The sequence below is a fragment of the Cuculus canorus genome, chromosome 3, assembly GCF_017976375.1.
Source record: "Cuculus canorus isolate bCucCan1 chromosome 3, bCucCan1.pri, whole genome shotgun sequence".
Taxonomy (NCBI): domain Eukaryota; kingdom Metazoa; phylum Chordata; class Aves; order Cuculiformes; family Cuculidae; genus Cuculus; species Cuculus canorus.
In genome coordinates this window covers 45,854,000-45,926,088 of record NC_071403.1, presented here as the reverse complement: position 1 = coordinate 45,926,088, position 72,089 = coordinate 45,854,000, and positions in this window count along the sequence as shown.

The window sequence follows — 72,089 nt, the reverse complement described above, 5'->3', positions numbered from 1 at the left end:
TGGCACCCCTGTGAGGAGTCATAGCAGTAAGACAAAGACTGAATCAGTTGGAAGAAAAAGTTATCTCCTCACCCCCTCCAGACAGTTCAGCTAAAGCAGGCCTGAAACAAATGGGCAAAGCACTGTGGGAGAAGATTGTATTATGATTGTCCTGCCATCATTTTTCTGTGTGAATAAAACAGAAGACTTGTTTTTCCAAGGCTGTCAATCTCATACCTTTCACAATCAGAGAAATAAAGAGAGAAATGTTGCTCTGTCCCCTCTTACCAGGTCTCCCTGCTGTGACAGTGAGTGTTGCCAGTCATACGCTTGAGCTCTAGATCAAAGCCAGGTGGCACAGCAAACTGCATTTAAACTTTGACCCTCAGTTCCACTCGGTTGCACAGCTTTTTGCTTGAAAAAAGGAAAAATAAAAAAAGAGAGAGAGAGAGAAAAAGGAGTTGCTAGCAACAAATATTTTTCTTGCTAAAGAACTCATTAAATAGATATAATAGATATTCTACCCCAACCTCAAATATTTCTGAAGTGCGACCCTCCTCCCAGAGAACCAATTGAAAAAGAAATTTGGAAATGAATTTGTCTTCCAGATTCCAATATTACATTTTCCTTCGTCTTTCCTTTCAGAACAAAAACAGAAAAAAAAAAACCATGAAGAACAGGGAAAAAGAAATTGATAAATCTGTCTATCTACTATGAGGAAACAAAATGACTGCTGTGCAATGTCACAGCTAGTAATGCCTCAGATTCAACTGAAACAGCATTGAAAAATAGCCAAACAGGAACCTTTCATGTCTGACTTCATAGGTCACCCACCCCATGCTATGTGTTCTTTCTGTGAATCTCTCAGCTAAGTACTTCCAGCTAAAGTAGTTCAAACACACAGAATGAGAAAAACCAACAAAGAACAAGACACAATGAGCAGTCTAGAAATACCACTTTGCTAGTGCATTGTAACAGGCAGCACTGGATTAGTAGCAAGATGGCAAACAACTCCTTGCCATTTGAGTTTTTCTTGCAACTAGAGTGCATTTCAGATTATCATTCTAGTTTCAAATGTACTATCAAATATGTACATGATCAGAGCACAGCTGATATTCATTTGAGCTAAGAAAATCCCCAGACTGTGCACTTCTAGCAAAACGTTACTTTGAAGTAGCTTAATAGCAACTAGTGGCCATGAACAAGCACAAGACATTGGAAATTCAATCAAAGAACCTGTTTTGAGAATTTATTCTAAAATACAGAAAACAAAGGCTGCTAGGAAACTGGAAAGGCCACCTAACTTCTTCTTCTAGAATAACAGCAAGTGCTCAACTGTACACTATTTTCATTAAAAAAAATGTGTATATATATGTACATACATATACATATAAACTGAGAATATCTACACCACCTAGAATTACTGCTAGTGAAATGGAGTAAGGAAGAATTATTTTTCCGTGTTCTGCAGGTGTGTGTGTATGTTGTATAGAGTTTCACCTCCAGAACTGCAAAAGCTACATGGCAGGAATAACCAACCCTAAAAACTCTGCTATAGTTGAGTTTTCTGCTTTAACTGAGGATTACTTTCTTTAAAACACGTGACAACAGAAAACTATTTCAAGGTGACAAAGAGATCCAGAAAAAGCAAAGGGTCTTACTTCAAGTTACTTTTGCACTACTCAATCAGTGACATTGTTGGTAGACTTCTAATGTTTTTCAGTTATCTGATTTCAATCACCTTTCTCATTTAAGAAGAAAGCACATTAAGATACCAGCCTACTTTTTTACAACCAGGATCAAGCAGAGATACTGGTGTTAAGAAGTTCCCAAGCTGGATCCTTGTTTACACTGCAAATCCAGACAACTCCATGACTTAAGGGAACTTACTTATTTATGACAATATTGTAAAAAATATCAAAATCTAGACCACCAATTCTATTGGTTAGACTTGAAAGCATAACCAGAGCACGTGGGATTTAGAAAACAGTTTCACTTCAAGTAAAGCATTAAAGCTCTCAGAACAATTCCTTCAGATCAGTGGCTTTATTAGTTTTTTTACACTTACTTGCATTGTCTCTGGTCATGTATTTCTTGTATCACCTTTGCTAACTAAGGTTGGTCAGTGCTGGCTTACCTTGGCCTGGTTTACTCTACTTGTTTTTCTATGTTCAGTTATATGTCATTCAGTCTCACTCATTTGTACGTGACTAGTACTATATTCTTAGCTAAAAAAATGTCTTAAAATCTTTTTGCTCAGAAGCGTATATAAAAATCAATCGTTCTCTGTTTTACTTCTCACTAGTTAGATTACCACTTTTTAGTCTGGTTTTGTAAGGAAATAAGGTTTGTTTGATCATACTTGTCTGTCTGTTGGCCCTCTTCTATTACCCTTGTAATCAATCAGATCTGAACGAGAGATTGAAATCTGAACAATAAATTATTATGACAATTGTGTGGAAAAGTCAGAAATCAGGTTGAGGAAAGGCCAGAATTATTGTCCCTGCCACAGGACAGGCAGACAGACCCACACAGCAGCAGAGAGTGAGCTGGCCTGGGAGCACACCTGCAGCACCAGATTATCCATCACAAATACTGTTGCTTGCTTAGAGGAGGGTACCATGGGGAAAAGAAGAGTAATTGTGGAGTTAGAAGTGTGTATTTAAAAGAATTGGTGCAGAAATCCATAAGAAAACAGGTTTCATTACCTCCTTTCTTCAGGAACTACAGGTTTTACAGTTTTAATTCTCTATAAACATATATTGCCCAGAAGCATACCACTCTGTCGCACTTGAGAAATCAAAACACTGCTCCCTCTGCTTTTATAACCAATCTTCTCTTTACAACACAAGCACTCCAAATGCACTCTTGTACAGTTTCTGCAAAGAACCTAATCATAAAAGAATTTTCTTTATTAAAAAGTGAATATTTTAGATATTTCTTTTTCATGTTCTTGGCCTATTTTATAAATGCTGCTCAAGTAATCCTACTTTTCAATTTCCACATCAATGCTGATTTGCAACCAAGAATATTATTTTTGAAAAGGGAGGATCAGATATTCTGAGACATTCCAGGTTGTATTTTTAAGTCCCTATCTCCAAAGATCTGAGAGAAGTTCAGCTGCATTGCAAAGTATTTGTATTACAAAAAGAAAGATATCAGGCCTTTCTTTTTATTGAGACATCTCTAGAGTTCATTTTTTCCTCTTTTAAGTATCTGGTAATACACAGGAAGACACAGCACTGATTGTGTAATACAGCTCCAGGCATGAGGCTTTTTGCTTCCTCACACAGCTGTTGCTTGCTTTTAAAAGTTTTCAAGCAATTTTCTAGTCCTTTTCAGCCCTGAGCCTTGAATAGTCAAATAATCCCCAGACAGCAATTGATTATCTTGGGCGAGGCTACTCCTGTGGTTACATAGTCCCCTAAAAACCTCTTTCTTCTCTTCTTGTTGACTTTATTCCTGTTCACATTGTCCCTGTATTCATCCTACATAAAGTTCACATATTTTGGCCACTTTAAATCAGTCGGTGTAAATACAGATTATAAAACTTTTAAGCAGTAATTATGAATTGTTACCAAACATCACAGTTTTATTAAAGCAAATCAGAAGTTATACTTGTGAATGATGAAAAACTTTACTGTAACTCAAATGTAGTTGTCAACTACACAATTCTGGTATATGAAGCGACCTCACATTGTCAAAATAAATACATTTCACTCACCCTTCTCTTTGAAATGGCACATAGAAGTGAAACAACTTTTATGGCCCAATTTAGTTACTTGAAAATCTAGTCTATACTACTAAAAAGGCGGACATGGGTTTAGAAGGAGAGATACTAGTTTTCTTATGCAGAAATGTGATAAATTTGCCATTTATTTAGGGTTGTAAGTTTACATTTCAGAATACAGAAGATGTAGGAATTAGTATTATCCTTATGGTTGACCATATGTAAGTTTTCTGTTTTATCTAGCTCTATCTAAATATATCTTATCGGCAATATACTGTTTTTGTTTTGAGTTACAACTACACACAAGAACGTCTGTCACATTGATGGTGTTACAAAGCCTTAAAAGACTGTAAGGATCCAGACCCAAACAGGATTATTTTGAGGATAGTTAGAGAGACGTAATATAAAGAAATATAGCATTAATTGTAAAGATTAGTATGCTCAACGATTTTTCTGTTTCCTTTTGGGAAAAGGATCAGGGAGCTGACATTCCTAATAGCACAATGCAAGTGTGGCATGCGAGCAATGCCATTTTTGAGACTTTCTGAAATTTTTAATAAAACACTAGTGAAAGATCTGCCCATTCACCAGAGCTAACAACTCACTAATTAAGAAACCAGGCTGGGACTGGAAAGATTCTGTCCTCCTTTTCCACAAGTGTTTCTACATCATCTGTATCAAGATTACCCTGACCTGTAAGGGTACCTCATCAAGAGGATTCCTAATAAGCTCCTTTTAAAATAGTGCATGTGATCTAGCAACTCCCAAACTCTGAAATTCTGGCTTAGATTTAATCTGTGGGGATAGATTTGTATTACTCACTGAATGAATCACCAGCCCAGAGGAAAGTAGTCTGCATGATCACTTTAAAGTAGCATTTAGAACACTGTTTATTACCATAAGCATTTATTTCTTCTATTATTTATGTAAACTAGTGCTTTTGACCAATGAGTAAATTCAACGCATGCTTGCGGGAAAGAAATACCAAATCGAACTTTAAATTTAGATTAGGAAACCATTTAGAAAAGCATTTTTATTCTGGGAAATTCTCCTTATTTTTCCTTAGTAAAGACTAAGGAAAGTATCTTTTAGCAATTTTGTCATTAATATGCTCTCTAATACATTAATGGAAGCCTATTGTTCACTGTTTCGTCTTTTCATATTAATTCCATATTGTATCATTTGTATTCGCTTTGGTGAGCAGTCCTTTTGATCTGCATCTTATCTCCTTAATGATTTTGCTACAAACAACATTGTGTATGAGACTTCAATATTCTGTTAGTATATTTAAATGCTAATAATTCAAATTTGATCAAACCACATGGCAAAAAGTAGGTCAGTAAATGAACAGTCATAATACAGTGTTGGCAAAGCTATTAGAAAAACATAGAACTGATTAATGTCCATTGAATCAGATACTTTTAAAAATGAATAATGGCATGAGGATCTAGAAGTAGATAGTTAATTAACTATTAGTGCATAATTTGTGACTAAACATATTTCCAACAACAAATTATTAAATAGATAAGGAAATTGACATTGCTTTTTTTCCCTCACATTATTTATTTTCATCTATATCTCTTTCACCATCTCTGTTCTTTTTATTCACAGTGTACCTGTATTAGTTCTGCTCTCTGAGGATATGTTGTTCATACATTTCAGGCTGCTCCTTACATTCAGACATTTCCCCTCTTCCACATCATTTCATTTCAACACAGTCTCAATTCCATACTTGTCTGAGGTAAATGTGCAAATCATAGAAAGCTGAGGTGAACTGAAGATAGGCAAAAAGAGCTTTCTTGCATCTCTAGTATATGCAGAATAGGGACAATAATTTTTAGAAATGAGATTTTTCTGGTAACCTTATAATATCTCCACAATAATCTACCTTATTTTTCTATGTAGTGTCAGATAAATGCAAGCCAATGAGATCATGCTTCAGTTGGGACTGTTTAAATGTGTGCAGCTAAGGATTCTGAAAGTCTGCTTTATCCTCAGGCTGAGCTTTTAAATACTACTTTATTTTATTTCTTTAAATGCGGTTTCTATGCAGATTTTGAGATAAAGGTTTTGTAGGGAATTGAACAGTACAACAAGCATTGTTCAAATTACACAGCACGCAAACATGCTCTGGAGTTTTGATAGGCAAATAATTGGAGAAACAGAAATAATGTTATTTCTTAAGAGAGTTAAAAGAGAACTACAGCACTTCCAAGATCCAAACACAAATGGTTCTGTTGGGAAAACAAACTGGGGGTTTTGGTTTTTAGATTCACATCTGCTCAGTTCAGATTCCCTTCTCAAAGATATGGGGCAGTGTTTAGAGATAAAGCAAACACAGAGTGATCATTTAAACTTTAAATCTGTTCTTGCTAATATCGTAGGCAAGATTTTTAAGAAGTTAAAGCTACTGTGACTAATGACTGCTCAAGCCTCAAGTTAATGGATGTTAGACTGCCTAATACTAAACCTTTACCAGTTTTTACTGGGTCTCATTTTAAATGCCTCTTGCAATCACATGACAATTTGAGTTTTTTCTAAGGTAAGAGTGTTTGCAGCCAGGCCTCTGAACCTGCAAGTTACTTTGTGCAGCTTGACCTTTCCACATGCATGCAGCCCTTCTGACTCCAGGAACAACTGTCTCTAATGTCAGAGGCTGCCTACACACAGCAGCTTGCGAGATCAAAGCCATCATCATGCAGGAGATCCAAAATATGTAAAAAGCACCAAAAATCCACAATTGTGAAATCACCACTTGTTAGGTGGATCCTTAGTAACAGAGGCACTGCCTACTCTTGTGCATAGTTTCCTACAACTCCAGCTAAGGATTCAACCTTGGAACTTGGAACTGACTATAAACGGTCACAGGAGTATGTCTTCTGCAAGGGAAGAAATCACCTTTGCTCAAAAGAAAAAACATCTTTTCTCGAAGTGTTTCTGAACATGTTCAAAGTGCCACAGATATTTCTATAATTTGTTTCATACATTCTGTGATATGAGTGAAAACTCGACTGTTCTTCAGACTATCCTTTGGTCCGACACAGTATTAAGAACCATTACAGATAACTCACAAGTAGAAACTAATATTTCACTTCGCAGCCTCTATCTTTACTCAAGTCTGCCTTCAGACATACTATTGACTTCCTCTATACATATTTCTGCTCACCCCAGTTTTGTCTGTTCTCATCCTTTCTATAAGTGCTTGAGGAACATGAACTACATTTTCAGTTTTGCAGTTGTGCAGCAGGTCCTACACACTGGGGGACACAATGGGGTTCTCATTACTGACAGTTTCTAGGTAGTGTTATCATTTACATCACAGAAGAGAAGAGGGGAAGGGGAGGAGGATGGACACCAAAACTTAATAAACCAACTCTAAATTTTCCCTGAGGTGTCAGGAATCCAAATCAATCCAGTCCATTGAGAGCGATGAGTTGCTGCATACAAGCAGAACCTGCCAGGCCAGTCCACTGCTCTTACTCCAACAAAAAGTCCTGCAGATGTATTGGCCTTCTAGTAAAATGAATGTGTAATCTAACCTCAGTGCAGTGCTGTAACCCACTACTATCAAACACAGCTTTTTTTTTTCTTTCTATGGAAGAATGATGCCCAAACTATTCCAGTAATAATTCTGAGTTGTTCCAGCTTTCCTCAGCAGTGTTGGGAAATAAATTACTTCTAATAACATGACAAACCACTGTAGGACATGCAAACACAACTTTGCATCCTGCTTTTCAGTAAATTTTATGAAGAGCCTGGAGGGTAAATCGTCAGCACTTTTTCTTTTCTTTCCTTGCCTTTCCTTTTTGTCGAATGTCATAATGCTTTTACTGCTTGGAACAAATGTAACAGCATGCAAGAGTATGAAATCAAGGAGTAAAATTTCACTTAAGCCATTCCCAAACATATTTTATTCAGACAACTCAATTCCTTTATTCCTGTTGTTTATTCAGTCACTTCAGTTCTCATTTTAGTTTGAATGCACTTTCAGCTTAGCAGGATACTGAAATGTGTCTGGTCACGTGTTTTTGCGCCTTTCCAAAGATTTAATTGAACTCCTATTTTTGGTGCCCCACACTTGCCAGGTTTCTTGCACAGCACAAGCATTTTACAACTGTCCAATCACGCTTACTTTTGACTTGAATCTAACTACTATTGTTGTGCTTGACCTTGTTTTGGTCTTTATTCACTCTTTGAAGTTACTCATTTCAGAGCATTTAAAATTCATACAATTAACTTGCTCAAGGATGCCTGGTTATTATTAGGCTTTTTGGTTTTTTCTAACAAACCTATGCAAGTAGTCCAGCTCCAGCTATTTGTACAAACTATTGAGCTGGGCAATCTATTTGTGATGTAATGGAAATGCAGACAAGAGTGATGGGGAGCTGTGTAGTTGGCAGTAGCTGTTGCAATCAATATTCCAGTCACAAACAAACTGTCAAAAATTAAGGATGCACAGAACTGTATTATTTTATCATCAGCTGGGTTGTTTTCAAAGGAAGCTGGGGGACTTACAGGCTCAGCTCTCATTAAATTCTAATGGGAACTGGGAGTCAAACTCTATTGAGCTGTCTTCAAAAAAATCACAGCAGTGCTGAATAATTTTATGAGGTCACCCAATCAAGATAAATTCCATCATGATTTCTACACACAGTTAAACAACTTCTTGAGGTTAATCCTTCTCTTTTAAAAGGATTAGTAAAACCAAAATAAGTTGTATTTACATATGTACAGGATTTCAAATTATATCTCCCTAGCAATAGCCTGGCCTCTTTTTCCCTCTTAGAGGCAAATAATTTTTCTAATCATACTTTGTCTTTACTGTGCAGTTATCTCATGAGAAAGTGATGAAAAATGCAACTGCTGATATAGGCCCCAACATCTGCAGTGGGGGAAGAAGTAATGCAGTGTATATTCTGAGATTTTCACATTCCAGGGGCAATCCTGGTAAAATGAAGAAGTATGATCAAATTTAGTGTTAAATTAAACAGCTGGGATCAATAGTTTTCTACTATTAATAAAGTTTCATCTCTTCATATCACCCATCAATTTTTTTTCTGTGATGTACTCATATATTTAATTTTGTGCAAATTTTTACCAGAGCCCTGACTACATGCTAGGATTTGGTATAATCTGAATGGTGAAATAAAGAAATTAGGACCAGCAAATTGTGATGTGGAGCATTTCCCCTGCCCTTGGAGCTGTGCCATGAGTGACTGTCGTAAGACAGGCCTGTCATTCTCCCTCTGATTTGGTATGAATGTATTTCCTTACATAGGCAGGACCATGTCTTCCCAGCTTCTTCCTCACACTTCAGGACTCTATAAGAAATTATTACTCGAATTCAGATCTTCAGTCTTGCCAAAAGGTCAGTTTTACAGTGATGATGGGCAAATTTATAAATTATGTACATGAGGCTGGGAAAGAATATCTGTCTTTATGGGTCAGACTTTTTTGTAAGGTAGGCAGACTGCTCATTCAGCCTAACCTGAAGGACCTTGCTCCCTCAACCTTGCAAATACAGAATTCAACAAGTTCACAGAGGGGGACAGTAAATCCAGGTTCACTTATGAGTTCAGTGATGTTGTTCTTGCTGAAACCATGTGTCATTCGAGTCGATCCACTTTGTATTTCCACGTAACCCTTTTGGGAAAAACGAGGTATGTTTGCAGGTCCACAGTCCAGCATGATCCTTTCCTGCAGTATCATAAATTGTTCATGTTTTTTAAATAAGTAAGATGTTTGTGGACCAGACTACACAGTTGACATTTTTTTTCTCCTATCATTTGCTTTATCTGATGCCAAGGTATGTAAAACTGGAAAAAAAAAAAATCAATGAGAAGCTGAGGACCTTAATTACCAGCAAGGGCTGATTAATAACAGTCTCTCTTTCCTCTCTCTTTTCCTCTTCTCCCAACAGTCAGTGGTGGTTCCAGATACAGTAATTAGAAGATTCGATGCAAGTGAGGCAATTTTCTTTTACAATGAAACCTTTGCTTTTACTGCTCTATGAAAGCAAGACAAGGTCTATTAAAATGACATTAAAAGATGAGGTGTTGGACTGAATTAGAAAATAGGTTTCAGACAGGCCAAAGAAGAAAATAGGGAATAAGATATGATTAAAATCCTGATACGATGAATAAGGGGACAGAAAAACTGAGTGGGCAGCATTTTAGCAAAACTGTGTTTTCCTCCATTCCTCTCAATTTTCCACCAGCTCAAAAATTTTCAGTAAATGCATGAATATATATATGTATGTATAGCTATGCATATATGCAAACAAGCACAAAATGCACATACATATGTCCTCAGCTGATATGAAATAGACTTTTTTCTAACATCTTTTTCCTGTGATGCCATAATAGCTACTGTTTAGTTAAAAACTCGCATGCAGTCCTTCACTCAGAGCACAGATTTCTCAGAAAATAGTTTTGCACTATGTTAATATAGCCAGCAGTTCCAAGAAAATATATCTGGTATCCTCGATGTGACTACTCTATGGTATTGTTCGATTTAACTTTTATTATCAGTAATCATTCCACAATTTTCTTAATTTTATCACAGTGTATTTATTTTCTTATGAGTGAATGCTTGTGTACTTCTCATTACAATCAACACCAATAACTTGCAGCAGTAAAGGCAGGTTCCAGGAAAAAATATATATTTTTAACCACTTAAAAATTGACTTTCTGTCTTTTTTTCCCTCCACTTATAACATTTTTAAAGGTTACAGGAGCTACTGTTTTTCACAGGGTCTTTGAAACTCCAAAGTACGTTCCATCAGCACCTACGAGGAACGCCATACATTTTCAATCTGTTGAAAATAATTGTATGGAAAAACCCATTCTGTTGCTTCCAGACATAATCCAATCAGTGTAATGGTTTTTGAGAAAGAAGGAACTATATTCACATTTCATTCATGTAAAGAATGAGATAATAGAAGACTTTCATGGTAGATGAGCACCCTGCAGGTACTGCAGTTTGCTGCAGCATACATAAGCCCTTGTTAGGTTCATTGCATAAGGAAAAATCTCTCTTAAATTGTATTCTTCTCCCAGGCTTCAAATACATATATTTTTTAAATAGACTGAAGCAGGAACTAGAGGGATTTTGCACCCCAGTAAGACTTTCACTTTTGAATGGCAGCTCTGATATGCTGGGAGAACTTGCCATAAATCTTATCTTTCTTTAATAAGGCAAAATTGACCCAAACAGCAGATACTGGAGCCCTCAACATCAAACTTAGATCATTATTTCCCAATCAGATGAAGAAAAGCCTCAAAACCAAAAACAACCAAGAAAATTAACATCTTGTTCGTTTTTGGTGTTCCACGTGCCTGTTGCTTTTGTGCGGTTTTCAGTTTTAATTGAAATTCTGTAACAGCAGAGTTCAAACGTGGAGTGGATGTCAGCCAGTGTACTGCAGCAGAAGCACTGCTGGAGAGGTGCGATTGTTTGACAAAGAAGAATGTTCCTTTCCTTTTATAGCACACCTTTATTATCAGTTTCCTTTTTATTGCAGTGGGAAAGACAGCTGCCACTTTTGTGTTCAAATGCTGTGCCCACGACAATCCCTCCTCAGCCACTCATACCTCTCCAAATCACATTCCTCCTCAGCTAAGGCTGCTCACCTTCACTCAGCACACAGATGCAACTGGTTAGAGAAAGAATGTGTTAAAAAAGACATATAATCATATTAAAAACCAAAGGGGGAATGTAGAGTTGTAGACATTCAAACATGTTACAGAAGTGAGTTTTGAAGAGTGGTGACTAAAATTTGCTCTTATTTGACTTCATTGACCTTACATGCAGTAACTTATTGATTTTAATTCAAAAGATGCTAATGCTTAAATAATATATAATCTATACCAAAAAATAAATGAACAATAGAAAAAGTATGCAGAAGAAAATGAGATCTTGAGGAAAAGCCTCCTGTGGTTCAAAATTACTAAGAATCATGAAAGACTTCTTAGCAAGAAGTTAACATGCAATTCTTGTACTGTCTAGTCTCATATTTTGGATCAGATCTAAACAACAATCCAGATAGATTGTAGACATGTTGAGCTGGACTCAGGAACTGGATTTGGGAACTCATGAATCTGGGATCCGGGGCAAAAAGACAGGCGAGGTCTGTATTGGACATCATCCATCAAAAAAGAGGGTTTGGCCCTCATTATCCTTCAGTCTTCTGCAAAGTGTAATGTATGTGGAATAGAATACTCTGTTGGTCAGTTTGGGGTCACCTGTCTTGTCTGCTCCTGCCTGCTGGTGCTACTCACTTTTTCTTCTTTCACTTATGGCCTTCACCAACTTGAAGGCAGATTTCATTTCTATAAGAATAAGTATGAGCAATGGCCTCTCTTCTTACCAATGTCCAGTGTTATCACTTCTAATGAGAAACACTGTCTAAAAAACATGCAGTTAAATTTCAGAAAATGAAGTTACTTAGACGAGGCTTAGCTGAAATGTCAGAAGATGAGTTGTTTTATCTCAAACTGGAATACATTGTCACTGACAGAGTTTATATTAGTCTTCATCAACCTTTCTAGGAAAATAATATCAGTAGTACAACTGTATCTGTAATATGAGAACTGTAGGTCTAGGGTTGGCAGGCAGCCATCACGCCTGTTCATGTACCTGTGTGATATGGTCCAGGTTAACACATAGTTGCAATTTCATGTGGCCCAAATTCATCAACAGGTTTCTCTTGAAGAGGAAAATTCCTGCAAAATTAAGCAAATCTCATGAGTTCACTAACCCCTACTCAAAATACTGAAACAAACCAGAGAAATATTTATATTGTAACTTTCCTACATTTATGTAATGTGCTGCTAGTTCATGAAATCTCTTTAATTTATAGAATGCTTATCAATTTTGGTAGTGCTAGTCTTAAAGAGGGATTTGAAAGGTTTATTTTATTGCATTGGATACATTTTTGTGGAGGCTAGGTGCTAAATAAGCAGTTAAATTTAGAATGGTAAACACAAAATTTCTTACTGAAGATGAATAATTCAGTTTTAAAGTTGTTAGCAAGATAAGAATAAGTGGATTGCTGTCAAATTATCTTTATTTGTCAAGATAAAGCACAGTCACAAAACCATAAACAGATTGTAAAGGAGGCATTTCCTTCTTACCCTTTCTTTCACACTTTCAAAGATCTTTGCAAACCTGTCCAACTAAATTAGAGCATTTTTTCTCTTTATAAGCTGGTACTTTTTAATCAAGAAAACCCTTAGTTTATGAATCAATATCTAGAAAATCTTTACAAGTGCTCCCTCTCAAAATTGTATAGAATTAGTGCCTGCATTTATCTGCATGCCCCAACATCAATTTTACAACATATTTAAAACAAAGTTACACAAACACAGCAGCTGCATATTTTCACATTTCTCACAATTAAAGCTCCTGGGAATATATACTACCCTTTAGATTTACCAGCTATTTGAGGCTGGGTATCCTTATCTCTGACCATAGCTAGTACTCTATTGTCCTTATTAATGACAATAAGAAAAAGTAAAATCTTCACTCTTTAGTCTCCCTTTACTTCCCAAAAGTCCATCTTCCAGAACTGACATCCTGTTGAAACGCAGGGCCATCAGCTTCTTTTTACTTTCTGCATATATTTCTGTGCAGTGCCAGAGAAGGGAAAAATTATTATTCTTACCAAAGTGGCAACACATTTCCAAGCTGAATAGTAGTTCCCATCAGCACCAATGTTGGACTCAGACCAGAACGACAGCTCACATAGATCAGTATATAATATCCTGGAAATTGCAATAATTTACATTTGCAAAAGATTTGGCCCTCAGACCAGAAGTTCAGCACAAAAGAATTTATATTTCCTTCTTAGTTATACCAGATAAATGTTATGTTGCTTTAACAAGAAGAGAAAAATAGCTTCCAGAAGTGACCTGCATTTGGTGAGATGAAGTTCTACAAACAGAGTCAGAGTCATCTGACTAATATTTTCTTTTTTTTTCTTTTGAAACTATTCATCCTTAGTCATGTCTCTTAAACTAACTGTAAAGACAATAGATTCTAGTTTTATGCTAAAACTATACCGGGATACAGTGATTCTTCAGGGAAAAAGCAGTCAACTGAAATCAAGCAAAAAAACTCTGGACAGTATTTAGACTTAAGACCCCCTCCCTCCTTTATTTTCCACTTTGCCTTAAATATATTCTTTTAATCTTCCACTGAAAATTATTACATTTTTCAGGAATACTCTTCAAGTTTTGCCTTTCAAACTTCCTTAAAAAGCTGAAATTGAGAACTTCTCCAATTACATATTGCCACCTGGAAAGTCTCATATTGACATAGGCACATCATTTTATAATAAGCAATTATTTTCTGAATGAAAAAAAAAATATTTAAAAGCCCAATACTAAATTTTCACAGGGACTTTGTCAGCTATGTATGATTTTAGACAATATTGTACAATACTGAATTGTCTGATACGGAGATGTAATGTCCTGAGAAGTAGTGCAGTCCCTTAACACTTCAGTATCTACGTATACATTTGTGCAGGTACCTAATTTTTCACTGATGTTGATATGTTTCTTCTGAGCTTTTATTGTACTTCCAGATGCTCCCTAATGTACCTCCAGCAGACTGTTGAGCTGGCTTTGTTGATGCTTCTTGGGGTCCAAGGCAGTCTGGTATACACAAAGCACATTTGCCTGGTTAGGGTGTTCTGGGATGAGACCCAGGGATGAGGCTGCCAGGTAACTGCATCAGGAAGGAGCGAGAGGGAACTCAATCCCTGTCCTCAGGAGTTGTGTCAGGGGATGAGGACCTTGAGAACTGCAATGGCACTTACCCACTGCCCACACCACAGACAACCTTTCCAGCCTCTAATTTTTCATCTGAAGCTCTGACCTTGCTCACAATACCGAGGGTCCTCTTTGCACCCCTCTTAAGAATTTCTTACCCTCCAAGGTAGCTGCTGGCCAAAATTTTTGTTCCTTGTGCATACCATCTTTAGGCATCCAAACTTTGCATGTTGAAGGGAACGTGAATCTGACTGACTTCGTATTCAAGAGTCCCTGGCATGACTCAGGAGCAGCCAGGAGAAGCATGTTTCACTGTGGTGCCTTGAGATATTCCTTCAGATATCTTGCCTTTGAGTGAGTACTGAACACCTCTCTTAACAGAGAGTCTGTGAGAGGGAAGGAAATTTTCCTGGTGTTCAGTAACTTAAGCAGTATATAAAATTATATCTGTGTTTTCCATTGCAGTCTAGTATCTGAAGAGGGGGCATGTTTATGAAGGAGTCGCCCTGAATTTGTTGTTTCACCCATCTGACAGAGCCTAGGTGAACTGAATTTCCACATATTGTCTGTTTATACAGCATGAAACTTGTCCCCATCCCAGCAGGATGCATGTGGTAAGTACCAGTGAGTGGCTGGGGCCAGAAACAAGGATTTGCTCATACAGATGAGCTCCACGGTCTGCACCACAGACCACACACAGGAGCACAGATAAGCAGCACAAATTCCTAACTTCGGCACCTCCTGTTAGAATATCAAAATACACTTGGTAGTGACGTTACACTGACTTGTGTTTCTGCAAGGGTGAAATTTTCTTCAGGCTTGTTTGGAAGATTTCTGAATTTGGTGTCAATTAAGGCATCGGAGAGTTTGTTGTGTCTAATTAATGCATTAATTAACATTTTGCCTGTGCTTAGAAACATGTACCTAGATTGGAAAACAGGAAAAATTCATAAGAGATGAGGCAAGTAAGTATTCTACTGGAAGATGTGATGTTCTGAGATGTACAAATTTCAAAGAGCTATTGTTGCCTAAAAGAAAACAGAGAAAAACATTGCATTTGGATGTGTTCCACTTACTCATTTCTTCCCCTTACTTTGTACTAGTTGAGCTATTTACATGAAAACACCGTCTTTGTTCCTTAAGAGTTCATCTGCTGCTTGTTCCCTGCCTAAAGTCAAAATAATGCTATGTTTGTGAGATTTTAATCACCTCTACTGCAAACAATTATGAAATTATAAACAGAAGATTATGACTTCAAGTGGGAACTTAAGTGGCAGGAGCTGATGAGCTTTTAAAAGCAAAGATCCTGTTATCATGCAAATGATTCCAGTAATGAAGAAAATTAAGAAAAAATCATGTAAAAAATCTAAATATGACTATATGAATCAGAGGCAGCAGTGGGTCTTTCAAACAAGATAATTGTAGTTGAGATTATTTCTTAATAAACTTGTAAAACCATACTAGCAATTATTATTCCATTATATATCCATTTTTGCATCTGTAATATTTCTTTTTCATTAGTTGGATTTTTTTTTGAAAAACAGATTCCTACTGTTTTTAAACAGAGTCTCACCATGTTTTGTATATAGCACATGCTTTTCACACCTCTCATTTGTTTATGACAGCTACATCCAAGAAAAGCTAGGCGTACATAGTTTATACTACATCTTCCTTCTCCTTCCACTTGAACAGTGCTCAGGAAGTCCAGAGTAATCCTGAAATATTCGGCTTCAAGAGTAGCAGCAGAAGAAGCCAGCCAGCCTACATGTGTGCCATAGCATGCACAGCAGCAGCACAGGTGCTCTCCAAACTGGCCCTTCACCTCAGCTCTGTGCACCAGCACAAGGAAGGGCTTTCCACTAGACTTGCTCTTTTATCTCCAAGGCAGGATATACGTTAAATGCACAACCACTCCTCTGTATTTCACTGCTTTTCCTTATGGGGCATTATGGCTTTTGTTTTACTTAGCGTACCCGTGTAGATTTCTTTGATATCATTCTCTCCTCAATAATGTTGGTTTAGCAACGCTCATAAGTGGAATGACATCGCTGTTCAGGGAAACCTGCTATTCTCATGCAAGTTGCAGATCTGGATTGCCCTGAGAATCTTTGGCCAATTCTGTCACGTCTACTTCAAAAGCTGTTTGGCCCCAGTAAGCTCTTAGAACTGCACTCGTCCTTTGTAAAAAGTAGCTGGATATCTATGGCTATGACCGAATTAGATGCACTGTTTAGGATCCTCTGCCAGAGATTCCTCTAAGCTTGCTTTAAATGTTTTTGGAGTGTGTTTTAATTCTGCCATCCAGGCGGGTGGCCTCAAACCATGTCAGTGATTGCAGTTACTTCTAGCGTAAGAATGGGAGGACGCTAACAGCTGGAGATGCCTTCAAGGCCATTGAGTCTGGTAGAGGTGATCTTGTCCAGCAAAGAGGATTCATTTTAGGACTGAGGTGTAGCCCCGTTTCCCAGGGGCAGAATTTGTCGTAGCAAAGATGAAAGCTAAGGTGAAGTTATTGAGACAAATCTAAGTTAATATCAACTCTTTACATAAGCAGGTAGTGTTTGTCCACTGAGGTTCTGGTAAATGTATAATTGTCTGAAAGTCAAGGTGCCTGTAAAGCAGGATGGAGGTGATATTAAGCATATGGCAGACACTACTCCTGATTAGTAAGAATATGTCAGACCGCCATCAAGATTTTTTATAATAGCATTGTAGTCAGGTGAAAATGGATGTTTCTCCAGAACTGCCCTTTGAGAAAATGGCTGGTATTTGTTAGATGACAGGATTTCAGTGTATTTGTTTTGCTAGCTGAAGCTTCAGTTACTTTAAACACATAATTGCATACCAGGTGACGAGCAACACAGACTATAAAACCAGCTTCTAAATGCTAAAAATGAAGCTGAGTGAAATTTGTCACCTCAAAGTACTGGTATAAGATTCAATAAGATTTACGTTGGTAATGTTTGCTGCCTTCCTTGAAGTCTCATCCTTTAGGAAGAACAAATGCATAAGAAGTTCAAGTTTTAGTAAATTTCTGGTCTTGTGTCACAGAGAAAATCTATGTTACTCTGGTGCACTTTCAGTGTGCCTAAATCAGAATTCTAATAAAAGAAAACTACTTTTCAAAATCTCAGGAAGAGGAAGGAAGATATTTATCTCCAAAATTTACGTCACTGCTATGTTGCTGGTAGAGAAAGTTGTGGAACTTCAGTCAAATTGACACAACAATTTGAAGATTTTTGTGGAATTTCACCATATTCTTCTCTACGTAAATTTTGCCTTCAGTTGAATACATGATCTAACTAATCTAAACCAGGATCTTCATAGAGCATGTATTTGAAAACACATGCAGTTACATGATGTGAAGCCCTAGTTCAGCTATAGAAGCATTCAGATATCTGTATCTTATTGTGCTTTCTCTGACGACTATATGTCAACAAGAAATTTCACGCTGCCATTTACATCTTATATATTCTTTCTATAAAGCTACTTTGTAAAACTCACAGAGCAGAACAAAGAAACTATTCCAGTTTTGGTCACAGTCAAGACAATATTTTTTACGTTCTTGTTGTTCAACCTTGTAATTTAACGGTATGTGTTACAGGTTTGGATGGTTTAAGTTAACAGATCATATTAGAAAATCGGCTTTAAAAGAAAAAAATACTTTCATGACCACCATTGTTCAATACAAAACAAAATGATACTTTAGGGGCACAAAAATCAGCAAGTTAAATAAGATGTATTATTCTTTAATAGCCTAATAATTTCTAAGCCAGCAGCATGAATTTAGGGACTTAACTCAATGTCATACTTTAATTTTACCCTGAACAATATTGCTAATGTACAAGATTTTTTCTGTTTTAATGTAGTGTTAGAGTTTTTTTTTTTAAGATCAGCAAAAAGCCTCCTATTCTCCCTGAGATATAGAAGGGTAAAACACACAGACACATTTTACCTATTATCAAAGCTTCGTTTCTAGTGCTTTCTGTAGAAATAATTGAAGGTGGAATGCATATATCTTTTTGTATAGAAAGACATTAATGCTTTCAATCAGTTTCTTATTTTGGGTTCCAAAAGAGCTAACAAATAGACAACTATTTGTAAATGCAGTGATGGTGGCATGCTAGCATTTCCTATTCATTCTCAGCCTTTTTTATCCATCACTGCTTCATTGTGTTTTCAAAGGCCATACAGAGTATAAACTGTGTTTTTAATAGTTTTGCTAGGTTCATAATACTAATGTGATGTTTTAGTGAAGATTCAAAGAATAAAAAAGACAGAAGGCCAACTATTTTCACTGAGACACTTAGCAAAGTGAGATATACAACAATGGAAATTATTTGGTTTTTTTCTTCTCAGTTGTTGTTGGATGCTACTGCAACCTGCAAATTCTACATTGAAATTGTACAGCAATAGACTTCTATCATTCTCTGCTGCAAGAAACAACCAGTATGCTGTAACAGACATATTTCTCTATTATCCCTGTTCAGTGTCTCCAGCCGAAAAGCAACAACAGCAGTTCATCCTTGGTCACGTCCCAGTTGGAACTATGTAATTACCATCACACTGGATCAGAGGCAATTAATTTTATTCCTCTTGCTTTAAAAAGTAGCAATCAAAAGAGGGGGATGGTGGGGCTTTTAATGCCAGAATAGATTCCAACACAGAGTTTACACAATTAAAATAAGAAAATGTCAAGCAACAGAAAAGTTAAAATAAGACTATCTCAGCTGGCTTACAGTGGCAAATCACTATGGGGAACAACGCCAGTTTATATTTTCTAAAGATCTATTGCAGATTTCCAGCAGTTCAGACATGGCTATTAGTAAACCATATATTTTATTAGTGATCACAAACCGCAATTTTTCTAATACAAAAAGCTTTGTTGCTTGACTATTCTTACTCAAATCTCAGACTAGGAGATGATGATGTAGCCTTCTTGGATAAGTATCAGTCTCCATGTCTATCATTCCTCAGGTGCTTATCTATGCAGATTCCCAACAACAAGGGTTTCACTCTAAGCAAAAGACTTCAGGGTAGCAAGATCAACTTGTTAGAGGTTTGTCCAAATTGTTTCCAGACTTATATTGCGTTTCATTTTCATAATAAGAAATCAACCACAGTAATATATCCTGTCTGTCACCACACCCCTCATTTGCCATATGTATTAGTTGTAAAATAATTTGGACAATACATAAATTGCATCCTTTCAAATATCCAGTGATCACCTTTCAGTGAAAATATACAGCTCGTGAAGAGGAGGTAGCACACATAGAGGGCATCAGTTGCTTGTGAAGTGCAGTAAGATGGTTGAGTAAGTGATAACCATTAAATTTTTGTCTGTCCTGAATTCCCAGCTGAGAAATAAAGCTTCCTTGAAAGTGACTCTACAGGTTGCCTTGTTCTTTTTCAAAAACAATATCCAGAAAAGAATGTTCTGTATGGGTAAGAAAATGGCAGGTTTGTTAGACATGCTTCAAAGGAATAGACATTCTAAAATATGTGACAGAAACTACCATAGATCTAGTAAACTGTGTTCTAATATCCTTTGAGACAATGAACTCCTTAATCTGACCCACTGGTTCTGACCCACTATGGTGCTCTTGAAAAAGAGATTGCAATAAAAATGATGTACAGGCTTTGCTAAATTATTGATTTCTATTCAGATAACAAACCTCTCTTAACATCTAAAACCGTTATCTCACCTCTTTTGAAATTGAGCGGGCTTATCAATAGACTCTCACATGGCTAAACAGACTCAGGCTGTTTCGGGGAAGGTTTACGGGGGGACTCAGGCAAACTTATAGAAAATATGAGAAAGGATCACATTACGTTCTGTCTGCTATATCCAACAGCTAATCGATTTATTTATATTTTCCTAATTTTTATTTTAAAACTTAGCTTTGCCTTTTTATTAGATTTGCTTTTAAAACTTTATTGGAAAACCCACCAGTTAAAACCATGGAGAGTTATATCCTAATATTTCAGTCTTCAGAGGTTTTCAACTTCTAGTGTTGAGAGTTGCACGCTTGTCTTACTACCTGACATCGCCTAGACAAGGCAAATAACTAAATGTGTCCTGGTCAGCTGTCCTGCAGTGATTCAATTGAAGGCTCTTCCTGTCTTCCCCTGCTCTGAAGGCCAGAGCTAACTGTATTAGCAGAGGTAGCACAGAACTGTCATCATCTTTCATTTTTGGAATCCAAGTGTCACATTGGCAGTAGGAGGCCGGAATAACAGAGTTGTTACACTCCCCTATTGTGGTCAGGGAATGCATTCCCAGGCCAGGACCAGTGAGAGAAACAAGATGCCGTCTCCACTCAATCTTGTGCCTGTCTTCTGTATAGCCTGCTGTTCACTTGTTACACAGAGAAGACCTGGGATACCTCCAGTAGATGACACTGTGTGCAGGGAAGTCCTTTTCTTAAACCCCACATACAGTGGATTGACTCGCGGATATCAAGGTTTCAGAAAATCAGGTGCTCTGTAAGAACAATTGTGCCCACAATCTTAGGTTTAAGTTATGAAGTGCAGTATTACACGTGCAATGTGAGGGGAAAAGTTTAGTTAAACTGAAAATATGGTCTTAAATTCAATAGTGATACTACACTCACTACATCTGTTTTACATTGGCATAACACCACTAGACTTTTTCATTAGAGCATTTTCCAACACAGCAGGACATGTAATATATGCACATTCAGATTCAGGGCTAAAGGCAGGGGGAAGGGTTTGGGAGCCACTCAGCATACAACAACAGCCATCAGAAAGTTCTGCCTGGTAGAAATGTTAACTTCTCAATGCTTTTGTCAGGAAAGGCTAACATATGTTTCAAATAAATGCACTGGATTACAGAAAACAGATGTAATTCATATAGCTATTACACATACATGCAAAAATCCATTATCAAAGAACATATTAACCTGAGCAATAATTTGCTTAATAAACAGGAGTGGTGCAGAGATGGATTGAGGTGGATTGTTTTGTCCTGCATTATTTATGCAGCCCTAGGTAAACAACTTTATCTCAGTATATATTCTGCTTTATGTGGTACACCAAGAGTTTGCATTCTAAGCTCTTTGGGTCATTTGTGATGTATATCCCTGAAGATCTTTGTGAAAACATAGAGGAACCAAAGGCATAAATGCATTTATAATAATATGCAATCTCAAATCCTAGAAGTCTGTTGTATTCTTTTTCTCAAGAAAATGTTTCAGGTGTTTGGTCTATCACAGTGTTTCTTTCTTTTCCTAGAGCAGCATATTCAATCCTGACAGTCTGGCTAAATACCAGCCTACCAGGAGGGGAACCTGCTTAATTGCCTGGATACTGGCTTCATAAAACAGCTTTCACACCTTACGCTGGACTAGTTCACATCTGTGGCTGTCAGGTTTCTGGTTTGCAAATGAAGAAATCAGCTGTTCCTGTTTTTTAAAGAATACCCAAGGGTACTAAACCTCATGCATAAAGTCAAAACATGCAATCTGATTTCCAAGCAGAATAAGAATAACGTATTTTGTTAATAAGTACTTGTCTAAATTTCTGTACCTACCTTTTTTCCCTTTTCTAAAATATGCAGAAGGTACCATAACATGATATGGAAGACGAATTAAATTAAACTTCTAGTTAAAATATAGACGACAACGCTTTTTTACCTAATCTAACCGTAATCTCAATTATATCGACTAGGTCCATTCAGACTTTTTACTAACTCCATTTGGAGTGACACATCTGAGTCTTCTTATAGATATGTAAACAAGAGGTATCATGAAAAGCCTGCCTTATGGCAACTTATACTCCAGAAACTATCAACCAATTAAAACCCTGCCTTTCAAACTTCAGCATCATCTCAGTTGAGAAATGTGGAAAAGGGCAACATCGTTGTCATCAAAGGAACTGATTATTTTACCCCTTCACAATTTACATCTTTAAACACAGACTTGAGTCAAGACAAACCAATGTCTTTACAGAAATCATGGATGTTAAACAGCTATAAAGCTCCAGTTTTTTGAAAGGAAAGTGAATGCTCTTCTAAATCATGAAAGAAGTTTGCTGGCATCAGACGTTCCATAAAAAAAAAAATCCCGTATGGCCTATTTTACCTTTCGCCATACAAATTATATTTCTAAGATACTCTTCTGCATTTAAAAGATACTTTATTCAAAGAGCATTAAGGATAGCAAGTTAATCCCTTAAATAATAAAAAAAAATTGCTGCAAATCAGATTTTTCCTACTTTAGATTTTAAATCAAAGTCCATCAGTGTGGGAGTCCAATAACTTCTATACAGAATCAATATCAATAGGAAAATCCTCCCAGATTTTATAACATTTTCATACTTATCTGCTTTGACATGATAAATTTGCCTGTACATTATTAATTCAACTGTGCTGTTGATGTGCATTGGTGATGCAATCTTTAATTAGGTAATTGCCCGGTATTTTTCAACACTGTGCACGAGGTGACTGGCTGTCTCTTCAGGAGAAGGTAATCAATATTTCTTTTTATCTTCCCATTTATTGTGTAGTTCTGACCTTATTTATTCCAGAGTCTCATCACTCAGCAGAATAATATTTATTTCTCAATAGACTTCTTTGCGATATTGCTGTCACCACAGCAGGACTCAAAGGTAAATAATTCATCTTTAAAATATCCTCAGTCAGTAAAACCTTTGGAAAATTAAGACCTAGGGGAAAATTGCTCCCTGGTAGGATCTGAAAGTCTTTTTCTCCTGACCATCCTTCCAGTCTATTCTTTTAGATTTCTATCAAATCACAGAACAGGAAAGAAGTGGAGGAGTGGCACATGTTTAGATCCCATTCAATGGGGAAACCATGCCTCTGGATCCTGCAGCTGGAAAGCTTTTTTGTGTTCCACAGTTTAAATTTGACATGAGACAAAAGGTCTGATATTTGCCCCAAATTTGTGTGTACAAATATATAAACAGGTTTCTACAGCTTTTCCGAATTTTTAGCATTTCACCAAAACAGTTCAGTTGGACAATAGCTCAGATTTAAAGAGAAAGATAAATATTTTAAAGGGGGTTACTTTCTTGGAAGATAAAAATTGTGACTTGAGTCTTCCTAGATCTTCCTCTTGTATACTACAGCTGAGCCCGTAGGTTATCATATACAAGAAGTATGACATAACCATCACTGCTGTTAGAAGAGAAAAAGTTTCCTCCACTGAAACCAAAGGCAATTTAAGACAGTCACAGTTGAATAAATAGTAGATAAGCACATGCTAAACTGAGCTCCAGAATACCAAAAGAGGAAGCTCTGAAGAAAACGATGGTGCCTTATAACTAAAAGTTGTTATGTTTTAAAATGTGCCAAAGTTTATCAAATTTCAGAATAGAAAATAAAAGGACTGAAAGGACATTTTAAGAGTTTTTCTATTCAGCAGAGCCTGTTGTGAGACAGATGAGACAAAAATATGTATGTATGTCCTTCATTATATTATTGACATGAAGAGCAGAACGGCTTGAGAGAAGAGAAACACATCGTAGGAAATACATATTTCTTGTCTGTCTCTACAAAGTTCCAGAGTACCTTCACATTCTTTAACACAGATTTGAGAAGACAGAGTAGTGTGGCCCATGTCCTGAATACCAGTTGCTCACAGAGCAACTGGAAAAATAAAAGGTACTAATTAGTCTTTCACAGAAAATTTCAATACCTTCTGGATATTGAGTTTCCAAATTTGAAGAACATGGAAAGAAGTTTGAAATGTTGTCTAAAATTTGTACTGTATCCTATTAAGCATGTTTCATGTTGCTTTTTTAATTGGGAAACTTAAGCATGGAAATTTCAGAAGGTGAAGGACAGTCTTTTATGTCCTTACTTTATTTTTCAGTCCTAGTTCTAAATGGTCAGCAACAATTTTTATCTAATGACCAACAACTGAAAACCGAGGGAGAAATAAAGTACTCACTGAAGTTCACAGAGGAATTTAGACTTTACTGTAGAGCTCTAGCCACTGCGTCGTTCTTCTAGTATGAAAAATTTAGATCTCCACTTAGACATCAAGAAGTACATCTTATTGATTTTCTGCAGCAGAAGCAGAAGGAAATGAAGGTCTAGAAGGAAAATAAATTCTTATATGACCATGTACGCTGCACATGGTACTTCCAGATTTTCAGACAATTGTCTTATATAGATCACCATCTCCAAAGCATGCTAAACATGCAGCTTTCAGCTGTAGGGATAAATAATGGGGGAAGAAGCAATGAAGTTACAGTTTACGCACAGCTTATCTTTAGTTTAGTGAGAAATCAGCAAACTGTACATTTGAATTCTTCTGCCCTGACCCTACTTTGGTCTGAGAACAAACCATTAGAAGTCAGTTTTCTTTCCCTTTATTCTTGCAACTTGGAAGAATGAAGAAAATGAAAGACAAAATGTTTGTGTTTTTTCCTTTCCTCTTTTTCTTTTTCAATTTCTTCTATAAAAGGGAAAAATGAAAGCCCAATAAATATAGCTGAGGGAATGATGCCTGAGTTGTTGCTACACTGCACATATTCTTATAGCCTTCTAAATCGTAAAATGTTAACAGCAAAACTAAATCTTAACATGTTGATAGCTAAAACCATACTGCAATATGGCACATCAATTGCCTGTTATGTTTCTGAGGACCAAAAAATATTCTCTTCTGTACCATTAACATAAATCAAACTGGCTAAATCACTTCAATACTCCAGGTGCCTTTTTTTTCCTCAGATGGCACAATGGTTGATGTCAATGCTAGTTGCAGAGAGGGGGGAGTGAAGAAGAGGGGGAAGGGAAATCAGATAGACTGCAGATTTGCAGAAGGATTCCATACACAAATCAAGCTCAATAAGCTTGTCAAATGAACATTTCACATTAAACAAAATAATAACCTGTCATATGATTTTAAACAGCTTCTTTTTTTTCTTCTTCTTTTTTCTTCCCTACCCCCACCCCAGGTATCAAAAAAGCAATGCAAGGCTGCTAAGTACAGTACCACAGCTGCATTTCTCAAACTCAGAGCAAAGATTTAAAAGCCTCCATACCCTTGGTTTTTGCCAGGTGTTTATTCTGACAGAAGAAAAAATGCCAGGTTTTTCCAAAATCTCAGCATGAGTGAATTACGGCTAGGGCAAAGCAAACAAATAAATATAAATAAAATATCTCTTTCTGTAGCTCTGGAAAATTACTGTCCACAAGTAAGGATTCCTGACACAGCAGAAAGATATTAACTGAAATAAAATAAATAGAAAATAACACAATGTGCTTAACTGATGTTCAACTGCTTCGAATATTTGGAGGGCTAAGTCTCATGCCTTAAGTAACCAAATTAGGAACTCAGAATCTTCTCTGCTAACCACCAAAAATTGATCTCTCTCAAAGAAGCTTTATCCAATCTCTAATAAATATTTAAGTCTCTGATGGTGGCAAAAGCTCATGCTGGAATTCCACTGCTCAGAAAAGGAATGGAGTTTACAGATCTTGGGGTTCATTCAAGGCAATTTGTCTATGAACTTGTTTTCTCCTGAGTAGTTCTGTTTCATGAGCTGCCTCAATTTAGGGCCACTAAAACTGTAATTAATGGCAATGAAGTGACTAGACCTGATTTGCCTGACGAGTGTACAGTCCACCTGATGACCTTATTCTTATACTAGGGTTTGCTACTGTGTTCAAACATGACTGTACAGGTTAGGAATTGAGAGATCTGTGTTCATTTCTGCCAATGATTATACGTAATCTTGGCTTTGACTTTAGCATCTGTACTTCAGTTATTCCTGACTGTAAAAAAAAGGTAAAAAAAAACCCCAAACCATGCAAATCATTTCAAGTTTTGTATGTAAGTGACTCCTCGGTATATGTACAGAGCATTAGACAATTCATTCTCATGAATAATTTGGTTGCTTTGAGTTAATTCCCTTTGTATCGAGATGAATTACAAAACTATTATTAAAGACCATATTTCTGAATGCCTTTAAGAAACTAGGTTCTGATTCTGTTCATTTTGAATTCAATGGTAAATTTCCCATTCAATTCATTGGTTTAGGATCACATTTTAATGAGCATAATTCTTTGAATCTGCTTTTGGTATAACAAAGAGTTTTCATTATACTGTAGTCTTTGTTCATTGCAATATTCAGGATATAGCCAATATATCATCAAAGGAAACTCAGTAAATGTGTAACTACATTAAGAGTGACTCAGATTAAGATTTTAGTATAAGAGATACTGTAATAGGAACAGTGTATATTTGTACATGAAGAAGAAACGAGATAGAGGACTGTTTTTTGAAACAGTACCTGAAGTCCTTAATCTTTTATGTCTATAAATTACATTCATAATCGACAGGTCATTAACAACTCATTATGGATACCAAATATTTCACAAACAGACACAGTGCAACAAAAGAGATAAAAATGAATTCATGAAAGGGAAAAAAGGGAGACATTTTACAATTGAAGAGTATGGCTTCATTAATGGCATTTGAGCTATTTTTTTATGCATTTAAATTTCCACAAACAAATGTAATAATAGCTACTACTTCTCAATACCTGAGCAAAAATGTGCATATTATAGAGAGAGAATAGACTAGCTGTGTAACCATTCATTGCCTGCATTCCACAGACTACAAGATTTAGGAGTTACTAATTAGTAAAATTCTAGTAAAGTGGATATAAAACAAAGAGGAATTCAGTGACTTCATTATAGGTTGGAAGGGACATTAAAAATCATCTAGTTCCACCTCCCCAGCTATGGGCAGAGACAGCTTCCACTAGATCAGGCTGCACAAAGCTCCATCCAACCTGGCTTTGAGGTCATATTATTTAAGTTAGGAAATATATCTTTCTTCCACAGTAATATAAGTAACAAGTTTGAATTATTGAAATAAAAACACTTTAAAAAACGCAGGAATTAGCACAGAAAATCTCTGAAGACAAAAGATTATATTCCTATTTACAAGTGAAATAATTAGAAATTTATAAGAATTGTGCATTCTCAGTGTCTTAGAGGTTATTTTTTATTTCTTTACATTTAATGACAAGATCTGTTTTGTACAAGAAGAAAAAAAAAAGTACTTTTCTTTTTCTTTTTTCCTTCCAAAGTTTGTCTGTGTTTTACTTTGCATATAGAGCTTCTGTCCACACAGAGCTCTGCAGGAAATACTGCTTCAAGACATTTGGGCATGCATATATGACAATCATCTGGATTTTGTGTCAGTTTTCCTCTGTGAAATTCTGAATGAATTTATCCTTCTTGAAAGAAGATTTTCTTGGATTTGAAGAATCTCTTTAATTTTCCATCTGCCAGATCTAGCTCTATGATGGCCACAACAAAGAACAAAAAGTCATAACTGAGCATTGTCATGCCAAACCTGGAAAAATTAATGCATGTTCCCAGGCTTCAAAAATACTCTTTTGTCTCCTAAGTAAAAGATGTAACATGCATTCTCTAAAGCACGTGACAATACAGGTGAAAGAGCATCCTAAGAAAGATGGACAAACTTAAATTCATCAGGAATGCATATAAATCATTACTTTCAACATCGTTACGTAGAAAGACAAGTGAAGATGAAGTTCTGTCTGAGCAGATATCGGTTAAAAGCCACTTAATTTTGGAATGAACTATTTCTGTAACTATAAAAATACTGTTTCACAGAGAAACTTTGAGATCATTCAGATGAGAAGGAAGAATTCATTTAGTGCATTTACCAATCTTATTCCTTGAATTTGGCATGTACTGATGAAATTAACATAAAGACTAACATAGTAAAAGACAGATGGACTCAGAACTACAAGAGTAGAAGATGAGAAAAAGGTCAAGGCATCTATATTTTATTTATTTAAAATTTTATAATAACATTACTAATAATGTCAGTTTGCAAAGGCATGACTGTAATCATACAACAGGAATCAAACAGCCAGCATCACTAAAAATGCCCTGTGGTGATGTCTTAAGGACCTTTATGAATACTCCAAAACAATTACTGGTTGTAAGTGTGTGTGCACTATTACAACAAAACTCACATTACTTTTCAGTCTCATGTCATAGCACTAATAGATAATGAATCATAGGTTGAAAACTGTGAAAGAACATATACAGTATGATTTTGTTGATGATAGGATACATGTGAACAAACATATTTGTTAAAATACAGGAAAGAAAAAAAACAAACAAGTAAATCTGTCCTTATGTACAGATTTAAGTTTAAGTGAAGTTTAAACTTCACTTATTTTAATGAACCTTGAGTGTCATATTCTAATTGATGTGAAAATGGAGAATGACAGGCACTGGGAACTAAAGATAATGAATGAATGTCACTTAACTGATAATAAAAAAAAGATAAATAAAGATAATGATGAATGCCTCAGACTGGTCATACAATGAACTGGAAAATTTTAATTTTTTCCTTTCAAGGTTCTTAACAGTAGATATTTATGAAAAATGTAGATATGGATTCGGAATAATTTTAAACTTTGAATCATCCTAAAGACGGTGAAAAATTGTGCATTTGTTGCTGGAAAAGTTCATTGGCTAAATTCCTTGAAAAGTAAAACAGCAGAAATTAGCGTTATCATTTTTAATAAAACCAGAGCATCTATTTTCTTTAATACCCCAAAATTTCTCTTCTCACTCTAAAAAGTCTTTGCAAGCAGATCACTGTGCAGACACTCATAATTTTTCCAGCTCAGATTAGGTCAGCTTTTCTGTTTTATTTTGCTATCTTTGGTGATAAACAAAGCTAATAAGTCATTCTTATATATGTATTCCAGGCTGAACTTTAGAAAACCAATGTCAGCCTAAAATTAACACAAATCTTTTATCAAGTTCGTTTAAGTATTTTTTGCTTCCAATGGATATTTTTTTTGCTGATATCCACTGCAGCATACGTGAAATCAATAAAGGAAGATAAGGAAACCCAGGTACTTTGTGTTCTGAATGGAAATCACCCATTTTTCTCTACCTTTCCAAAGCTTTGTGGGTCAGGAATACCCAAAGACAATCCTTTTTAATCAGCAACAAAATAAGTACCTTGTCAAAGACTTTACATCAAGTGTAGTGGCTTTTTCTGGAAGATAAGTTATTGAAAATCATGTAGTCATTACCAGGTGACATTAAATGGCCTTGTTATACAGTAGGTCAGATTAATTATTCCTTCTGGCTTTAGAAATCTAATCAACACAGGAATGAGGGCTAAATGTTAAATATGTATTTTGGTTTATTATGTTCATGTTTACAGAATGTTGATCATCTTATATTACTGTAGAAACTGAAAATCCTTCATATTTTGTAGAACTTGTGGACCTTGAAAGACCGAATTATCAGAAGTTCTACCACTGCCTGTAAATGTCACACAGTTTTGCAGTGGCTAATTTGTAATAATATAAAACCTCACACTAATTTATGGGCAAAACAAGAATATATTATCCAAACACTTGTTCCAGAATTTTTTTAAAATGTTGGCTAACTTTTTTTATAGAAAAGTCACCTTCTGATTCTGTTACATTCAGTCCAATAACTGCATCTTTTGGGTTAAGACTCTATTCTGAACTCTCCTAAATCAATGAAATCCTCTCATGTCAGTGATTTAAAAAAAAAAAAGTTCAGTTTTTACCTGATGTAAAAGAAAAACATAACATATTATTTCATGGGGTAGTTTTTCTGCCAGAACGAGAGTGTCCAAGCATAGGGAGTGTCTCCAAAAAACGCTGTGTGAAACTAACAATCTAAATTAGCAGAATGCAGTTCAATTGTCATAACTACATCAAGACATACAGTTAGTATCACACTATAGCTTATCATGTAAGAAACAGTCAATTAGTTTACACACCACAGAAATGAGATATGAAACTAAGTCAATGATGTATCAAAATCTGTAAGGAAATATGACACTAAGCATCAAAATGTGAGGCTATGATTGCTTTTCACGGTTATGCTCTTTGATAAAACTGCAGGTGCAGGTAAGTCATTCACTGCTGACTGTTAAAATAGCGTATCATATTTACTAGCACAATTGCACAGATACATGTAACAGGCATGTAGGAATGGAAAAGGAGAAAAGAATACCGCCCAGAGTGTTTTAGATGTTCAAGTCATTTATTGAAAAATAATGGTTTCAGAATTCAGAAAAGAATACCATCTCTGCCCTCATCCCCGAAGGCAGAAGAGACTTGGTCTCTCTCACTTTTGTATCATTGCAAAAGTGACATGTTCATTCAGATGAGTTTAAGCCACAAGTCCTACACTCTGACAACATCTGTCTTCATAGGCAGATTTTCCTTCTCTGAACAAGCCGTCACTTTGAAGTCCACTTCTCCCACAAGACCCTGTCAACAAACATATCCTTTATCAGCCTACAGAAACTTTTTTTTTTTTTTTTTTAACTAACCAACTACCAGAAAACTACCAGAAAACTACTTTTCTTCAAGGACTGAACTGATCTAACTGATTATCCCTTCCTTACCTTGTGGCATGACAAATAGACAAAACAGAGAAATTGCCAAAGGTATCCTATTGAAAATACAATGGAAACAGACAGGAGGAATAAAGGTAGAAAATTCAACATTCATCCTTTCTGATCTCATCAGTGGAAGTAACTTCATAGAAAACAGTTAATATTTTACTTACCTCATGCTTCTTCATTGCCATCACCCTCACACACAAACACACCACAAACAAATGTGATAATATTAAAAGGAGTCTAATCTTTTTTTTTTTTTTAATTGATCATTTCATTATTTGGTAAGGCGGCGTTAGAGTTTTCCTCAGTAGCAATTATTTGACAGGATGCTGTTCTACCAACAAATAAACATGGAGAATGATAGTCCCTCAAACACATAGAATCTCTACTAGATATTTTTAAGGAAATTAGTTTTGATCATCAGCATATATGATGACTGCAAAGCATTATACAATTATTTTTGTATATTTATGCATACAAATAACATAGTTATTCCATTTTTATTACTATATTGCAATGATGGAATTAGTGATCTTTGTAGGTATATGTTAACAGAAAAGTAGTTGATATTTCTTAAATGCATTTAGAATGGTTAGAGGATTTCCTCTGAATCAGTTTTGATGGACTTGAGGAAACCAGCTCCTCAGGATACAAATAACTACTTGCATTAGGAGTCTTGCAGATGACAACGTATTCATGGAGTTAGAGATCTTGAGCAAGCTACACCTGTACAGGGCCTTCTACTTAAGGCTTGAGAAACCAGTGTGCTAGCACAAGTGAACTAGTGTAACTCCACGTATATAACAATGTAAGGTTATATACTAGAATACCCTGGGTATCTGTTCCTGGATAGAGTTCCTAGGAATGTGTAGCTAGATATGTACTGATCGGCATTAAGAAAGCGATAACAATCCTCCCTGTCAAGGCAACATATAGAGTTTTGCTGCAGCAAACATTAAGGAGCCAACATACAGGGGGAGGTTGAACCCCTCTCCATGCATGGGAATGCTGCACAGCATGTCATGGCTGCCCATGTAGGGGGTCTACCCAGTGCCGCATAAAAGTGGAGCTCCCATCATCTGAAGGAAGTAAGACTGGTTTGCTGTCTATATTTCTCTTCCTACCTTTTACCTTATTCTACTTGCTCTAGTGCCTTTCTTTTCGGGATCCAGAAAGACCTTGGTCCTCCTCATCCTGGTGTAGAACAGTACCTCCAGAGTTTCAAGATAATATTATACAACCCAAAACTAGCAAATTTACAGTCAGTTCTCAAACCATTGTGATAAGCCTCAAGTTTAGAAGAAGACATTCAGAGGCATCTTTGGCAACCTCTCTGGGCAGTCTATAAAGCATGTATGAGTTGACTACCTGATACCAACTGGTCTCTTGGGAAAGACTATGATTAAATGTTAAATGATAAAGGGAAGGAAAAAAGAGTTCTCATGGATTTATTATTTCAAATCATGACACAGAGAAAATGGGGGAGTTAAGTGGGTGACCTACCTGATGATACCTTCTAGCACTGCAGTTAAGTGACAAACAAAAGAAAACCATCTCAGAGGAATTCTGGCCAGAAAATATCCTCTTTCAACATTTTATTTCATTGCAATATCATGCCATGACCTAGATGGACCACAACACGGAAGATTTGGAAGTAAGGTGTGCAAAGAAGATCCTTTCTTTGCTATTCTTAAGTAGTTTTACAATGGAAAAGGGGAAGGGTAGCATAATACATCATCAGTAGACTCTAATGATGAAAAACGCCCCGAAAAACAAGGAGAAGGTAAGAGGAACTATAGTTTTCCAATTGTTTATTTTCCTTTGATTTTTTTTTTTTAAAATTGTCCCAATTGAGATAAGGTGCAAAAAACTCCACCAGCAGAAAAAGGCAAATTTAGAAAAAATCCTGGACTAAATTATCTCTGTATAAGGAAAAACAAAATGAGCAGTGTATTGTATTGTTAGAAATGTATAGGTTAGCGATATGGGAAAAGAGTAGAAACGCATTGTGACCCAGGGCTATAAAGTTTTGCAATAAGTGATATTTGATGCCTGCCACCTATTTGAAGAAAGTTTAAGTGATTAAATAATTCAAGGATTGTATCTTCAAAGTCCAAGATGAAGGCTACATCTATTTCAGAGAATAATAGATACAATTACTTCCAAAAGCAGTCCCAGTTATTCTTCACACAGCCAAGTCCAAGACACAAGGGTCTAAATAATGATTTAGCTCCTCAAATCAGGACTAAACCAGCAATTTTCGTGCTGCAGGAATGTTAGTTACTTGATAGCTACAGATTCTTATAATATCTTCCACCTTCCTTTGAGATGAACACAGGCCAAAGTTTTTGTAGTAAGCTGAGGCCTAGATTTCCTATTATGCTTCTTTTCTAATATACATTATTATATGCTTTTAAAAAATTCTAATTGCTGATTTTGGATTTAGTTGTAAATTTTCCTAACTCTCAGAAATGTTCATGAATGTTCATGACCCTTGTTCTAAAATCATGGATCTGTTTAGAAAAATGCCTTTTGCTACCTGAGAGAGACCTACGAATCTTGAGAAGTCAGAGAGTGATGATGGACAGTACTTCTCCACAGTTTTCAGGGAAAAATCTTCAAACAGCTGGCTTTGCCTGGGCTCTGGCATCAGATCAGAACTTGGACCTGCTCCTGGTTCTACAGATGGTTTCCAGAGAAACCTGCAGGTGTTCTTTTGTATGAGGAAACACAGAGCACAAGTGAGATGTCTGAAGAGGGTCTTCAAGACCTATTCCTATACACAGCCAGGTGCATAATAGAAAATACCCCTATAGGTCTTTTAATTTAGTAAACATCAAGGGATCACCTTAAAAATTCCTGTGTGCATGTGAGTTTGCTTTGAATGCCCTCCATCTACAGAGACCTTAGTAGCTGATGATTCAGACAAACTTGATGGAAGAGTCGGTCTTAAGGATCTGTTGCATTATGAACTCATGCGTAGTAGAGAACTGATGATATATATGCACACATAGGCGAAAGCTCTTTAAAAAGCTTCAAAACAATGAAACCTCTCTTACTGCTCTTACCACTTGGCACCTAAAACCAAAAGAAAGAACACAAAGCAGATTTGAAGAAATGGTTGTTTCACTCCTTATGAGTGGACAGATGTTCAAATACAGACATTTTCTCACCCTCGGTCGGAAAATGTTTGTGTGTGCCAGCCCAAAACACTTTGTCTTTGACACACTTTTTTAGTTAATGACAACATAGCTGTGCTTGAGTACCCACCCTGTTCACCAGACCTGGTGAATCTGTGATTTCTGCCTCTTCCCAAAGATCGAGTCATTGCTCAAAAGAACCCATTTTTTGTCAGTAGAAGATATGAAAGCAAAAATGACAGAGATCCTCTGCAGCCTTTCAGAAAGTGATCTGTGGAATTGCTTCGAACATTGGCAGCATCATATGCAACTGTGTGTCAACTCAGAAGGGAACTATTTTGAAGGTGATCCTAGTTGATTTTCTTAATTTGTTAAATAAAAAGAGTTGCGGGCACAGTCTCGTGTCTTTTTGTGTCAGACCTTCTTGTTCTTCCTGTTTATAGATACAAAAAAAGATTCCCCTGCTTGTCATTTCAAACAATGACATCTATCTTAATCTGTTTAAAAAGGCGATTTGAGACTTTCCAGACACTCCCACCCCTACCTGCAGGGCTACTATCTGATTTCAGGAGCATTCCATTAATTGGGAACATGTAATCGATACTGGCTATTAGGTGTTTACAGGTCATGCTTCAAAGAAAATTGCATGGAAGATGTTATCCCTAAATAAATATAAAATTTTCATCTTTTATGGCCATAGAAAATTACATTTTTTCAAATATTTTTAAACCATGTAAGCAGAAAACTATCGATTAGAACAAAGCATAACCCATACAGTAACATATCTACCAAATATTCCTTTTTAAGCACTGAACTGAGATGTGCTAGTTCTGGATCATTTATTGCACACATCAAGTGTTGGCAGGAAGATAAAGATGTTAGCATTTTACAAATTTTTAAGTAAATGTTTGTTCTTTTTTAGATTGCTTAAATTAGAGGAAAGGATTTCCAGTAGAGAATGATTCTGCTTTTTTAAACTGAAAGAATTGTAAGATAGGTTGCAACTACAGATAAGCTATATTGAAGCGTCTTTTTGTTCCTCTCAAGCACACTTTCCTGTTCAACTTTTTGTGGATAGAGACATATGGTTTCACCACTCTCAAACTGGAAATCCTGGCTGCAGTATTTCATTTACTACTCATGTTCAAACGACAGACCCAACTGTGTTTGTCATCAATACGCCTTTTCTTCCAAGAGCCTAAGACAGCAGATGAATTGAAGTGACCCCAAACCAGCTTCTCCAAAACAAAGCATTATTCACTCAAATAGAGAGAAGAGAGCTTAAACAAACAAAAGACCCTTACCTCAGCTTTCATCTTTCTTTATGAGCCTCGGTAAATACAACTTTATTCTGCTACTTCCATCTCTAGGTTAGGCTGGGGTAGGTGAGACTGTTTTGTTTCAGCTTGTTTATGTGCCTCTCAAGTCAGTCTTCATTATCCCCCCCTCCTTCCCTTGCAGCTGCTGACAGCCCACTTAACCTCCATTATATCCTTTAACCAGCATCTGAAAAGTTTTAGTGTCCTGCTTGGGCCTGGAGAGGGTAAACATGACCACCAATCGGTTATCTAGCAAGAGATGATTTCCAGTTCTGATCTTCCATGTTAGTTCCAACAGGGACCTTGGACATTTCTGTAGACTCTGCCATTATTTTCTTTCATTCCCCTTTGCAGTCAGGCCGCCAGGAACAACTAGGAAAAGTGAGGTGCATATTTGTTAAAAAGATGCATATCTTTCACGTCATCTAAAGCAATAGAAAGCAGACTTTAGTGGAGGTGACAGCCTCATTCCACTGTTTCAGGGCTTAATCGGTCCAAAGAAAATTTTATTTCTTGTTCTTCTGTGTCTCAAAATATATCAGTTTAATTGGATGTTTGATATTCTGGCAGTTTTGATTTGCCTCACAGCATATATATGTTTTCCATGAATTCACTAGAAATAGCTGTAACCTGATAATTTTAAGTAAGAAACTTTTCCGTAAAATGAACAGCAAAATATTTCTAAAAGTACGTGAAGCTAGACTACTTTCGACATACACAATACCTTGACTCTCTCTGGGGAAAGAACTCATCCCCATCTACCTATGCCTCTAAGCTTCAGCTGCTCAGAGCACCTCTTTACTCTCTTTCATACTGTATTTAACACAATAGGCTTCATTTGATGAATCTGCAGTAGATTCCTGAGAGAAATACCAAGATCTTCATGTAAACACAGTTTTGCAATGTGCTGGAGAAGGCAGCTGGAAATACAATATGGAGACTGAAGTCTCCTAAGTGAATGATGGACAGGACTATCTATTATAGTATGTTGCATTTTACACGCAGCATTTCTTACACTGTTCAGAGAAATAAGGGTAAGTTTCTTAACATAGTGAGCTTTGGTTTTACTTGCATTACAGGTTTTTGCTATTCAGACAAGAAGGGATGACCTTATTATCTTTCCAGAGTTAAAATACTATCCCTTCTTGTACTTTTGCTGGCCTGTAAGTACTAAACTAAAGTGGGTCACAGCCAGGAGAAGACTGGAAATGTCCAGTTGTGCAAACTTTCTATTTCCTTTATTTTTTTTTTTGCACTTACATCAGATAAATGGCAAGATTTGCTGCTAAAAATCCAAGCTGAGCACCTAGTAAATTGCTTAGAAAATACACATCCTTCTAAGAATTTGAAAAGCAACTAGGTGCTTCAGGCACAGCAAGCAGCAGTGACTTTTATCATATATACATACTTATTAAATTCAGTAGTGAAATGTGTTCAAAGGCTGTTTTGAAACAAACTGTTCTCACTGCCCTGTAGTGTGAGATTACCACATGTGACTACACAAGCTTTCTACCACTCTAGAACCACTTTCAGACACAAGAGACCACAGCTCCTGGGAGCACACTCTTGTTGTGGGCTTCCTGAGAGGAGCCCTAGTGACTCATTAAGACCTCCTCCACACTCCCTATGTGAGAAAGGAGCAAGGCAGCGTGAACTACCACTGCAAGGACAAGAGCTGACTGAGAAGAATCTTGTTTGCAGGTATCCAATTAGGAATATGGCTGCCTTAAAGAGATGTATTCTGTCCAAAACTCCCGTCAGAGATTGATACACTGAAAGCTGCTCAGTAATTCATTGCTCTATAACTGTCCTGCTTTCTAATGCTTTGGTACAATCTGCAGATATGACTGATGCTAACACGCAGTGCACCATCCTCATCTGAGCAACCTACTCTGCTGAAGATGAAACACTGCATGACGACATCAATCTCCCCTGATAATACTTCTGAATGAAAGTGTCCACAGGGCATATTATTACATTATTTGGACAGCTTTGCTGTTGTGCTTTGGTCATTTTGTTCTCTCTCCAACTATTAAACAGAATAGTCTTTGATGTTTTCTGTTCAGTGAGAGGAGGGAAAAACATTCCACAGCTTGTATTTATTGATTCTACTTTATAGTGGCTGAAGCTTAACTGTATGATGGTAAAACTAGGCAAATTCCAGGCATTTCACAAACAACAAAAAAAAAATATTCTTAACATTGTAGTTTAACATCCAGGCATTTGCATTGGGACAGTAAGGTAAACTACTCTGTGACATTTGATGTAAGTTTTTTCAAAGCCTGTATCTAGTATTTGTTTACTTTTCCAACCAAACAGTCTTTGCCAGGAGAAATAGAAAATCTGGTAACTGGATGCAGATCTGACAGTGACTGAAAGCCTAAACTGCAAAGGCAAAAATGCTTCCTATTACTAAACAAAATATTATTGCTGTTGCTATATAATGCATATCAATTATTAACAGGCAGTATCCCCATGCACTAAGAACTGCTATGGCCGTTACACCCATGATAAAACCAAGTTAGTAGAGATTGAATAAAAATAAAAAATAAAACACACTGAATTTATATTAGAATTTGGATGTCTACTTTTAAAGTACTTGGAAATAGTATGGTGTTATCAGCATTATGATTGTGAAGAAGGTGAGGTGAAACAGACCTCTTAGAAACAGATGAGTGACTGAGTCCATTCAACTGAGAATCATAACAAGACTTACAAGAGTTTGCAAGTGGTTGCTACCCCCTCCATTTAAAGGCTAGATATCGCCAGCGATCCATTCAGATATGTCTGCATCAATCCTGAGAGAAAAATACCACAAAAAAACTGTTTCTACTGTATTTTCTTCTTGCCAAACCTGAAAGACTGATAAAGTTCACAACAGTTGGTTCAAACCCATCAATGAGATAATGTTTATTCTCTAAAAATAAGTTTTCTAAAGCATCTTGACTTTTAGATTGTTATCCTGAGGCTACATCTCTACCATCAAATCAAACAGTGCCAGAGTCTCTTCCCTGTGTGGTATAGTATGGCCCCTTCTACTCTGTAGCTTCCTACAAGGAATGCTTCATTGTCTCTACTAATTCCGAACACTCTCCAAGAAGTTACTTTGGAGAGTATAAGTTGGCTGAACTTAGAATCCAAAGGCTTTTTTTCTATCAATGTCTCTGTGCAGAATGTTTTCTTCTAACGCCTGGACCCAAGTCCTACTACCTTTCAGAGTAAAGCAAGAGGCCTCGCCTGAAAGTCTGGGGTTTGTTTTGTTTTGCTGGTGGTTGCACATATAATCTAATCCCTTGTTTTTTAAATAGGGGAAAGTTTCATTAACCCTGTTAGATGTTTTCCTTTATGAAGACAGAATTTGGTGTAACAGCTGGGTCTGAGCTGATCTGTAAGACGATACCATGGTACATCATGAGCGTTAAATTCCTCAGCTATCCACATTGATTAGACTGAAGGGACACTGATCCCTTCCCTATAGGGCCAGCGGAAAAATTTAAAATACGATCCGTCTCCTGAGGAATCTGTCAGTGTTTGAGCTGTGCATAGAGCCTAAACCACACCACCATCGTCATGATCATGTTACAGCTCAGCAGAAGCATCTATCTAAGCTGATGTTCAGAAATCCCCAGCCACATGTAACCTCATTTCCTGAACTCCCTTGCTGCCATGATAATGCCCACACACATCACAGAAGAGATGTTGATCACAGCAAAGAGGAACCTCTCACTAATGAAGAGTGACCCCATGAGCACACTCACAGTCTTGGGTAGAGATCAGCCTGGACAGGACAATGTAGCTTCCTAAAGCATCTCCCACTTTTAGAGACTGGGTGTTTTGTCCCAGCTCTATCTGTCCCAGATGGTGTTCGCCAGCTTCCAGATGAACACCAAGGGGCATGATCAAAATCTTCTTGGGCCTGAGGTGACAGCAAATAATAACAGAACACATCTGACTAGGTGTACCTGCCCACCTGTCTTGACTGTACCTAGCTTTTTCTCATCCCTGCTTCACTCTCCACAAATATGTGACCAACAAGCCTCTGTCTCAGGTTTAAATAGTCATCGCTTCTACTCTGCCAGTCTGCAACAGCACCTGAAAGACAGCTTTAGTGAGGATATAAAACGGCTCCTGTGCAACACAGCACACACTATTCTCACGCTTGTATATCCTTCTGCTTCCTCTACAGTTCAGCTGTTATCCTCCAGAGAATCCCAGGTCAGCTTAAACCAACCAATTATTCACAAGCCTTCCCAAGCTTCTTCATAGCTTCTGTCAAATATTGCACTTAAAGGCTTCTTCTCTTAAAAGACCAGAAGCAAAACTCAGGTACTGGGGTATTAGACATCTTACAGAGTTGTGTTGAAGACAGATGCAGGGAAATATTGGGCACAGGCCACAGGGCAAGAATTTCTCTCTTTATCCTTTCTTTATACCTTTGCATGTTGAGATTTAGTGAAACCTTTGCTTCAGCTTCCTGAAAGACACATAAAACATCACAGTCTTGCAAGACTGCTTATTTCTTTCTGGGTTGGTCTATAGAAGAGCTCATGAAGTAGTCTCAATCACCTAGCACTGACACTTCATCATGCCATGTCCACCTTCATCAGAAATGGACTATGCCTGGCAATGACATCTTCTAAAGAAATATGACATTTTTGCAATGCTAGTTCAGTGTAGAGGGTTAACAGGTCAGACTGCCAGTGGTGAATCACAATGGGTGAAAATACACATGCACATGGATTTGCAGTTAAGTTTTTCTGCCCACCAGCAACCAATATAACTAAAGGGAAATAAAGGAGACTCTACCAATTCAATTACACTTACAAATTGGTGCGTCAGTCTTGAGATCTCAGTCATAAGATCGTAGAATCATAGACTCATAGAATCACTATGTTGGAAAGGACCCACTGGATCAAGTCCAACCATTCCTATCTGCCACTAAACCATGCCCCTCAGCACCTCATCCACCCATCCTTTAAACACCTTCAGGAAAGGTGACTCAACCACCTCCCTGGGCAGCCTCTGCCAGTGCCCAATGACCCTTTCTGTGAAAAATTTTTTCCTGATGTCCAGCCTGAACCTCCTCTGGCAGAGCTTGAGGCCATTCCCTCTTGTCCTGTCCCCTGTCACTTGGGAGAAGAGGCCAGCTCCCTCCTCTCCACAACCTCCTTTCAGGTAGTTGTAGGGAGCAATAAGTTCTCCCCTCAGCCTCCTCTTCTCCAGGCTAAACAACCCCAGTTCTCTCAGCCACTTCTCATAAGTCTTGTTCTCCAGCCCCCTCACCAGCTTCATTGCTCTTCTCTGGACATGCTCCAGAGTCTCAACATCCTTCTTGTGGTGAGGGGCCCAGAACTGAACACAGTATTCGAGGTGCGGTCTCACCAGTGCCGAGTACAGAGGGAGAATAACCTCCCTGGACCTGCTGGTCACACCATTTCTGATACAAGCCAAGATGCCATTGGCCTTCTTGGCCCCCTGGGCACACTGTTGGCTCATGTTCAGTCGGCTGTCAACCAGCACCCCCAGGTCCCTCTCCTCCATGCAGCTCTCCAGCCACTCTTCCCCCAGTCTGTAGCACTGCATAGGGTTGTTGTGCCCCAAGTGCAGGACCCGGCATTTGGCCTTGTTGAACCTCATGCTATTGGCCTCAGCCCAGTGGTCCAGCCTGTTCAGATCCCTTTACAGAGCCTCCCTACCCTCCAGCAGATCCACACTTCCACCCAGCTTAGTGTCATCCACAAACTTGCTACGGGTGCACTCAATGCCTTCATCCAGGTCATTGATAAAGACATTGAACAGGGCTGGACCCAGTACTGAGCCCTGAGGAACCCCACTTGTGACTGGCCTCCAGCTGGAGTTAACTCCATTTACCACCACTTTCTGGGCCCAGACATCCAACCAGTTTTCAACCCAGGAGAGTGTGCGCCTGTCCAGGCCAGAGGCTGACAGTTTCTGAAGCAGAATGCTGTGAGAAACTGTGTCAAAGGCTTTACTGAAGTCCAAGAAGACTACATCCACAGCCTTTCCCCCATCCAGTAGTCGAGTCACTTTGTCATAGAAGGCAATCAGGTTAGTTTGGGAAGACCTGCCTTTCATGAACTCATGTTGACTGGGCCTGATCACCCGGTTCTCTTGCATGTGCTTCATGATAGCACTCAAGATTATCTGTTCGTGACTTTCCCTGGAACTGAGGTCAGATTGACAGGCCTGTAATTCCCCGGATCCTTCCTGCAACCCTTCTTGTAGATGGGCACAACATCAGCCAGCCTCCAGTCTAGTGGAACTTCCCCAGCCAGCCAGGACCACTGGAAGATGATGGAAAGGGGTTTGGAAAGGACATCCGCCAACTCTTTTAATACCCTTGGTTGGATCCCATCCAGTCCCATAGACTTGTGGGTGTCTAGCTGGGCAAGCAAGTCTCTAACCACCTCCTCTTGGATCGTGGGAGCCTCATTCTGCTCCTCTAACTCCTGGGTTTGTACACAGAGGGAACAACTTTCCTTGCTATTAAAGACTGAGGCAAAGAAGGCATTAAGTACCTCAGCCTTATCCTCATCAGACAGGAAAGTAGGCCACAGGCAGTAACTTAACTTTTATCAGTCTACTCAGAGTTGAGGTAGATGACACAACTGTCTCCTCTGGATTTAAAATCTATGTCTATTAATGAAAACTATCCTATCTGCAGTTTCATCATCTGTCTTTCAAATTATATGAGCAGCATGTTAGGAACTAATGGCCAGCTCCATTCTGGAAAGAGTTTATGCCTCTCACATGAAAACAGACAGAAGGTCATCCGTTTGAAAGCAGATCTTGCATCTGCTCACAAATATCAAGAATGTATTTGTAACATAAAACATTTCTTAATATGTAGTAATCATTTGCTTTTGGAAAAAAAATATAAGAAGCTTAAAAGTGATTAAATAATTAAATGAGATTCTCTTAGAAAGCAAGGAAACAAGCATAGATAAAAAGGATTATCAGGGAGAATCAAGAGGTGGTAATTTCCACATTGGTTGTTCCTAGCATGTACCAATGGATTCAGTGCCTGTGTTTTGCAGCCAACAGTTGACTGAGGCCAAGATACTGTAAAGTTTCACCAAGACAGCACTGGGTCCAGACTGTTTTCTCTTTTGCACATATTTGCAGTGTTAGTGATGATGTCATACAAGATACTTTGAAATACACATAATAAAATATAGTGCAATACGTTACTTATTACCACTGATTAAATGTTCCCTGTGCCATCCAATATGGCCCTTATGTGGCTCATTCATTTGCTTAACCAGGATACAAGCAAGGTGGAATCTTAATTATTTGACAAATAAAATGTGAAGAATGTGAACTTCAGAAGTATTAAAGGTGCAAAAATATCTCAATATCAATAACAATAATACTTTTATTAAAGAACTATGCATGATGAATAAAAGAGGGAGGCCAAGTTTATTGCTAAGCTGAACTGTCACCTGATAACTGAAACTTTCATCATAACTGGCCTAAATATAGTACCTCTTTGAAACACATCAGAAGCCTGGTTTGAGATATTTCTACTCTATTTCGAGTTTATTTCCTTTTTAACTGTCAGTCTGCAGCAAAAGCTGAAAGAGTTATATCCCAAAGACTTTTCTTTATATTACTAGATACATAAAGGACTAGTAGCCTGAGGCTCAAAGTTATTCAAGCTTTTAAATATTTTTTTTCTCAATTTAGAAAATGTGTGCCACTTCTGTGGCAATTCAGAAGCAAGTCATCCCAAGTTCAAACTGTGACTTTTCAGATCTGCCAGTTAAAAATGTTTGGATTAAAGTGAATTCATTTGCAGTAGATGACAACTCAAATTGACAGAAGTAAGGATTCACTGACAAAGGAAAAGTGAATTCCAGGGATCCAAAAATCCCACACATAGCAATGTGTCAAATGAAATGTCTTTATTCACAGCCCATACACCTGACTGTTTTGTTCAGTGACAAAGTATCAAAGGGATTATCCGAAAAGCAATCAGGCAGCTGGGCTGTTCCATTTTAAATGTTAGTTTCTCCTTCTTAAAAATGCCATCAGTCAGCAGAGAACAGAAGTACAGTGCCAAGAACCAAACAATCATTGAGGGCCAGCTATAATACACAGGAAGTTACTTCTCAAATTCATAGCTTTATTTCTGTGGCCAGTGTTTCGAGCACAAGTCATGAATTAATAAAAATTAATGGCTCCAGCTTCCTTACAAGACAGATCTTCCTGCAGTATTTAACTGAATGACAAGACATAGTAGGGAACACATAAAGGTTTCCTATAACTGGACATGAGCAAGGACAACTGTCTTCATCTGTTAATTAAATGTTAGAAAACAGTGAATAATTCAGCATGAAGTATTTCTTTGACAGGTCTATTCTTCTACCGATTGCCTTCTTGAGAACAGTTCTGTCTTTCTCAAATTCATTTTGTTTTGAAGGGTGGAATGACCATTAAAAATTCAGCCCATATTAATTCTTTTACTACTAAAGTATGGATTATCTTTTTTTCCAGTTTACCTGTTTACTTAAAGCAAATGGAATAAATGCACAAAATCTTCCCACATGAAGGATCTTGTGCATGAAAATTTTAGACACAAATGCCATGAGACATATCAAGCATAGAAATTTAAGATCATCTCTGCCATTAAATACATCACTCTGGAACTGAAACCTTGGAAAGCAAGGAGGCTACTAAAAATTTACTATCAGCTTAGAAAAATCACTCATCTATCACAAAAATTATATCTTACACTGTGCAAAATTCTGAAATTGCCAAAATTGTTAAGTATTTTCTTACTTTTTATAGCCTGCATACCTGCTTATTTGACATTACCTGCTGGATATCCAGTCTTCCCTTGTTGTGTTGATGGAACTGACATCATGCAGATGCGGGGGAAGAAAATAAATAGCATGTTTCAAAAATGTTTGGGTCTTTTTTATGAATGTTTTACTAAAAAAAACAGCAAGAACAGGTCAAGTACTTCTTAATTTGCCCAGTTAGCCAGATCTCAGTGAGGGTACCTATTCTGATAATATCATAGCTACTATTGCACTTTAATTTATATTTGTATAAATTAAATGTATAATTTCCATATTGATCAATGTGATGCTCACTGATAAACACTGATAAGAACTGCTGAAATTTAAAAATTACATATAAGCATCCAAGCTGCTTCTGTCAGCTCTTATTCTGAACTGTAAGGTTCATAAAAGTTTACAATCATTAAATTAGATGTAGCATAATGAGGGAGGAGACCATAGTCTATTCTGGAGTGACAAATCAAGAGATAATGTTTGAATAAGAGTGCATCCAATAGCTACAAGAAAAGATATAATTAGAAGTGATGAGGTGAACATAAATATTGTATGCAATAGCCTAGTTGACAACAGCAGGAGCCAACAGAATGTCCCCTGGTGCAGCTTGAGGCCATTACCTCTAATGGTATCACCTATCACTTGGACAAACAGACCAAAACCCACCTCTCTACAACCTCCCTTCAGGTAGTTGTAGACAGTGACAAGGTTTCCCTTCAGTCTCGTCTTCTCTAGGCTAAACAATCCCAGTTCCCTCAGCCACTCCTCATAAGACTTGTTCTCCAGCCTGTTCACCAGCTTTGTTGCCCTTCTCTGGACATGCTCCAGGACCTCAATGTCTTTCTTGTAGTGAGGAGCACAAAACTGAACACAGTATGTGAGGTGCAGCCTCACGATGCCGAGTACAGGGCACAATGACTTCCGTGTCCTGCTGGTCACGCTGTTTCTGATACAGGCCAAGATGCCACTGGCCTTCTTGGCCACCTGGATACGCTGCTGGCTCATATTCAGGTGGCTGTCAACCAACACCCCCACATCCTTCTCTGCCAGGCAGCTTTCCAGCCACTCTTCTCCAAGCCTGTAGTGGTGCAAGGGGGTTTTGTGTACCAGGTGCAGGACTCTGCATTTGGCCTTGTTGACCAACTACTGTTGGTCTCAGCCCATTGATCCAGCCTGTTCAGATCCCTTTGGAGACCCTCTGTACCCTCAAGCAGATCAACGCTTCCTCCCAGCTTAGTGTCATCTGTGAATTTACTAAGGCTACATTCAATTCTCTTATCCAGATCACTGATAAAGATATTGAACAGAGCTGGACCCAACACCAAGCCTTGGGGAGCACCACATGTAACCAGCCTCCAACTGGATTTGACCCCATTTACCAATGCTCCTTGGGCCTGGCCATCCAGCCAGTTTAACCCAGCAGAGGGTGCTCCTGTCCAGGCTGGTGGTAGCCCAGTTTCTCAAGCAAAATGTTGTCAGAAATGACGTCAAAGGCTTTACTAAAGTCCAAGTACACTGCATCCACAATCTTTACCTCATCCATTAGGCAGGTCACCTTGTCCGGACCTGCCTTTCATAAACCCAAGCCGAGTGGACCTGATCACCAGGTTGTCTTGCAGGTGCTGTGTGATAGCACTCAAGATGACCTGTTCCATGATCTTCCCAGAACTAAGGTCAAATCGACAGGCCTGTAGTTTTCCAGATCCTCTTTCTGACCCTTCTTGTAAATGGGTGTAACATGTGCCAGCCTCCAGTCAAATGAAACTTCTCCAACCAGTCAGGACTGCTGACAGATGATGGAAAAGTGTTTGACAAGCACTTCCTCCAGCTCCCTTAATACCCTTGGGTGGATCCCATCTGGCCCCATAGACTAACGAATGTCTAATTGGCCAAACAGGTCTTTAGCCATTTCCTCATGGATCTTGGGAGCTTTGCTCTGCTCTCTCTCACTGTCTTCTGGCTCATGAGGGTGAGTTCCCAGAGAGAATCTTACCTTAATATTAAAGATTGGGCAAAGAATGCATTAAGTACCTCAGCCTTATCCTCATCCTTTGTCACTAGCGTCCCCCCTGCATCCAGTAATGGATGGAGATTCTCCTTGGTTCTTCCAATTCACAGGATTGGGCTTTAGCTGTTCTGATTTTCTCTCTACATGATCTCACTTCATCCCTGTAGTCCTCACGAGATGTCTGCCCCCTCTAACAAAGCTCATATACATCCCTCTTTTTTCTGAAAAGTCCAGTCAGCTGGACTGTTACCTGTCCTTTTGTCTAAAAGCATGTAGAAGAAAAGATCTTCTTGCAACTGAGAAGACTGATGTAAAATAGGTATTTCTGAAATAGAGCTGCCTGTTCAAAGTCAGAAGAAATAAAAGTAGCTTATTTCTACTATGTAAAAATGAGAAATTGTATTTGAGATAGGCTGAGAATAGAATGGAATGTGGATGTATAATTAGCCTGGGAAGAGGAGTGGAGAGCAGACAGTGTTCAAGCAGATAAGGATTGGAATGATGGGACAGAATAATTCATATTTAGAAAGAACTGACAAGCTAGCCCATTCTTCCTGGAGCAGCTCCCATCTCAGTCTGTATGCAACAGAAAGGACCTAAGCCTCCTCACCCCTCTACTGCCAAAAGTCCAACTTATCTGTTAGTTCTGGGGATGGACTGGAGCTATGTATTGGACAGATCCTCTCCTCATTCATCAACGATGTCATAGACAAAGATGTCAAATGCTGGTACAAAAGTTAATAGGATTATAAAACCTTTCTTCTGTATCAGAAGAAAAGAAACAGAAGTTGAGATAATAGAGAATAAACCCTTTAAAACTGTAATGATGGGTGACCATAACTACTTTTATATAAATGATCCCTTCACTATGTCAAAAATGAGGTGTGGAAAAGCAATTTTTCAGTTTTATAAGAGTTGAATAGTTCTGGCGGCTTTAGCAAATGCAAGAAGAAAACCTCATCTGAAGTAACACCTAAGGAATATTATTAAAATTTGGACTGAACATTAAGTATAGTGACCGAGCTGTAACTCTTCCAACACTGCAGCTTACAGCGGGTGATACAAAATCGGGAACTGTGTTTATACTTTTCCCCTTTTCCATCTTCAATAAATACATTTTCTTAGTTCTGAAGTCAATTTCTGGGTCTGACTTTCTAAATAACGCAGTCTGTGTGTATGCCCACATTTTTCCTTCACAAGTGGGATTTTATTTTTCAGGTTTCAAGCTAATTACTCATGAGGAGATATTTGAAGCTGTTTCCGGTTAAGGTTACCAAATGTTTTCCAAGCACAACAGCATGAAACAGACTTTGAAAACAATCTTGCTAAACAAAACAGACTAACAGATGACACCTGAATGGCAGCAGAGCAAACTTGAGTGATATTTAAGAAGCAATAGCAAGCAAGTAGAGGTGACTAATTTCTGATGAGGATAGTGGAAGAGATTCCACAATCATGTGTTTTTTTGAGAAAATGAAAAACCATAGGCAGAACAAGTGCTAGACCTCTCCAGGGGTAAATTCTATGGAAAATTCTATGGGTACAAAAGCCTGTTTCTGTTACCTGCAGTGGCAATTTGTTTTTCTTCAACCATGTGTCTTCAGCCAAGGACAGCTCCTGCAGGAGGCGAGACCCTTGATAATTTGTGTCTGCTCTAATTCAGGTGGGATGACATTATTGTGGTGTGCTGGTAGCTCAGAGATATGCAAAAAATCTTTGTTCTCCATGCCTGCATCCTGCTTAAGCTCTTGAAGGCTGTTAAGGGTACTTGAAAACAATGGTTTATGTGAGTCATACTGATATGACCACCTAGCAGAGTGAAGTTCAAAAAACTCACTCCCAGCACAGAAAGCGAATGTGTCTTCTTTTATTTTTATTTTTGCTTTCTTTTTTAAAACTTACGTGGGAGTGTCAGATCACATCACAACCACTAAGAGGAAAACAAAATCTTCAAAGTCAATGAGGCTAAAACTGATATCCAAATTATATTTAATATAGTGGGACTCAAAACAAGTGAAGAATGTCTTCAGCCCTGAACAAAAGCCAGTAGAAAATGAAAATCACTTGATGAAAGAACAGAGTTATCCATTCTTAATGCAGCAAAAGTTGGTGATTCAGCTGCCAGAATAACACAAAGCAAAATAGAAAGCATTTGTAGATAAGAGAACAGAACCTAATGGATATTTTCAGTCAGCCTAAGTGCTCTGTTACTACTATAGTGCAAAGATAATGGTTTCTACCTCTGCAATTCCTTGCAATGATTGTTTTGCCAATATATAGTATAAAAGAAACAAAGACTAATAATTGCTTGTCAGCACTGACGAAGCGTGACAGGCATCAACCATAGGAAGGGGTAATGCCACTTCACTGTTGTATTCAACAGTAACAGACTGCATACAGTTTATATTATTCACCTATGAAATTGGCTCAGGACTGGAAAGGAAAGGACATCTGAAGGTCAGCTTAAACAAGCTGTTTATGTCTCTCTAGTTAAAATACATTCAGGAACTCTCAATCAGTAAAATAATTTAAAATTGCACAGGATGCTGTTGCAAATTATAGAACAGAAGATCTAGCCTCTGCTCACAGATCAGGTCCAAATGAAGTTCAGAAAAGCTGCAATAGAAACACTTTTTTCCAGGAAAAATCTTATGTTTTGAATCTTCCATCACAGAAAGGTGTCTAAATATAGGCTAATTACAGAAAATGATATGCAGCATACAGATTCAAATTGTGGAGTGGAGGCATAGAGGGAAGGAGTCACCAGATGAAACCTCATTATAAAAAAGCATGCACAGTGAAAGATAAATCATAGTTTATGAAGATCCTTTGATAACTAAATGAAATCATAGCAAAGCAGAAAAAGAAATGCTGATAATGTTGTTATTACCCATTTTCCTAGATATCATTTGAATATCTTGTCAAGTGTTGTTTCTTAAGGATTGATTTCTTTTGGAATTCACAAAGGCCTGTTTTGGGAGGTTTTCCTAGTATGCTTGCCATAATAACATGCTTGCTCTTAACATTTTCAAATCTGTTTGAATGTAACTTCCAAAAGACACCAGTGGTCTCTGGAACTCCACCTGGGGTACCTTACAAAAGTCACTCTGTCACAGCTTGGAGTTCTTTGCATTCCAAAATTCAGGAGTCAATTAGTATTCTTTAAGATCTCACCCTTTAAGTAATGGTCTGCCCTAAGAAGGGACAAAGCAACCTCTCATCCACTAAACCACATAGGAGACCAGCAAGCCAAGTTACACCTAGATGCTTAGACTGTAGTCACAGAATCATAGAATCATAGAATGATAGAATGGTTTGGGTTGGAAGTCTTTCAATATTATCTAGCTCCAAAACCCCTGCCATGGACAGACACGCCTTCCAATAGCTCAGGTTGCACAAAGCCTCATCCAACCTGGCCTTGAACACCTCCAGGAATGGGGCATCCACAGCTTCGCTAGGCAACCTCTGCCTCACCACCCTCACAGTAAAATATTTCTTCATAATATTAGTTGTTAGTTTGATTTTCATTTGGGAAAAAAATTAACATAATAAAATTAAAAGCTGGTTTAAAAATATATAAACACCTTATTAATGCTGGGAAAATTAAAAATATTCCTGTTGTTTGTCACAATTATTTTAAAGCTATTTGTCTTTTTACCACCCATTTGGCTCTGCAGACTAATTTTACTGTAAAAATTCTGATTTTTTCTTGCCAGAAGAGCAAATATTTCCCTGAGGGAACACGACAAAAGTTCAATAAGTTTATCAGAGGCAGTAGTCTTCCACTTTTATTGCAAAAGATGTGTTTATTGATAGAAATATTAGAACATACTGCTAAATTAAATTCATAATAAGGTTACAGAAAACAAACTGATGCAATACAATACAAAACAGTACATAGCAGTGTACTGAGGAAGAAAGAAAAAAAAACCACAGGATTTTATATTTAATTTCCAGAGCAAGGAAGTCTGCAGCTAATCAGCTTTATTCCCCTGGTAAGTATTTTGCTACAGACCATGGAATTGCTCTACAGAGCTTCACAGATGCAGAGACTAGATGACTCAGGGGAACAATACAAGGCTACCAAGACTTCCACCTTAAAATCGACAGCTGAGTGCAACACAAGGAAGAACTAGATAGTATTCTGAAAGCAGTGTAATATCTTCTTTAATTCATCACTAGAGCCTATAAAATATTTAGAAAGGGATCTTCTAATCCAATGGATGTTCAAGGTCAGTGTCAGTGATGATGAAATCCTTTTTATGTATCAGAAATCTGGTCATCACCAGTACTTTATGACATCTTCAGACTCACAGATGTAAGGGACAAAGAAGATGAACTATCACCACGGAAATTTTTCCTTCTAGCAAGATTAGAGACAAATTAGTGGACTAGTGTCAGGAAATTTACATCAGGTTTTCTTAAACAACTGAGCATCAATAGGTATCTTCAGTCCCCAAAGGCTATTAAGTCAACATTTTTCATCATTTTAATACCTTTCAAAAAAACTCTTAAAACACAGTACATTCTCAGGAAATCTAGATTTATACAAATCAATGAAAGACAAATTAATGAGTCAAATAACATTATAAGCTACTAAGAGAACAGCACTATCTAAAACCAGAAAAGAATAAACCTACTTCATGCCATACAAACCTTTCGGTGAGTAGAGGTTTTTAACCTGTCTAACGAGAAAGGCTTCTTTTAAGATGTACTTGTATTTGTTTTCTGACACAGACCAGTCTATTTATAATCACTGTTTTACTTTTATGAATTTTTTCTTTTTGCATGGTATTTTGAAAATATATGTGCTTCACCATAAGGTCCTATATCCAACAAGCAATACTTTGGATTCATTTAATTAGGTTATTCTGTCAAATAGAGATGTAGGTATGCCTTTCAATCTTTCTTACTTATTCCTGTGAATCACCTCATTTTAGGAATAAGGATGAGTGGATGTTAACATCAAATGAAAAAGTAATAGCAACATTATCTTCTAGTTCTTAGTGCTGGTCAGAATGTCCTTCTAAAATGCAAATTTTTTCTTTGTTGCCATAATCTCCATAACAGATATAATGCAGACAGAATAATTACAGTGTAAGATGAGGAAATGTGTCCTTTTTGGTTAACATCTTGAGGGGGCACATTTTCTTCCTCTCATTTTTGAGCAATATATGTATCACGTTCACTGCAGGCAGTTCCAGGAGGATTTTCAGAACTCCTCCTCCTGTAAATAGGCCAATTCTCCTGCAAGTATGTAATCCAGAAAAGAGTGAATATATAAAACTTCAAGGTGTTACCATGCTCTGGCAACACCTTGCACTTCACACCTTGTCTACAGTAAGGATGTTTTAGGGGAAATTTCACACCTAGACTAGAAAACCTATTTTGACTTCTGTCAGCATTTTAGCACTCTATTGATTAAACCTGCACACCCAGTTCTTGAAACACTGACAGAATATGGTGGTACAGATACCTTCTAAATCCAAACAGTGAAATTAAAGTAACAGTAAGGAGAAGAATTTCCTATTTCCAAAACTTCCCAACAGAAAAAAAAAGATTACAACATCTCCTGAAGAATTGTGCACCATATACCTGTATACTGATTTGTGCAATTCAACATTTCTGAAGGATGTAACCTTTTGCTTTACTTCTAATGCAAATGCAGTGCACTATAAAGTAATTCTGCGAGCACTGACTCAACTTTGTCTTTCTTAAGTTAGGATTATCTTGGAGTATTATACAGTACAATGAAAAAGAAGGAGACTCCAAGGCGGGGGGTGAAAAGGGAAAAAAATAAAATGAATGGATGACAATCTCAGTGAAATATTTCAGTGGATAATTTATGAGTTCTTATCATTTCTATATGCATTTGTGTATGATTCCATGTCATTTTGTTTGTATAACGACCCTCAAAGTACTGTCAGGAGTGAAAAGAATTCGGTGAGATAACACAGTCATATGGATTTACCATATACCCCTCATTCTTCAGGTGTTCTGATGCTCATCTGAAGTGCTCTTGATGCAGTCTATGGGCTTCACTATCTGCTGTGGTCATGGCTCAAATTATTTACTGATTCTGAAGGTCTCTGTCAGGGTGAATCAACAATGTTATCAGGAATGATCGTTGCTGTCCTTGAGTCTTGAAATGCTTAATCTGGTTATATCAAATTTTACTACCATTAAATCTATTGCAGCATAGACAGGGTTGTCCAGACCTGCAGGAAACTACTGGAACAGAGCGTGTGCTGCTATGATTAAATTCCTTTCAATCAGGTATACCTACATATAGTTTAGTAATACCTTGAGTTGCAGTCCAAAAGATATTTTTTTATGTCACTCTGAAAATATCCTCTCCAATAGCTTTGGCCCTTTGAGGCACCTTTTCTGACACTTTCTAAAAAATAGAGAGAAAGAAAGCATGAGTGATATGACATGTACTTGCTAAATCTGCCCGTTAGAGGACAGCAACCAGTACTTCAAGATACATTAGAAGGTGCTGCAGTAGACTTGAACTCTAAAAGGTAAACTTGCTCCTATCCCAAGTGTTCACAGCAGAGGCATCAGCAGGGGTATCCTGGAAACAGGAGCAAACTCTCAAGGGTAACTCTTCAGAACAGCAAACAACAAGCCTGGGGACAGCCACAAAAACTCTCTCCTAGCTGTGGGAGTCCACAGTAAATGGCTTTGCCTGCTTTTCTTTTTGAGGTGCATACCTGCATAATGTAAGATGGTTTTTGAACAGCCTTGAACGCAGATGAGCCCAGAGACTGAATCCAGTCAGTATGTGAAAGAGCACTTTAATGGCACTTTTATAGCAAAGCACAAATCAGGTCCTGTGATACTGAAAATCAGTGGGGTATTGCCAGCAATACTATGGATAGACTTCAGGAGGATGAACTAAGGATTCAAGGTCAGATTTCCACCAGGCAAAGTCATTACAATATAAATCGCATTCAAGTCTGATTTTTTGCACTTACCAGTATTAATATCTGACATTCCTCATCTAAAAAAGTGACACACTATCTGTAGGTCGACATCCCATGCTGCACATCAGTGGAGGCTTGGTGTAGGCACAAATGAACTGATTTTATCTGCATGCAGTACTGAGAAAAAAAAAACCAAACCAACAAACAAAAAATCCCAATCCTGAAGTGACCCATGTCAGTGCATTACCCACTATGTGGTAACAATCTCTTCCTCTCAACAGCTTTCATTAGCTCAGCACTTTATTAATGCCTTCATGTATCCTTTTTCCTTGCAACTCAGGGCACTGGTACAACAACTTTGCACCTAAACGAAATGTATAGGGTAAGAACTGTGAAGGAGGGCTCTGTAGCCAGGATTATCTGCCATCCCCCACATGGAGCAGATTGCCCTCATAGAAAAACATAAACATCCCCTAACTTAAGTAGTGGAAGAGAAAAAACAATGTGCTGGGAGGAATGAAGGGCAGCAGCTGTAGAGTCACTGATTGATTGGTGTGGGAGGGGCTCCCATACAAAACTGACATTGATATATCTTTTAATCTAACAGCACAACAACAAATCTTAAGGCAATCAATTTTAATGGTATTAATAGTCCCATTCAAATTATTCACTTTCTACCTTAATTTAGGAGGCTGGCTTCGTATTTCCTTGGCAGATTTGTCAAATAAGTATTGCTGTATCTCTGAGAGCAGCTTTCCTTACTGCTCCACTTCTTCAGCGTGCTTGCTTCTTTCAAGAGTGTTATAATTTCCTCCCAGGACTTAATAATTAATAATTCATTCATTTGCTGCTTGTTGTGATAATCTTTCTTCCTTTTATAAATCATTTCCGTGTTGGTTTGTTTTTCCTTTTGGCAAACCACAGCCAGCCTCAACATATCTTAATCCAACACAAGCTCTGATCAGTTTAGATAAACTTTGTCACTCCTGAGTCAAGGCTGGGCACAGGTCAGGCCACTTCATTCTAGTAATTGCCCTCACTTCATCTATAATTTGCTCTCTTGAATAAACCATCAGCTCAGCATTTTTTTTCATTCATTTCGGAACTCTATCCAGAGTCCACAGCAATCAATGGAAAATTTTACTTTGGAAACCATAAGCACTGAGCAAAATTTTTATCACTTTCCAGTGTATTGAACTGGGTGAGAGGAGCAAATGGAGCAGGGCTAGGATGAACTGCTTCGAGACAGAAAGCAATAACTTGAGCAGCAAGCTCACAGAGCTCATAGCCCTGCAAGCATATGATCATCTTCCACGGCTGCTTAAGTCTCTGGAATAAGTAAATAAATAATAAATGCATGAACAGAAGCCAAATTGCAGTATTCCTGTAACCAATAGCCACAGAGTGATGCAGTAATGTTATTTTATATTTTAATTTGTTTCTAAGTACCATGTGAACATAAATACACGTAAACACCATATGTAAAAGCCATACATCCCTACTATTAGGAGAATACATTTACATTTAGGGGAATACAGTTAAGGGAATGCAATTAAGTAAATACATCTTCAGTTTCAAAGGACTTCCTAGTTTCAGAAAATCCAAACACTGTGAGAATAGACATCTCTGCTGGAAGTTAGAAGACTGAGCTTTATTTCTTTCTCATTATTCACATAGTCTTCCCTAAGGATTTACTACTGACCACTTCCAGAGGCAGATTTGGTATATTTTTCATCTGACACAGTAAGACAGTCCTTACATGTTACACTCTCACACCCTCTACAGTAAGGGTCCTTGCACTACAGGTCATGCTAGCCTCTTATATGAAGGTGGCTGGTTGTCAGTAGATCTGGGGGATGTTAACCATATGCCTGTTTGTCAGACATCCATATCTGATCTGGAAGTTTGGGCTTTATCTCACCTGACTTAAAACTTAAAAAAAGCTTGAACAGAAGATATCCACCCTGAAACAGCTGAATCATTTTCCTGAAAGTCTTGTCATCTCCACCTATAGCAGAGAGACAGTGTTTTAAGACAATTTAAGACAATTTTAGCCAGCTGGTCAAGGGTGAGACAAGGTGTATAAAAGTCTGCTATGTTGCTACATTCCAGCAAACTTTGAGCTGTAGTTGTCAAAATACATCTGTGAACAAAAGAACGCATTGGATATGAAGTTGTACAGTCTAAGACAGCACAGAGTGGAGAAGTGAGGCTGTACTCATAAGAAGCTATCAAATCAGTTTCAGAAGAAAAACATTGGCATGAAAAGCCATAAAACTTTGAGGAAAAAAGGTGGAGAGTAAACTGAAAGCAATTTTGCAAGTCTGAGGATGAACTCATTGTACAGAGCAATGGAGGCCAATGCTTTCCTCTGACTGCCTTACCAACACAGACTCCTCAAATAGCTGCTCCAGGATGAAAAAAAAATAGTGTTTGATTTAGTGTTACAGTAACTTTGTTTCAGACTTTGACAGTGATATTAACCAATAAGAAATTGCTACCCATGCAGAAATTGTGCACATGATCCTCATTGGGAGTCTTCACACAGAGTAAAAGATACCCAAATGAAAAGATCTAAAAACTCACTAATAGAAGTCATTCATATCACCAAACATAGATACATAGTACCATTTTAGGGGTTTAGATGATTGATAAATCCACAGACGTATTTCATTCTGGCAGATAAATATTCAAAACCTTCTGGAGACCCCCACTGAAGTCAGGTGTGATAGCCTAGGGTGCACTGTTAAGTGCTCATGTGGTGTCCTGCGTCACATCTTCATAATCAGGTTAAATTAATCTTACGGACTAGACCTGAAGTCAGTGAACTGCTATAGTTAGTGAATGAGGAAGTAACTAGTTTCCCTAAAAACACTATAAAATATGTGCTCTGTGTCTCCTTCAGTTTTTGAAAAGATCTCCCTTGCCCATGCTTATAAGGAGATTTCAACCACAGTATTCATGTGCTCATCCCATCATTATTTATGTGTAACTTAGTAGCACAAGAAAGCTCTCATCATGATCCTGTATCTTGTGGTAGGTTGATCCTGGCTGAATTTCAGGTGTCCATGAAACCGCTCAATCACCTCCTTCCTCACCTGGACAGGGGAGAGAAAATATAATTAAATGCTCATGGATCGAGATAAGTACAGTGAGAAATCATTCACTAATTACTGTCACTGGCAAAACAGATTTGACTTGAGTAAATTAAATCAACTTATTATCAGCCAAATCAGAGTAGGATAATGAAAAATAAAACCAAAACTTATAAACCACTTTCCCCTCACCCCTCCCTTCTTCCTGGGCTTAACTTTACTCCAAATTTTCTCTACCTTCCCCCTGAGTGGTGCAGGGGGATGGGGAATGTGGATTGAGGTCAGTTCACCACATGTTGTCTCTTCCGCCCTTTCCTTCTCAGGGAGAGGAGTCCTCAACTCTTACTCTGCTCCAACATGGGGTCCCTCCTATGGGAGACAGTTATCCATAAATTTCTCCAATGTGACTCCTACTCACAGGCTACACTTGTACATTGTCATTTGCAGTGTGGGTCCCTTTCATGGAATGCAGTCCTTCAGGAGCAGACTGCTCCAGCATGAGTCCCTCATGAATCCCTCATGAGTCCCTTTTAACACTTTTTGTTAGGAAAAGACAGGGAGAGAGAGCTGAAAGAGCTCAGATTATGCTGGGAGAGAAACATAAGATAGAAGAGGTTAAAAAATGCAAGGAGAAGAGGGACAGAAGAGAAAAGCTCAGGAGGAGATGAAAAGGGTAAATGAAAAGAAGAGAAATATAGACACCCATCCCCTGATAGGAAAGAGCTGAAGAAATCATTTTATAATTAAATCATCCCCAAAGAAAAGAGATTTTCTTTGAGAATGCAGGAAAGAAAAACAATAAAATTCTTTTTCTCTGTAAGATGTTGCAGTGAGAGAAATGCCTTTGCCATAATTTGGTTAATATATGAGAATGGAGATAAGCCTATTAGAATATCACCATCATCTTATGGAAAATTATTTCAGAACTCACTCTGAAAAAAGATGCACTTCATGGTAGAGCATAATTATACGAAAGTTTCACTACAAATTATGACAGTTGCCATTAATAATAATGGAATGCAACACAGAATATCTTAGCATTTACCCCACACTTTGATATTTTTAATGTTTGCTTTCAAAACTGAAGTATAGTACATCAGACTGCACAATAACATCATATTAAAAAACCTGTAACAAAAGAAGTTTACTATACCAGTGATGAATTAGCTATATATAACCACAGCGCTGAATAATTAATACATTTTTAGAGCCCAGATTACAGTATACAACTATATATCACACAAATGTGAGATACAAAGACAAATTACAGTGTAATTGCAGTGTACCCATAGGATATTGAATGTGACTATAAAGTATCAGTAAGCTAAAAGGATATACATGTTGTGACTCACCAACTTTGTGTTGAACAGTGCAGTGCTAAAAGTCACCTCATTAATCCCAAGAAATTAAGAAACAAGTGCATAATGAGCTTACCTAGAAGCAGAAACAAAGATATTGAGAGGAACGAAACTCAGTCTGTGAATCTTGGGGAAAAAAGTCAAAGATGTCAAGAAGACTGTGAAGCATTGACTATAAACCTCTTACACAACACCTTGAAGGCAGCATATGCCCTTGGAGGTGGTGAAAAAAAATGATGAGAATTGTCTTGCTGATGGCTTGTGGAGAAATATTGTAGGAAAGGGTCAAATAATACAAAGAGAGACAATCCAAAAGAGTGAGCCCACAGCTGGCTGTGGTCTGTACCTCTGCGTCTGGAAAGTGACCTTAACTGTGTGTGAAAAGGAGTAGGTGGCAGTGTCACCCATTCGTGTGAGGCATTGTACTCTCACTATCCCTTAGTCTTTTTCCTTATTCTTTCTCTTTTTTTTAGAAGCCAAATTGATTGGGATATTAATATATTAATCCTTCTTTGGAAGGCATCTCTTCAGTGTCTAACTTCAATGCCAAAACTCCAGAAGTGTTAAAAAAATATCATCAAATGCCAACAAACCTAGCAGAAGTCCTCATAGACACCAATTATACATACTTCAACTTTATGATCTTCAGATTCTCAGACTCTTTTACTAAGGCAAAACACAGAACATGGCTTCATATCCTCTCCATGCTGCTAGTCCCAACTGCCCAGAGACTGAGACCACATGGAGTCAGGAATGCTACAGAAGCAAATATATGTGGTGGCCACAAACCTTCACCCTGTTCAGAAGATATATTATGTCAATCATTGTTTCCCAACATTCATTTTTTTTGAAAAGTAAATCCTGCGCTTTCATAATATGACTTTCCTGACTATATCAGAAAACAAACCTGGGCAGCAAAAAGGATGCATGATAAGAACTCTACAATGAAAGAACAAGAAAAGAGACAGAGAAAGAGACTTGGTCATCAAGTGCAAAGTCTGACCTTTCTTGGATATCTATAAATAAGTTGCACAAATTGTGCTAAAATTTATAACCTTACAGTCTTTCCCTCTTTCTCTTCCCTTTCCCTTCCAGCTAAAGAACATGTGGTACACATCTCTTCCATTCATCTCAATCATTATCTGATATTTACGCATTCTTATTCGTGTGTTATTAATACCTGTGAGTCCTGGACATTGACTAAGAACTTGTCATCACAGACAACCTGTGCATAGATCAGACGGGTATTCTTACTCTACCTTTTATTCTACACTACTTTGGCAAGCAATTTACTAGTCAATAAACTAAAGTCAGCTTTTCTATGAGTGCAGAGATAGGTATATTTTGATTGAGAAACTGGAATTGTTGTAGCCTGCCTCTGAAAATAATTTCTATATTATTGATTCAAGTGGACAGTTAAGTCCATCAGGGCAAGATAGAAGAATGTTTTATGACCCTTTTCTTAATGGGGAGAAAAAGATAGCTGTGAATTTTCAAAATACTGCCATCTCTCATATTCCAATTCTTGTATCCCCTCCCACAGCTGTTTTACGCTAGGGTTGCTTCCTGGAAACAATGAGCTGTTCACAACAGCCATCCTTTCCCGTGAGAGCAAACAAATAGCTCCAGGAAAAGGAGGTGGAGAGAAGGACCTATGTGAGTGGTAGAGTGTGCAGCCTGAATTACCCCCTGCCAGCAGAGGTTCAGACTTCTCAGATGTAAGACAAAAAGTCCACATTTTCATGCATGACAAGATGTTTCCCTTTGAAATTCATAATGAGATCGCAAGCAGAGCATTATATAAGAAAATGATTATTTATTCCCCTAGAAGCCTGGAAATGCTGGAAAACATATCCTCTCAAAAAAAGCCTGGGGAGCTGCTAGCAGCTACATTGACCATGAATACTCTAAAATAAGATATGACCTTACCTTTCCTCACCCTCTACCTGCACTGAGGACAGTTGTCACTCTCCGATCACTCTGCTTCTGCAATTCTCTTCCAGCCTTTGACATTTTATTTGGGCATTGAGATAAGGCTGTAACAGGTGAATGATGGAAGCAGTGGCACCACAGAGCAATTGCACTCCCTCCACCTCCAGCTCATCCTTCTCCTCCAGCAGTGCACAAATAACACAACTGCAACCTTTTATCAGATTGGGCCCGGGTTCACGCTTTTGGTGAGGGCACTGCACTAGGTTGATCTGTGTTTATCTGAGACCAATTTTTTTTTAACAGAAATTAGCTGGAGTGTTTCAGGCTTTTTCTGGGACTACCTTTAGACTGATCTTCCGCTGGATGGAGTTCAGTGAAAAATATAAATGTTAAAGTAAAACAAGCAAGGTTTATGCCCATCAGATGCTGCAAATCTTCCAGTACTGATATTTAAGATCTAGTCAGTCTTAGAGTTCCGAAGCTGTAAACTTCCTTAGAAGGATTAAAGCTGATATTTTCTGAAGGTAGAATAAAAAAATTAAATCACAGTGGAAAGACATGGAGAAGCAGAGATATCTTTTTTTTGTAAGTTTACAATAATCCAGGTATTCCCTAACAACAGACATTCTAAATTTCTTCATTATTTGAAATTGGGGTATTTTGCAATTTTCCTTTTAAAAAAAATAACCAAAAATGCTATCAAAATGCCAAATAAAAAATAAGCTCAAATATTTTCAGACACCTCATCTTCTTTCTTTTGCCTGGAACCCAGGTTTGTTTTCATTTCAAATATTCAACAAACCACTAATGTAGACAAAATTTTCATATTATTTCAACATTAATTTGTCTTTCTTACTATTTGCCTTTTCTGAGACTTTGGGATATACTAAGTCACTTCCGTAGTTTCCTCTACAGCCAAAATTCTGGAAGTTCACGGTTTTTTGAAGGTATTGTTCTGAAGCTCAATTTCTGACATAATTTTGTAACTCCATCTTTTTTACTAATGAATAAAATACATAATTCAGTTGCAATATTGTATGTCTCTCCTCAATCTCAAAATAACAGCTGGTGACAGAAAATCCAAACAATGGTAAACAAAACAAAATTTCAGAGATGAAAGAATCTGCTTTCATCAAAAAACACGTGTCTTTACAGACAAAGATTTTCTTTTGAAAATTTGTTTTTCACTTCATCTGAAAGTGCATCAGAAACCTTTAATTGTTGGGAAAGTTGAGAATTCTTCTAATATGGTTTTCCCCCACTGCTTAATCACCTTCTCTGTGTAAAGATGCTTAGTTTATTTCTCATTTGCAATTATCTGACTTCAGCTGGCAGGTATTATACTTCGTAGCGCCTTTGTCTTCTAGATTAAAGAACACTTCAGTAGCCAGTTTTGTCTCCCTGTGAAGTTACTCCTATCTACGCTATAATCAAGTCACCTCTCAATCTTCTTTTACTTTAAAGCAGCGTGAGGGATGAAAGACCTTACAGACTATGAACTCTGGAGGGGTACTAGAATGGAAAACCCAGTGTTCATTACAGAACCTGTCATTCACCCCCAGGCAAACCAGTTTATCTTCCCCCACATTTTCCTTCTTACAGATTTTCCTCGGTTGTTTAAATTGCAGAGTCTTTGGGTGTGTCTGTTGCAAAACAGATTAGCAACATTTTGCAGATCTTTGGTACTGCAATAAAAAAACGGCTAAACCGTAGTATAAAGAGGTCTGTTCATTGTAGCTCATTTACGTTTATTTGGTTGGTAACTATTCTTCCAGTCTTCTCTGAAGTTTTTCTTTGTTTGCTTGTTTGTTTTCTAGCTGTAACATTAATTGATTTAGAAGAGATGAGAATCTCTCTTTAGGTCTCTGCTGACATGATTTCAGAAAGTTTAGAATCTCATTAACATGAGAACATGATGTTTTTCCAAACTATCAATTCCAAATCAGAAGAGAAAATCAGTGGAAAAACAATTTCAAATATATCTTGATGTGTATTTTGTGAACAGCCAGATTACCGATGCAGGAAGTTCTGTTCACTTGAAATAATGGTTGTTCTGCTTTAATTAAGCAAAAGCACGAGGTTCGTAACCTATTAATAAACTAACTAACTAACTAACTAAATAAATAAATAAATAAAAGCTTAATTAATACCACTCACATAAATGTGTATTTTATACATTGCTCTTGTACATATTTCCACAGTAATTAAAGACATTAAATGACTGAAGCAAATGATACTTGAACTCTGCTCCATAATGCTTATTGGGTTTGATATAGGTTGAGTTAATTAAACTCATTATGTGGAGTAACAGGTTAATCAAACCCAGGGCAAATTGAAAGATTTTTGAAGGTAAGCATGTCTTCAGTCCTAACAGCAATTCTGACAATGCTTCAGAAAAACAAAATAGCGTGCTAGGCTGCAACAGGTAACTTGTGATAGATAAATTATGGTAGATAACATCTCCCGCTGGCCACACAATTTTGCTTGCGTACTATGGACATCACCCAAGCGTGCTAAACTATACATAATACTTTAGTAAAGAGACCAAATAAATGGAATAAGAACACAGTATGTTACTTTCATCAAGATATTTACTTCTTACTGTGTTCTGCTAACATTTCTGAAAGGAATATTGAAAAGTCCCTGCTTTTGCACACTGAAGAAAAATTGATGAGGCATAGTTAATAATTAGTACATTTTTTTATTTTCTTGACTGACTTCACATGGAAAAGTTGGACCAATAAACCAGATTTTGAACATCAATTCAAGGACCTTGGAAACACCATAGAGACTCTTTATTTTCATGCAAGACTACCTCAGATATAACAGCAATTAAATTTAGTACAAGATATAATGTTGAAATGTACCTTTTTAAAATAGAGGCAATGTATGAAAATTGTGGAATCAGAATGAAAGCAATATTTAGAGTTGAGTAGAGTATGTGGGAATGTACTAAACTATGCACTTTCATGAGATTCAGTAAATTATTTTTCACCTATCATGAGAAAAAATAGGGTTATTCTATGTCCCAGTCTACTTTAAGGGTCCTCTGAAATTAATGAAGCCAACTATTAAGTCTTATTCCAGGGAAAGAGCAAGCTGAAGTTCTGTAGAAAATAGAAGCAAACTGATTAGGACATTGTGAGAAACTTCACACCTTTGCATAGTAAATTTCACTCCAACCTAATAAATACAGAGAAAGACAAAAATCCGAGCTTGAGGTGAGAACACATTCAGGACAGTGACACTCCATCTCATTTTAAAATAAGCATTAGGATTGTCATGGGTCACCTTAATGCGAGCAACTTATTTACATTGTCCGTTTTACCCCTCTGGGCAGAAACCTATAAGACAGACATCCTGAGATTTCCTCTCTAAACCCATCCCAAGGTTGAATTCCTGTAACTACCCAAGACATGATTTGATTCCTTAATGTAGATCAAAGACTTCCAGGTCTTGTGATAAAACTGAGAAGCCAGCCTATGCTCGTACCTGTCAGGCCAGTTGACCTTGTTGTACCCTGGGATAACTGTTAGTAACATAAGCTCACCATCTCTGTCAGTGTCTGGGCTGAACACAGCTATCTGCCCTTATGGTGGCTCTTCCTAACTCTAACATTTACTCTTTCATTCTCATGGCTTGAACTTTAACTTTAGGGATGGCCCAACTATTAACCCCGAAGGCATCTAGATAGCCAAATAGGAGCAGGTCTTATGTAAACACAGTGCCTCCTGGACACCCCTGCCTGTATAAATCTCGACCCTTTCCAGCCTTAATTTAAACCTGGAGACCATTTCCATAGCCATAGATTATCAAGTGGCCACTGGTCATGCTGCCTGATCCTGCTCCAATTCTAGTCCAACTTGGTCCAGCATCCCCTGGCATCACCTGTGTATGTGTAGTATAAATAGGTGTAGGTAAAATTATATAAATTCACACACACACACACACAATATGTCTGTATATGCGCATGCACATTGTATACATGTATAAAAATACACACCTGTATATGCACAAAATATTTAAATATATACATATATGTATGATTAGTTAGGCCAGTAAAAAATACTATTGCTAATCTATGATCTATTAAAAAAAAAACCAGGTGATATCTGCCTATGTCAATGCTAATTTCTGTTGTATCCAAGCCTCAAACATATAAACCTCTCCTAGCTCCACAACCCCAAATAATCTCATAGTAGTCCTTCCTGGTATGGTAATCTCTGCAGGTTTCTGCTGCACACTAGAATTCTGACAAACAGTAAAAATTACATGTGCAAGGGCTCTAGCATTTTGGTTTGAGTTTTGTATTTACAATCAGCAAATATGATGTGATTTTGAACATAACTTAAATGTTCATTATGTATCAAGGACATAGAAGGGCTCTTTAACTGGTGACCTGAATGGCTTGAAATTGTACTGGCGCCTTCCTGCCTGCTTCAGTATCTTAAACTAGGCATGAATCACAAGTAAATTGCCCAGTCTAATCAAATTCTACCTGAATATATGTTACATAGAGTTGCAGAAGATATGCTATATCTTGAAAAATGGAAATATTTCAAAGTCTAATCAGATCACCATAAGTGGAAAAGCAGTGATCACTAACACCAAATGAAATTACGTTGTGGAAAGTACAGCATGGGTTATTAGATAAGGGCTGAGTGATCACTAGTATAAATTATTGATTACTACTTCCAAATTCCACTGTACAGCTGACATCTCCTCCAGTGTTTCTAAGTATGGGTCAATTGTTATGTGACTAACATCCTCTAACCTTACACTTTCAAAATATGAGCCAACTTTACTAAGAAAGAATCAGTGTGATAGATAAAGACTGATTCATCACTGTTTAATTTTGCCAACATGTGGAATGTTATTGAACTCAATGGCAAATAAGAAGGATTAGTACATAAAGCTATAATGATCATCAGTATAACACAGATAGCTATCTTAAATTCCAGTATGACACATCCTAAGCTGCAGGATCAAGATGATGGTAATAGCTGTACAAGAGGCAGATAGAGAGATGGAGAAAGAGCAATATGATTTCAAAGAGCATCTGTAGCCACGAACTTAGAGATTTGACTCCTTGATGGAGTCTAAATCTTCTGTTGCTGTCATAGGTACCTGGAGAGCTAAAACAAGAGGGTAAGAGGTGTGCATGTCAGTGTTGGCATATGAATAAGACAGGGATAAAACCAGAAAATATTAACAACAGTGGGCTGAGAAATCCCCTTGTTATGAAGGGTAACATCCTTCCTATTTCTTGGAAGGCTTTCAGAGAAAATCAAGAAAGATACAATTTACTCAGAGCAGAGAAGAACCCAAATCAACCAGTTCCCAGACATTTGGAAATACAGAATCCAAGTCTAGCAGCTGGTGGAGGTTTACCAGTGCCACAGAAATAAGTACTGACAACATTGAACAGATACGTAAAAGGAAGAGAAAAAACACAGACTGACTCACAAAATACGGATCACTGGACTGATCTGCCTTCAGAGAATCATTGAAAGTCTGTATCTTTCACTTACACTGCAATTTATACTTCATGCTGCCTACTCTTCTGAGCCACGTACACACACCAGGTTTTTGGCTCACTTAAAACTTCATTTTAGTGTGATTTTTGAAGAATTTACTCCTGACTTATATATCATATTCCTGTGAAACATTTAAAAAAAAATAAATCCAGATTTCTTCCAACAACTTTACTCTCTCTCTGGAGTGCTTGACCATTTTTGTATGGAAACAAGAAAGGGAATTGAAAATAATATGGACAAAACAAGAGGAAAAGCCTATTGCTCTGAACAGCTTAGTTTCAGTCAATACTAAGACATTGAAGTATTGTGAACAATAGAGTAAAACAAAAATTGACATTGAAACAGGTGTTATTGCACACTAACAGCACACATTGTTCACAATATTTTTGCCAAAATAAGTTGCTGGATCAATTGAAACCAACTGTACTGTTCTGGGAACTCACTACCAATTCAGAGTTGCTACGAAAGAAATCAATAGTGCTCTTGAAATTAATAGTGTCATTGTAAAGAATATGACCTGTTAACTAACCAACATTTAAATAATCATTCCTGGGCTCAATATAAAATTTCCATGGCTTTAAATAGTAATTTGAGCAAATCCTTATTCGTTAGCAGGTTAGATTTGTTGGATATGGTTTATTGATTTCCAAACGGTTTTGAAAATGCAGTAGGGACAATTTATTAAAACCTCTTGTTTAAACTCACAAAAGGCTTAACCAATAATACTGAAGATAAGACATCTAGTATATAAAACATTCAGGTCAGTAAGGAAGGCCAGCAATCTTGCAAGTATATTATGTGTCTCCAAACCTGACTGATCTTCCTACTACACAAGCTAGAGTCCTGCTATGTAGCAGGAAGTTGGAAGGAACATATGAGAACACATCTCCAGACGCAACCAAGAAAGCTTTCAAAATTCTTTAAAATCAAGAGCAAAGAATTAAACGCGTGGAACTCTAATTGATCCCATGAAAAAAATAATAAGATCAAGAAAAATACTGTGAAGTGTATACTTCAGAGCAGTTAATCACCAAAAGTAAACAGATTTAGTATTGTAATTCTCTTAAAAATCTTTTTGCTGTGTTGATTCTAGATCAAGGTAAACAGCTTCATGCCATTTTTAAATTAATTTCTTACTGTGTTCACCTTCTCAGCTATCCAATTTTTCTAGCATATATGTGGAAGTGAATTTCAAGTAACTGAAATAGGATTTTCAGTTCACCCATGCAAATATTCACCTTGGTAGAGTGAATGGTCAGAGAATGGTCATTCAATTCAGAAACAGAAATTTTATCATGTGAATTTCTGATCAGCTACAACTAAACAATATATTATTAACTTTGACTGTTTGCATATCAACTAATCACAGGAAATGGTTTATGATTAATGCCTTCAGGCAATAAATATTGAAAAATGGCCAACAGAGTCCACTCAAGGAAACCAGGAACCCTGACCTAAACACAGTTATTTCAGAGAACACAAAAACCCCATGCAGTTATATAAATGATTGACTTCAAATTATTTCTGTAAGGGAGACAATTTGTTTCTATTTCAGATATGGTGATTCCAAGTGAAAAAAAATTCTTTCCACTTATGAAAAAAAAAAAAAGTCAGATTTGCCTTTACTGACTACTTGTTTACTTATTAAACTCGACATGGGAATGTTTTGCAGTATTCAGCCACAGCATAATAAGCTATAAAGAAGAAACAGGGCACAAATTTCCATAGATATATAGATACTAAGTGTTATGCTGTCTTTAAGGTATATATTATTTGTGCTTTTGCATTTGATATTCATTTCAAATTTTGTATCATGTATAGATACTCTTCTGTAACACAATAACATTACGTATTTTTTTCATGTGCTTCTTTAGATTTTATAGTATGGATAAAACAACAGATTATTTTGTCTCAAAGAAGATTTTGGGAAGTCAGGACATACAGATGTATTGTCAGCTGATTATTTTCTGCTGGTGGACAGTAGCAGACACATTGTGGGATCTTTTATATTTTTTTCATTTTATTCAGACATTTGGATTTGTTTGTTTCTGTTGGTAATGAGTCAGTGTTCCTAATTCCTAAGCACTTGAAATTTTCTTATTTCAGAAAAATGACAGAATAACATGAAAGATGCTGTCACTTACTGTATTTTTCTGCAACCTCTGTGACATATCTCAAGTAAAGTAAAGAAACAGAACATTTATTTTTCCCTATCACTGGGAAGAGAGACTGCATTCGATTCAATGTTTTAACTCCTTAGTATCTGACGATGGAAGCAAAGTAAACAGCTGAGTGCTAAAAAAAGAAGTACAGGAGGATGAGTCAGGCAGGCAGAAAGAACAAATCAGGGATCCACAACCCTTTCTACAACCACAGGAGAGGGATTAACCACCACAAGGATTTGATAAAGATGTCCAAAGTGCTTGGGAAGGAAGAACTGCTGGACCCAGCCCAAAAAAATCATGCTCCGTATGAACACAGCGGGACGGCTCTCTAAACTGATTAAACAGGATTTTCCTTTTAATAAATAAACCCCAGGAAAAACTGACCCCTCTCTAAGCACTGAGCTGAAGAAAAAGATGTGTTTTAGTTCCTCTATGAGCCTTAGCTACAGGATCACAGAGCTACAGCTTAGTTGCTTATTACCACAAGCATTCTTTCAATGAATATAAAACTGGCTTAACAAGCTTCAGGTCAACAAAACTCAGACCACAATGGCTAATACCTACTGTCTCGTCTCAGGAGTGAGTGACACAATAGCAGTGATCTTTTGTGACTGACTGAGCATGAATGTTATTTTCCCCAATATGGTCTAATCTACCCTGTCAGACTTGCAGGGGGTAAACTAACATCTGTAGGAACCCTTCAGTTAAATCCCTGTGAACCATTCTTTAAATATCCCCCGATATGTCACCTTTTAGAAAGGCAATTGTGCTGCCTAACAACACCCTCTGAAGCTCTGGCATCTCCTTGCCAGAGGAGGAACACAGTTTCAAAATATCAGGATGTGTAGGAGTAACACAGCCCATCCCTGTTAAAGAAATCCCTTCTAAGTGGAATGAGGTGCAGACTGGAATTCCTAAGGGTAAACAGGACATGCAGATAGTAAGAGGTCTATCTTGTCACCGGTATCTAAGCTGCTGCTAAAGCTACTAATACTGACCTAGTTTCTAGAGTTACCTACAGTGCCTAGATTTGTCCCACAGACTGAGGAATAAAATATTTGAGGATTTCAGAACTGAGTCTACTCAGACAGGCCTAGTGGACTTTCTGCTGTTCTATTTTCATTCTTGTTATTTCTACTAGGAAGGCAAAGGAACCCTCAGCTGGCAAAAAAATTGGCTGAGGTATGTTATAGCCTGGTTTACATTTCGATTTTTAAAACTTTACCTTTTAAATTTTTATGTTCTTTCTCCTTGCAAATTCACTGTGTGACCCCACGCGTGTCATGCCTAGTGCTCCTATTAAAGCTACAGCAATCACAATCATTCTCAGCTCTCATCTTTCCCCAGAATTCACATTATGATACGAGTTAATGAACTGAAGGTTTACGAAATCATAATCTGGTTTAATTTCTCTTCTTTGCCTGTAGCATCTGCGGCCAACTAGCTGCTTGCAGCAACATGTTACATTATTTTCTGTCAATTGTTGTATTCTCTACCCTCTAAAGGGAGTCCAGCAATGCAAACCCAGACATAGATCTCTTCAGCTTTTTATGTTTGCCATTTCTTGGAGGATTTTTGCTAATTCATATTATTCTCTTACATGTCTTCTGGCATGGAGAAAACTTTAAGTTCAGGAAGATGATAAGACATTTATTCGTCTTTCCAAAGCCTAATTATTCCCACAACAATTCATTGCTACTTTTCTCTAAGTAGATTTGTGTTCAAGGATACATAATACCTCATTTTAAAGAGGAGACATAGAAATAAATACTTCTTTCTCTGTTACAAATATTCTTCCCACACTAATTCTCCGTCTCTCTTTCCTTAAAGTAAGGAAAGTCACAGTTTTTTAAATAATCTGATTTTTCAAGAAGGATTAAATACATATGAAGAAATTAAGATTAGACAACTTAGTCTTTTTTTCCTACCTATTTGTGGCAATTTTTTTTCATCAGAATTCCTGAAATTCCCATCAGCTTCTCCCATTTTTGCAAATATCCTATGAATGCAGACCTTAATTAGTAAATAGTATTCCCTAACAGTGGATTTTATCAAGTGCTCTCCCAGGCCCTCTGGAACTCTTCAGCATTAAGTGAAGCTGAGTAATATCATTGGAATAAAAACAGGGAGAGTAAATTTCTTACTGTGTCTCTAACTCCATTACATATTGCAGATGACCATACTCAGGCTAGTACCAAACAGAGCGGCAGGGAGATTATTTCCTATCTCTTATGCCACTGAGTCACTGGCACAGGGTTCACCAGGTTCTGCATCTCTGGACAGCTTGGATGTGGAAGGGGTAAAAATATTTTCATCTGAAGATGTGGAACATGTTGAAAAATGCTGAAATTTGAACTCATGCATGTCCACTGTCACAAAGAGAAAACATGTAAAAATGAAAGGACTTAAGATTCCTCTAGGGGACCATTGATGATTGGCCTGAAGCTTTAGTTCACCATGCACTGTTTACTCATGTTAGAAACAATTATTCTCTAATAAGTAATTTGGAATTTTACTTCATAGAATCATTGAATCATAGAATCACTTAGGTTGGAAAACCTTTGAGATCATCAGGTTCAACCATTAACCTAGAACTGCCAAGTCCACGGCTAAAACACGTCCTGAAATGCCACATCTACACATCTTTTTAATACCTCCAGGGGTGGTGACTCCACCGCTTCTCTGGACAGCCTCTTCCAATGCTTGACAACACTTTCAGTGAAATAATTTTTCCTGATATCTAGCCTAAACCTCCTCTGTAGCGACTTAAGGACATTTCCTCTTGTCCTATTGCTTGGGAAGAAGAGATTGATACCCACCTCACTACAACCTGCTTTCAGGCAGCTATATAGAGTGATAAGGTCTCTCCTTACCCTCCTTTTCACCATACTAAATGGCCCCAGTTCCCTCAGACAGTCCTCATATGAGTTTTGCTCTAAAACTTTCACCACCTTTGTTGCCCTTCTCTGGACATGCTCCAGAACCTCAATGTCTTTCTTGTAGAAAGGGGCCTCAAATTGAACACTGCGTTCAAGGTGCAGCCTCACCAATGCTGAGTACAGTGGGACGATCCCTTCCCTGCTCCTGCTGGCCACGCTATTTCTGATACAAGCCAGGATGTTATTGACCTTCTTGGCTACCTGGGCACACTGCTGGCTCACATTCAGCCGGCTATCAACCCATACCCCCAAGGTTTTTTTCTGCTGCTCGGCTTTCCAGCCACTCTTCCCCAAGTCTATAACATTGTATGGGGTTGTTATGATTCAAGTTGCAGGACCCAGCAATTAGCCTCATTGAGTCTCACACACCTGGCCTCAGCCTATCGATCCAGCCTGTCCAGATCCATCTAAATTGTTTTTCTACCCTCAAGCAGGTCAACGATGCCACCTAACTCAACATTGTCTGCAAACTTACTAACAGTGCACTCAATCCCCTCATCTAGATCACTATGTTCAACAGAATCAGTCCCAGCACTGAGCCCCAGGGAACACCACTTGTGACCAACCACCAACTGGATTTGACTCCATTCACCATAACTCTTCAGATCTAGCCAGCCAGTCAGTTTTTTACCCAGCAAGGAGTGTACTGGTTCAAGCTATGACCAGCCAGTTTCTCCAGGAGAATGCTGTGGGAAACAGTGTCAAAGGCTTTACTGAAGTCTAGGTAGACAACATCCACAGGCTCTCCCTCATCTACTAATCAGCTAATCATGTCATAGAAGGAGATCAGGTTAGTTAAGCAGGACCTGCCATTCAGAAACCCATACTGACTGGACCTGATCCCCTGGTTATCCTCTAAGTGCTGCATGACAGCACTCAAGATGACCTGCTCCATTACCTTCCCTGGCACCAAGGTCAGATTGACAGGCCTGTAGTTCCCTGGATACTCCTTCAGGGCGTTCTTATAGATGGGCACCACATAAGCTGACCTCTAGTCAACTGTAACCTCCCCAGCTACCCAGGACTGCTGATAAATGATGGAAAGTGGCTTGGTGAACATTTCTGTCCATTCCTTTAGTACTCTTCGGTCAACCTCATCTGGCTCTATAGACTAGTGTGTGTCTAGGTGGAGGAACAGGCTGCTGACCATTTCCTCTTGGATTATGGGGGCTCCATCTTGCTCCCTGTCCCTGTCTTCCAGCTCGGAGGACTAGGCATCCAGAGAACAACTGGACTTACTATTGAAGACTGAGATGAAGAAGGCAATAAGTACCTCAGCCTATTCTTCATCTTTTCTTTCCACCAGTATCTAATAAAGGATGGAGATTCTCTAACCCCTCCTTTTGTTGCGAATATGTTTATAGAAACACTTTTTGTTGTCCTTTATCTCAGTAGCCGGATTAAGTTCTAGTTGGGTTATGACCCTTTTAATTTTTTTCCCTGCATAACCTCACAACAAGACTTTGTAGTCTTCTCAATTTGCCTGACCCTTTTTCCAAAGGGTAGTTTCCATAAACTCTCCTTTTTTTCCTGAGTTCGAGTTAAAAATTTCTATTCAGCCAGGCTGCTCTTCTTCCTCATCTGCTTGTTTTTCTGCACATTGAGACAGCCTGCTCCTGTGACTGTAAGAATCCTCTTTTGAAGAACGCCCAGCCTTCCTGGACTACTTTGCCCTTCAGAACTGCCTCCCAAGAGACTCTGTTGAACAGTCTCTTAGGCAGGCCAAAGTCTGCCCTCTGGAAGTCCAAGGTGGCAGTTCTGCTGAATCCCCTCCTCACTTCTCCAAGAATGGAAAATTCTCTCATTGCAAGATTGCTATGCCCAAGACAGCCTCCAACCAGCACATCACCCACTGTTTGCAAACAACAGGTCCAGTGGGTGCCAACTGCATCAAGAAGTTATCTTCCACGCAATCCAGGAACATC